A 72,089-nucleotide genomic window follows, 5' to 3' on the forward strand; every position below is an offset into this window, starting at 1 on the left:
TATAATAACATTGTAAAGATACAACTTGGAAGGAAAAAAATCTATTTGTGTCAACCATTCCATTCCTTTCGCCCAAAAAGTAAAGTTCAAAATTCGCACTTAAGCAGATATGTATTTAAACCTTCCAGCTAAAAATCTCTTTCCTTTATGCCCCTTTTGTAAACTTTCAACGTTCATTTTTTCCCCATTATGCTAATAATTAAAGAGTAATCGTCAAAACTTCCTATGTATATATATAAACTGTATATCACCATCCGGTTCGATATGTTTGCGAGGGAAATAGAAACTTCTATTAACAGGCTTCGTACAGTCTCACAGGGGAATCGCGTCCAGTGCTTCCAGAGCCTGCGGCGTAATCTTTTACCGCCAGCTTTATCATTCATGGCAGAAGTCGATTTTGCAGAATGCAGTGAGAAAGCAAACGCAAGCCGGCATGTAAAGAACCAGGTAATATGATGAAAAAAAAAAAACGAAAAGAAAGAAAGAAAGAAAAACGATCGCTTGGTTAAAATTTCAAGGAAATATCAAGGTTCATTGATTACTTTTAATTACTAGGATAAATTCAGAAACACATAGTTCAAAAGATATTCTACACGGTACTTGGGAGGCGTTTACCAAGCTGAAAATAAATAAATCTCAATTTTATTCTTATTAAAAGAAAATTTGTGAAGGTAGAATCGCATTAATTGAGCTGTGCACAATAATACCATCTTAGTTTAACCAAGCCTATTCAGAATTCAGAATTTATGATTTATGAAAATAACTAATGCATATTTTTATTATCTTTTATCTGTTCTTCCTGTAATTTATAAAAGACATTTGAAAACTGTTATATGCATACAGAGTTCTAAAGAAAGACAATAATATCCAGGCATTATGTATTACATAATAAAAAAGATTTTTAAAAATTTATTTTTCGATTGCTAATTTTCAAACTGGATAGCTAGGGGTGTGTTCGGCAATAGTAAATAAGTTTTTTTTTTATTGATCTGTTCTAAAATATTTACACGTACAATAAACATCTTGAGTGACATTGCAACTTATAGAAAAAACTAATAGAAAAATACAGAATTCAGCAAAATGTGCTACATTTTCTACATTGGATTTCAATTAAAATGTTTAAAAATACTTTTTGCCTCTGTATTATGTATTTACAACACATGTTCTTCTAATATTTACAATAAAGATTATACAGAATATTTGAATATAGAATATACATAATAATAATAATAATAATAATAATAATAATAATAATAATAATAATAATAATAATTTATTTATTTATTTTATTTATTTATCATGTTTTTTATGTGTCAGATAAATTGCATACATAGATGCTGTAATAATTATATATATATATATATATATATATAATATTTATAACACATTACAATTGTGAATAACAGATACTTGAAAGTTAATAATTTTCTTCCTCGAAGCTTAGCAGAGCTTATCTGAGGAAGATAATAGATGATAGATGGTGGTGGTTTCTTGGTTATGTTCCTATACTGGTCACAAGCCAGGTGTTGATTTTACTGTTTGTTGGTACGTGCTTGGAAGTATAATAATAATAATAATAATAATAATAATAATAATAATATATATATATATTTTTTTTTTAAATTTTATTTTTAATTTAATTTTATTTTTTTTATTGATCTCTCAAATATTTACATATACGCAATTCTCATCTTGAGTAACATTCAGTATATTATTTTACAAGGTTCAGCACAAAGTGCTACCTATAATGAAATTTCAATAATATTGATTATAACATAGTTTTTTTGCTATCTTTTAAAATAACAATCACAGTATTAATTTACAATTATACAGTTCAGAGTTACACAAGTTATATAATATTACATGTAGTTTACTATATTTTTTTCCAAAGTTCGAGAAAGAGTGATTATACTACACTATTTACACATATGCAATTAAAATATTATATTTCCTATTTCTCACAAACATAGAATGTAGACTCATTATTTACATATTTTTTAATAAGAAGAATAATTTATTACATTTTTTTTTCATGTTACATAGTAATATTATATTAATGATATTATCACATAATAATCAGTATCTTCAGTATCTTCTTTATTGTTATGTAGTTTACTAACTGTTTTGTTACATTTCTGCATTTCATTATAAGGATTACGTGTAGATGGGTGAGGCAATTAATCCAACCTACTTCGAAGCTTGGGTTAGCTTTTATGAAGAGAGTGGGATTTAGCTTTCACTATTTATGTTGTTGTTACTGTTTATGCATGGGCTGTAGGCATTGGATGCTGGTGATTTGTGTTTTGTATATTAGTGTTAATGGTGTATTAATTTTGTTAGTATATGTTACAGAGTTCGTTTTTTAACGTTCTGTAGTTATCTATGTGTTTATGCTAATAATTTCTTGGTTGAGTTGCGTTGGTATCTGATGTGATCTCACAGAAGAACCGTATGAGTTGTTGAAGGGTGTAGGGATGTAGAGAGTAGTTGTAGGTCGTGTTATACGATATGTGTCTCTGTTGTTTCGATAGGTGATGTTGAAGCAATTCTTTGTTAATGTCATGTAGTGTTTCAGGTTTTTAATGCTAAGGATTCTATGTGTCGCCATGTGTTGGTCTGATATTGGTTGTAGTGCGAAGTTGTCCAAATCACTGTTGACACAATTTTCCTGTGTAATATTTCTAATTTTGTTAGGTGACTGTTTGATGTGTTTGCATAGACTGTTATAGCGTATCTGAGTAGGGATTCAAAGATACCGTGATATAGGAGTTTTTTTTTTTATGTTGAACGGAATGAGGTTTTTACTTGGAAGAGTTTTGCTGCGATGATCCGAAGTTCGGTATTTAGGTATTCTATATGTTTTGACCATTTAAGGTGGCAATCTATATAGAGATCGAGGTATTTTGCATGTGTTACAGGTTTGATTTCGGGACATTTGCAGGTATTTTTGTTCTTAATGCGGTGGTATGTGTGACAGTGTATCGACAGTGGTGCGGGGCCGCATGATTCTTGGGTTGTGTATTATCAACATCTGTGTTTTAGTGCCGTTGATTAGAATTGCGTTTTGGCGGAAGTATTTTTTGATTTCATTTAGGGCCTGTTGTGCTTTGCAGAGAGCCATGTTGATGTCTGTGTGGATTGCTGCTAGTGGGGTGTCATCTGCGTACTGAAATATCTGACTTTTAATGGCTATGTCATGAACATCATTAATGTATATGTTGAATAGTGTGGGTGACAATATGGCGCCTTGAGGAACACCTTGTTTTCCTTATTTCCTTATAATAATAATAATAATAATAATAATAATAATAATAATAATAATAATAATAATAATAGACCTAGGGTATTTATTATTTGTTTAAGTGTTGCTTTCCACAACATTCGTATTTATTATACTCACAAAAGATGTACATTGTAGTATTATCAGTTATCAGAATTAAGTTTGTATAATTGTTCTATTGGGAACAATCTGCTCAACAATTAATGGAGCAATAGATTTTACTGTAGCGAATCGTTTTCATTATTCATTCAATAAACTCTACAATGGAATGCATATTTTTCTGTGAGATGTTCACACCGATATTCTCAAAGGCAGGCAAATCACCACCAAAGAATGATTAAAAGACTGAAAATACAAAATAAAAGAAATAAAACGGTATAAATAAATATTACCAATTAATGTGATGAAGATTAATGGCTCTTTAGATTGCGTAATAGTTAGTAAACTGTTCATTGTGTTTGCTGATTAGCCAAGGTCAAACACCTTACGTAAATAATAATCAGATTTCATGTCTACAGTTGAGCAGAATTACCAGTGGAATTAATAGAAGCAAACAGACAAAATATCTAGATTACTTCAGACAACGTCTGGGTGAAAACTTAATGCCTGCAGGTTTGTTGTTGCTAACAGTCATCAATAAATGCAAAGAACATTCCGCGAAGATGTTCAGATACTGTACTGCCGGCAAACAATGTTCTTTACCTCGAAATGTACGTAAAAGTGCCGTACTCATAATTAATTGAAGTTAGTTCTTGAATATCATTCCGATTATCATGATAATTCTTTCTCCAATGAATTATTTATTTTTCTGATGAAACTACTATACTAAAGAAATGATTCGAGCATTGAATAGTAATGCATTTCACCAACATTGTGTTTAAAATTATCCCTTACTTAAACACGATGTTTAAAAAAAAATAATAATAATAAAAATATTTAAAAAAACAGCTAAGGCAACCTATATAGTGTGACTTAATTACGTGAGGGATTGGTGTATTCTTTAGCCAAATTCTTTTATTCTATAAGAATAAATAAAACTTTGATATTGAAATGTAGGATATTATAGATCCACCGATATTTATAGCCAAATATACAAAGAAAAATTTTTAAAAAGTTTCGAAATTTATCAAAGCGTTTATGCAAATATATAAATTAAGTTAAATTAAGTTTCGCTGGCCTTACAGCTGTTTAATAATGAAACTTAATTTAAGTACTAATAAAAGGCAAACATAGTCTCCAGTGAAGAGCTTGTTTCTTTTATTTAGTGCAAGCCAACGAGGGTTATGTTGTCATATGCTCTTTAGTAATATTTCTAAATTTCTTAAATTCATTTCTATATTTGATTATAAAATATGACTGGATCTTAAATATCCTCCATTTTGATTTTTCGTATTTCAAAATGAAAGCCTTTCAGATGTAACAAAATCTTGCGTTTCTACTTTGTAAAAAAATAGAAAAAATAAAACCTTAATATCCCGCCGAGATCGGCTAGCACATCTTCAGTCGAGGAACTCTTCCAAATGTTATAAACTTGATAAATATCGATAAATATCGTTATATCATATGTCATACGTCTGGATTATGCCATTTGTCTTGGTTTCAATAATATGAAAATATCGCAACCCTTATTTGAGTCGCGTAATCTAATCAACAAGAAATTTAGGCTATATGGATGTTTGAACTCTATTCATTGTAACCTAACTAGGATATATTTCGCAAGTCCAACACTAAATGACCTCATTTCAATAGATATATTTATTTATTTATTGTTTTTGCAAGGGCCTCCGTAGCTCAGTCGGTATAGACGAATCCATCGTATTCGATTTCCGTCCATGACGTAAGTAACCTTCACCTTGTCTCTTTCCACTAAAGCTTAATTAATCGAAGTCATACGGTGGTGGAGGATTCTTTTCCCCCCGGAAGTTCAGTTTTTTTTTTTTTTCCCTCAGAATAGGCAAACTGACCCGTGAATACACACGGCTCTACAGCCAAAAAATACATACCAAATCCCTTCTTAGGAGGGCTCAACCAGTCTTAAACGACGGATGAGGAAGTTGAGGGGAACCTCACAAGATAAAAACAATAACATTGTTTTTGCACCTAATAATTCAATTTGTTTCCACAGTTTATAGATCATTAAGCTTGTGGATGTTTTAATATACATTTTCATAAATTATCAATACTTTGTGTGAAAAGTTGCAATTGCTAGTTTTTCTATTATTTTTATGCGTTTTAATATGCTGTAGAGCAGGGGTGTTCAGCCCATCGATTGCGATCGACCGGTCGATCGCGGAGCGATTTTTGGTCGATCTCTTGTGTATTCCTCCTTACTTACAAATTTAATTAAAACTGAAAACATAATATTTTATTCATCATTATTTTGTATTATTTTTAATTCGCTTTAAGTGTATTGCTATTGTTTATTTATTTTTCGTTAAAATTGTAAAATCAGTAATTTTCTTATAAGTTCGGATAAATGAATTAATTTGAATCAGTGGAAGTCAAACAGCGAGCCGAGTGAATCCGATCATAAGCAAAGTGTAAAAACTCGATTGTAGCTTAAATATTAAACATTCCAAAGCACATTACATCGATTTGTTACATAGGTTAAGTTCCATGTGAATACTGTAAAAAAATAAACTTTGTTTGTCTCGGTATAGTTTGTATTAGATGTTTTTGTAAATAACTCTTTTGAAGCTAACTGTATATACTGCTTTATATAATAAGAATATAATAAGAATATGTTAGAGTGTTAAAAACAAAGGCAATGTTTTTTTCGCCGTAGCTGTACATGGCGGCATTAGAAAGATTGTTATTCAAACTTGTATGTATGAGAAAGGCTTGCAGGCTCTACGTGTAAACATCTCCGAAGTCAATCAGAAAGAGTTCAAACAACTTTCTGATGGCCGGCAACTTACAATCAAAAGAAAGCGGAGGAGAAAAAAAAGGCGTGCCGAACTTGAAACTTAAGACGAAAGACTCATACCGATTCTTTGGGGGTTGCTAAACTTCATGCAAGGTCTCAGAGGAGGCCTAATAAAAAGGGACTGAAGCAAGCAGAAGGGGTCCCGGTTCCAGAATGTGTCAGAGAGGAGGCCACCTGGTCCAGAGTCGCCGTCAGAGAGACTGCGCGGATCCACGTTGCTTGAGAGAGGAGTTTTCCGCTTCCAGAAAGGAACTTCTCGGTTCGAGATGTCGCTAGAGAGAGACTACTTCTAGGCTGCAGACAAGGTTTCAAATCGCCGAAAGGAAGAGTTCCAATTGACGGAGAAAAGTTTCCAGGCCAGGTTAATGTCAGACATTCACCAGTGTGTTGCGTTTTCATTACAATTTGATGAATCAAACGACTTCACTGATATTGCTCAGTTAATTGGTATTTATTCGCATGGTATTTCAAGATTATTCAAGTAAAGAAGAACTTTCGAAAATTATACCAGTATTGGAAAGGACTAGGGGAGAAGACATTTTTTCGGGTTTTGATGAATTTGTGAAACAACACAAACTTCTGTTTTTTAAACTTGTGTCTATTACAACTGATGGTGCTCCTGCATGATAGGTATAAATCAGGCTTCATTTCATTATGTAAAAACGATGGCAAATATTCAGATTTTTTAACGTACCACTGTATTATTCACCAACAAGTACTGTGTAGTAAAAGATTAAACACAAAAGGTGTTTTGGATATTACATTTAAAATTGTAAATTCTGTTCGAGGAAAAGCCCTGCAACGCGGTTATTTAAATTACAGGCAGATGATGATAGGGAACTTCTGTTGTACAATAATGTTCGTTGGCTCAGCAGAAGTCAATTTTTAGAAAGATTTCTTGTATTAATTAACGTTATAAAAAATTTATTGATGAAAAAGGAGATATTTATCCACAATTGAGTGATAAAAGATGGTTGTTACACTTATCATTTTCAGTAGATTTCTGTACGAAATTAAGCAATTTAAATTTAGAGTTACAAGGTAGAGATAAAAATTTAATTGACATGTTAAGTTCGATAAAAACTTTCCAACAATACTTACTTTTATTAAAGAAAAATATAAATGACCGAGAATTTAGACATCTCCCATATTTATTAAAATTTTTTGAACAAAATCAAGAAATGCTTCGCTATGATTTAAAAGAATTTATTCGTGAAATAGAATTAGTTGATGAATAAATAAATTCAAGATTAAAAGATGTTAATAAAACTGAAATGATTTATTAACATAAATCATTTCAGTATGGTTTGTTATAAACCTAGGGCTGTTTGTTATAAACCAAGCTGAAGTAGAACTTGAGATAATAAACAATCAGAATAGTTTACATTTAAAATCAATAAACAATGAAGTCATTTGGAAGTATGCACATGAAAAATTCCCAATATTAACTGATATTGCGCGAAAAATTCTGTCGTGGTTTGGATCGACATACCTGTTAGAATCCAGTTTTTCAAATATGACCGTCATAAAAAATTCAATTAAGAAACCAAATTACAAATGATCATTTGGATGATTGTCTGCGATTTGACACTTCTTCATATCAACTTGACTATGAAAATATTGCGAGATCCAAACAATGCCAAATTTCATATTAACTTTTTTTAATCAACCAGAATTTCCTGTATTTTGTGAGTATGTAATGAATCTGTTGTTTTTTTTAACTTTGGTTTTCCAAAATAGAGAAATAAATATTTTATTCCAATATGTTTTTGTTGTTGTTGTTGTATTAAAATATTTGTTGTATTAAAATAATTAAAAGTGATAAATAAATTTTTAAATAATACACAAATTAAGTTTTTAGTTGTGTATTTTTTTTAGTTGTTTATTTTTAGTTGTTTATTTGTGCGTAATCAGATATCAGGTTGGGGGAACGTGATCTATATAAGAGAGTAGATCGCTGAATAACTTATATATAAGAGAGTAGATAGCCGAACAAATGTTTATAGAAAAGTAGCTCGCGTAGTAAAAAAGGTTGAACACCACTGTTGTAGAGTCTTTCGGTGAATGGTGTCGAAGTTGGAACTCTATATTTCAGCACGTCTTTAGGAAATTATTTGGCACATTTTCAGTAGTTACTGTCTGTCGTTGTAGGTCACAACTAATGTTTTCGATGCCATTTTATTTATGTTCTTTTTGTTTTAATATATATAATGCAATATTATGGAAGCCATGCCAATATGCATGCTGCGGCGGAAGAATTATGTGACGAGTGCTTCCGTATGAGGTCTGGTAGTGTACCTCAAATAATTTCTTGATAATTAATTGGTGGAATATCTGATGGCTTTGGGAAGAAAAGTAGAACACTCGTAACAAATTGAGACAATTGCTTCTTCGTCATTTAAAGCGAAACTCCATAATTCTTATGATTATAATAATCTTTTTGTCCTTGATAGATGTCAACATTATCGAACATCCCTGCATCAATAAGAACGTTTCTGCAATTTTCAGTAAGCGACGGGTTGTCTTGCATATGACACGGTGGCCGCATGACTGCTGAATTATGATTCATTTTTCATTCTGTTGGCAGCGCTGAGCATCCTGCTTGACCGCGGCAATCCATTTAATGGACTCCAGTTTGTTCGCTCGATGCCATTATGTAATGTAGTGTCATTAAATGGCATTTTACGAGCTTCGTTCTGTCTTTCATCACTGATGTACGTTGACAGCCATTTAGTTTGCAGACGACGGTAAATCAAGGCCTTAAATATGAAGAAAAACAACCTACCTTAGAACTCCTTTGACGGATGGTGTCAAATGACTCGCTGTGTTAGCAATAATTTGTGGTGGCGCTGTCCAACTTGAATAACCATTAATTATATCAGGAAATAATTATCGCAATTTGTTATCAGCATGCTTTGGAAACTGCAGGTCTATCTACTGGAAGAATTTTCAATTCAAAAACTTCTCAAAAAGTGTTTCATATCGCAACGATTATGAAATACCTATTCTTCATTAAGGAGCGAAATTTATTTATTTCGCTCCTAGCAAGGAGCTAATGTAAATAAATGAAGAACTGTTTTTAATAATATAATATAATATTATTACTAATGTAATTAACAATGTAATTAATAATAATATACAAAAAAATCCATTGTTTCTAAACTATATTTTGGAGAAGAACAACGTGCAGCAGCCTATATTTGTGCAAAAATAAAAAACAATAATAAATGATTGTGAATTAACTAAATTAAATAAATAATAAAGAAAATAATCTAATAAAATAATAACAAAAAAATAAAATCCAAAGAAACTTTTAAACCAACAACGAAAGAACAACAAACAGTACCGAAAATAAACTGACAACGAAATTATTCTTTAACCCGCATTTGTTATAACAGCCAGGATTCATTAGCTCTACAAACAGATTCGCCATTTCTTTTTCGCAATGCTGCTCTTCATTCTTGTGTTGTTGGTCTGTGCGTTACAATATTGGCCATGATATTTCTTAAACGAATCCAGTACTGTTACTAGAAAACGACAATCCTGTGGACAATGAAACAAAATAAATTATAATTTGTATAAGCTCATTCTGCTAAGAATGAATTATGATAATGTATTACGATTTTCGAGATTTTTTGTACACATAGCTATTCGCCAGAAATGCTCGCGACCATTTTTTTTAATCATTCATTAGAAGCAATAGGTTTTCATGCGCTATGAGTCACACATCCCCAGATAAATTCGCCATTCTGATCTGATGGTACAATTATTACGAATAATCTACTAATTTGTGGGTGCGATACTGACGTTGTTCGGCACATACAGATATAAATAAAACATGTTTTAAGTGGCAAAAATTCATAACATGGTGTCCCTTTTGGTAATAATTGATTCCATGCTGTGCAAGAAAATTTATAGTAATATATGGTAAGACAGTGGGAGGGATATACTGTATTCCACTCTTCCTTGAAAGTATTAACGAATTCTAAGAAATGAAAATGATTTCTTTGCAGTGCTGCAGTCCTGCGTTAATGTTTATTCCAAGGTTTATCTACCTGTTGAGTTCGGGCAGCTGAGCTATTCTTTTCAAACCAAATATTTAAAATATTTTGTGACAGAAAAATTTTACTTGTCTACAGAATCACTATATGAACTAGTCATGATTTTTTTAAGTGACTTCCGCCCACAAAAGTTTGTAAACCTACAAGATTTTTTTCTATTTTTTTAGTCATCTTTATATATTTTTATATTTTTGAAGCCCCTTGAGGCCTCAAATAAATGGGAAAGCGGTTTCACACCAAGGAATAAAATTCACCTAGAACTGGATTCGAATCCACAATCTGCTGATTGGAAAGCGTATATACGCTAACCACGCAAGCAAGCCAGGCCAGCAATTCCAAGCACCATGAGAAGCAAGCGGACATCAATACACTGCGACATCCATATTGAAAAATGCATTCATAGAAAAAGCTTCTCCTAATGTATATCCTCAATATCCAAACACGTTTGGATATTGAGGATATTTAGACATTTGCTGGCCTGGTCAATCGGAGTGGTTACCGTACCCGTTCTCAAACTAACAGGTCACGAGTTCTAATCCCGCCGTGGTCATGGATGTTTGTGATTGTCTTTAGGCGGGAGATATATTCATCGGCCGGTATGAGACCACTGTCAGCATATTAAAGGCATGAGGTTGCTTGTAAAAGTTCCGGACTAAGTAACATAAATAAAAAAATTACAAAAATAAATATAAAATTGTTATAAATGACAAACAAATCCTTAGCCCACTCACAATACAAAATATATTATAGGTTTATATTAACCTTTCGTCGGTGAGAACCACAGATTTAAAAAAAAAAAAAAAGAAAGAAAATGGAGGAGCGTGCAACATAAGTCTTTGCTCCAGAGGATTGATTTTCATGACTTTCCATTTTGTATACTCTTGGTTGAGCACAAAAATTGTGCTCAACCAAGAGCCCAGAAGAAAATTGTGCTCAAACCCAATAATTTTAAATTTTAGAATAGTTAGTTGTCTACCATTAGCATGAGCATACATTGTTCCTAAAGTGTCAAGTGAACTTCTTCTCTTTGGCTTGACCACGAAATTTTCATATTGCATAATAATCCATATTTGTCCAGCATTAGGAGAATCTACCATGAGTTTTCTAGGATTAGTATACACAACTAAAGTAGAGGAAGATTTGATTTATTGTTTCAAAAATTAATCTTTCTCTTAAACAAGAGCAAATATTGATGTTACCTTAAATTATTAACCTCACAACTGTGTTTTCCCCTTGATAAAATTATGTAGTGACCCACTAGTACTTCCTATAAAGCTTTGAATTAACAAGGGCTAATTAGGTGCTACGCTACTCAATAAAAAAGGCACTTTGTGGCAGAATGGCTGTGGTTTCGAATTTTTTGTGTGAAGTTTAGAAATTATTTCATGCTTAATTAACGAATATGGGGTATACAAAGTATTTATTTAATAGAGTTTCTGGTTCTGAATTAAAAACGAGTGCAGAATAGAAGTGGTTTAAACAACTTTGAATCTATTTAAAAGTGAGTAACGTTAGAAGAACGAAAAATAAAATAGATAAATAATTAGGATGCTAAATCTGTTCAGACAATAATGCAGTAAAAAAAGTAGTTTTAAAAGTCCAATTGCAAAAGAAGGGGACGCTACGAACCTAATCAATGGTGTTTGCAAGTGTGAAGCGAATACAAGCTCTGTGATGTGAATGAACATCCGATAAACACAGAAGGCAATCACTACAAAGCTAAAGGGGAAATGAGAAAGGCAAACACTGAACCATAATAAAGGCAATGACCTACGAGTACTGCGCTACAACCACGCGCAAAATCGCTAGCCATTCGTAAATGCCGTTGTTCTCTGAGAAGAAACAACTGCTCTGTAGTAAAAACCAGCGGAAATAAAAAAACAACTGAAGATGTTTTTATTACATGTTAGCGCAACGGGAGCTAACAGCGACCCTAATAGAAATCATTATTTCCTTCACCAGGCCTCTCAATAGCCCACCCAAAGTAAATAAATAAATATATATATATATATATATATATATATAATTAAATTCTGATAAACGGGGTTAAAATGTTGATTAGAATTAGCACACGATCAAGTGAACAATATGTCTCGACAATTTAGAAAATATCTGACATGAGGTAAAATTTTAATTTGTTTTTTGCTATATCTAACGTCAGGTTTGATTGTTCCGTGGTGCTGTAGGCGAAGAATTCATTTTAAGGGATGACAATGACCGCATCGTATACGAGAAGTGTGGATACTTCTGGAGACCGTCAATATTAATTAATCGAATCAAGTGGCCAGCACCCCCCCCCCCTCCCGCCAGACCTCATTAAGTAGCAATAGGAGAGCTATTGCCGCTCGAAATGCTCCTCCAGAAAATAAACAAGGCCTTTTTCTAAAGGAGGACTTGGCCAGTTTGTCTCAAGACCTGCTGAATCACTTGGTGCTAAGCATGGTACGACGCTATGAAAGCTGCATCGCAGTTCGTGGTCGACATATTCCAAACTCAAATGTCTCTTCGCACAGTTTGCTTTAACATGTTCATTGCCAATCACGCGATATCGCGCGATGCGAGTTCTCACCAAACGGCCGATCACGCGTTATTGCGTTGACGTCGCTAACTAAATAAAAAAATAAAATAAATTTGGCCACCACACGAAATTCCAATTTTCAGCTTGGCAATGAATGATACGCGTGATGCGAGGTCTCACCAAACCGCCGATCACGCGTTATCGCGTGGAGGTCGCTAACTAAATAAAAAAATATAAAAAATTTGCCCACCACACGAAATTCCAATTTTCAGCTTGGCAATGAAATTGTTAAGCATAATACATTAATTCCTAACTACGTCTTTAGGAATTTGTAACTTTTGCCAAAAACGTATTGAAATTTAATTTATACAAAATTTATTACACAGTTTTGTATAACATACCGTATATTATCGCGTATAATGCGAACTAGAAATTTTTTTGAAAACTAGACCTAAAATGCCATGTCCACGTATAATGGGATCTGTTAATCTTGTTCCATAACATTATAAATAATGCAATATGAATTAACGAAAGAAATATTTATTTTAAAACAAAATGTCAAAATCCTTTAAATTCTTCTTTATCTTTTGAGTCGTCAAACATTTCATTTATAAATTCATCTGTAGGGATTGCGTCATCGTCTTCATGCTCTGCAATTTGTTGTGCGTCTCCTCGCTTTCGTATATGACGTGATCTTCGGAATCATTTCATATGGTATCGAATCCCATGCTTCTTTAACCCAGCTGGTGACTAGGGTGATCTCAGGCTTCTGAAAATTTCCACCCTTTGTCATCTTCACCAAACCAGATGACATCCATTCTCTCTGTTTTTCACGTAAGTGATCTTTAAATGGCTCATTCAAGCTGACATCAAGCGGCTGCAAAACGGAAGTTAGACCATCCGGTATGACTGCTAGGTCTGTACGTAGCTCAAGTTCTTTCTCTTTGCTTTCCTCTGTTAAATGCGCCCGGAACATATCCCAGACTAGCATGCTTTGTTGACGTAACAAGCTACTTGGATGTATGTTCCATGATCCAGCCACAATAGTACACTTTCTTCATCCATTCAACCTTTCTGATTGGCGCGAACAATTACACCTGGTGGAAATTTCATATGCTTCGGAATTTTCCTCCTTTTAAATATCACTGTTGGCTTTAATTTGGTTCCGTCTGCCATGCATGCTAGAACAACGGTAAAATGTGTTTTTTCATGTCCCGTTGTTTTTATGAAGACACCCTTTTCACCAACTGAGTTTACTGTTCGATTCCCAGGCATATCAAAGTACATGGGCGTCTCATCCATATTGCCAATTTGCGAAAGTTCATATCCGTGACACTTCCGTAATTTTATGATAAATTTATGGAAGGACTGCACTTCTTCTTCAAGCTACTTTGGTAATCTTCCAACACTCAGGCGAAGCAAGAAAAGATGAAATACCTGGTGTGTCCTTGAATTTACCATTCTTGAGTTGTAGAGCTCGAAAACGAATTGCATTTCTTGTTACTACAATGCCATCTTGTCGTTGCGTCAAAATCCATTCATTTAGCTCTTCGTCGAGTTCTGGAAAAGATGCTATATCTCCACGACGGGCACGTTTTGTTTTGGGGATTTTTTCAAGACTGTCTTTTTGCTTACGCCAAAGTCTAATATTACTCTCTGCTACACGCAATTTAAATCCTACTTCAAAAGATGAACGTTTACGTTTCTGTTGGCTCATTTTCAGGCTAGGTTTGTTTAATGAATAATATTTAAAATGAACTGTGGTTAAACCGATACACCTAACTGTGCTCTATCTATCTCACTGTGCTCTATCATTCGGGGACGGAGAGCGCATGCGCAGATACGATGCACGCTCGGTCGCCGAATGCGAGTGGGTCAAGTAGATTTGGTTGCATAGGCATTAGGTAGTATATATTGTGTGCAAGTCTAATAAGATGTTATATTTTTAGGATCCGCATATAATGCGAACCCCTAACTTTAAGTAGTATTTTTTACCATAAATTTTTCGCATTATACGCGATAATATACGGTAATTTATTAGTATGTTGGCAATAAACTAATGTCTATATTTGGTTATAGTCAGGATTTTTTTTTTTTTTCATATACAGGTAAAAATATAGTTTATCCTTAGATTTTGGATCAATGTATTATATAGAAGTGTTAGGGGAAAAAAACTTTGAAGCTTTAATATCTTATTTATTTATTCAACGTACTATCCTGAAGATTTTGTATAATTAAAAAAAATGCAGTTTGCCAAATTCATATCTTAAAATACAAATTTGCACTCCTACATATTTAAACCACCCGAGAGTCACAAATAAGTGGCAAAGTAATTGTTCAAGACGTAATCTTATCAAAAGCATATTTTCCTTGCGAGAATGAAAACATTACCGAAATACCTGACGTGCATTACCGTTTTTTAGCTTCATAAGATATGACAGTCTGACAAATAGAATGGCTGAATCGAACCGCCCACATCAAATCTACATGTCTTCGTTAATGAAAACTGACTGCTATTCCCATTGCACACAAACTGACCAAAATGCTTTAGGCAGGATGGAGAACCAAGAAACATCTGAACATCTATAGAGACAGAAACTTAATTTTCAGGTAATTTATGATCTGTCGTTCTTATAATGTGCTGTAGGCATTTCTCTATATGGATCTTTTCTTGAATTCGCTAGAGATTCAGGATATTACTTAAAGGAAATCCACACAACTTGTTTCCGAAATTTCATAAAAAGTGAGGCAAATTTTTTGTTGGGAGTAAATTTACAATTACGATTATAAACGTAAAGCTACATCGTCTATTTCTTCGGCTAATAAAAAATAACACAAAGACAACTGTGATAATAAAAATTCATTAATGTACTTTATATTCTACCAAGGTTTACCTACAGATCAATTAGAGTGTAGAAGTTGGGAAAATATTAAATTAAAATTTAAATCGGTTAAAAAAATTATGGTGGGGAGCATAGTGTTCTGTTTGTATTATAAACATTTCTATAATCCTTAAATATTATATCCTGTAATACATAAAAGAAAATCGATCTGTTGAAATCCTCTGCGCCATCTGCTGATAAGATGACAGACGATTATATATGTTCATATTTATGTAAGGAAAAAAATAAAACAGTCACTGCTAGCAGAAAAAGTGTACTATTAGTAAATCAGACTCAAACTATTACACAATTCCGATTCAGATATATAGTAAATGATATAAGTTAAAAATTAAATTAAAATTTCTATTATTTCAAGTGATAGCCTTGCCAGTTTTCTTATTTCAAATCTTACGCATATAAAGAAACAAAACTGAATTATGGATCTGAGGTATGCAATAGTATTTTGATTATTGTGGTAGATTCAGAATAGTTCAAAGTATTAGATCAATCAATTGCACAATTTCTAATTCGACATACCCGCTCCCTAATTTTTGTTTCCAGAAATATTTTAATATCCTGTCATTGTTACTTATCATCGCCAGTTATTAAGAATAAGAAGTGGAAGAGCCCCTTAGAGAGAGAATGTATCATTCAGTTCATATTTAACGTTGTAAATATCTTCCAAAAATATACAAGTTCCATTAATTCCTTTTGCGCCATTAATCTTTCTAATAGGATTGTAGTTCTGTTGAGTCTAATTCGAAAATCACTGAGGAGCTTAAGTTTGTTTGTTTCTTTTAATCTTCTGTGTAAAGACCAATAAACAAGATTATAAAAGCTTAAAGAGTCAACGTTCTAATCGTATAAAAGGTTTTGATCCCGTTGATGCAGAAAACGTCAAAATAATCCAAACAACTAAGATAGTTTCTCTGCCCATTAAATTTCTTTTCTCCTTTGGTAGAATATAATGAAAATAACTTTTATATTTCACATTAAAAATGCATTTTGGAATTTCGTGGTATATAGAAGTTTTTTTAATGCAATGAAGTAACAAAATTATTTTAATTGGTACACTTTTAGGCTAAAAATAGAAGGAATTGCATGTGTAATTCATAGTTAATTTCAACTCTTGAACTTTTTTTAACAATAGTATACGGTTAAGTTCTGAGTGAAACCAAAATTAAATTAATTCACTTTTCCTACAGACTTAACATGGGTTTACATTTTTGAATCACATATTGATAATTTACTAAAAAAGAAACAAAACTGAATTATGGATCTGAGGTATGCAATAGTATTTTGATTATTGTGGTAGATTCAGAATAGTTCAAAGTATTAGATCAATCAATTGCACAATTTCTAATTTTTGAAGGAATTGCATGTGTAATTCATAGTTAATTTCAACTCTTGAACTTTTTTTAACAATAGTATACGGTTAAGTTCTGAGTGAAACCAAAATTAAATTAATTCACTTTTCCTACAGACTTAACATGGGTTTACATTTTTGAATCACATATTGATATATTGGGTTTACTAAATTCTTGTAATTTACCAAAGTATTACTAAATTGAGGATATTTTTTCACTACTTTATGTTATACGGTAAAATATTGTAAATTGCTTAAATTATTAAACCTTGCTGCTTTTGTGTAAGTACTTACAAATTGCTGGGAGAAAAGATAATCCGATTAAGTAAAAGTGGCCGGAATCTAAACACGTGCTACAAGTACACGTGTACCCTTTAAGTAAGCACGTAGTCCCCCCCCACACACACACACATACACACACCAACTCGGAAGAGTATGCTAGAATCCCGTATGTGGCGCCAAGTACTGGGTGACATAGGGTGACATGGAAAAAGGGGAGGAGGAAAACGATGACGTTGAAGAAATCGGTAGCGCGCGATTTAAAAAGTCGTTGCAACGCCTGAAACGCTCTCTTACTCTTATGCTCTTGGACTCGTGCTATGGTGTGTTGGAACCTCCTCGTGGCTCCTTCTCATCCCCCGCTTTTCGACGCGGATTCGAGAAAAAGATTGAGGAACTATGCCGTGAAATTCCTGAAAGTTTACCGGTCAGCGATCAGCCCAGCGGAAGGAAATCTCCGATATTTCCGGAGATATCATTACGATGTTGTGTCAGTTAACCAGAGAACAACGTATGCCTACTTTCGCCGGCGGAGATACTACTACAGCTCGGACCCATGAAGAATGCCTCAGAAAAACATATTGAACCAGGAATCGAAAATGATTGTCCAGTCGTGCTATGTGAAGTTGCCAAACAGTTGTGCAGTCTATGTTTTTATAAGCAATTGTCTATAAGAGGAAAGTTTGTAATTATAGGAAGGATTCTAGAGATAATATTCTTTTTATAGTAGAGTGATTATGAAATTTTAGTGAAAGAATTATTGTAAGAGCACGTTGAGCTTACTTAGTGATTCAATTAGCAAATATCCTTAGTATTGAAGGGTATAGAAGAGTATGTTTGATCTTTCAAGTAGAAATTGTAAGCTATATATGAAGTTCTTTGTTTTGTATGCTATGATAAAGATAGAGAGTTTGAATATTTAATGCATATTCCTTAGAAATTGTAGATTACTTCATTAATGCATATTGATAAAGTGTAAGATGCTTCAATTGTAATTAAATATTTTGCTTTTTAAGTTTAACTGGTGCCTTGCCTGATTTCTTCTCTATTGCACTTTCTCATAAAATTCGGACCAGCGCGGGAGATTAATTATTAGAGACGCTACGACTGCAAAAGTAATTTATATTGAAATAAGACTGTATGCTAACCTGTGTTCCGGTTCCTTGATTATGCACTCTAGATTACACAAAAAAATTCTGTATAATTTTTATTGTTAATATTAGAAGAGCATGTGTTGTAAATACATAATATAGAGGCAAAAAAGTATTATTAGAAATTTTCATTGAAATCCAATGAACAAAATGCAACACTTAGTGCTGAATTCTGTAAAATTATAACTTTGCAATGTCACTCACGATGTTTATTGTATATGTAAATATTTTAGCAATCAATAAATTATTTAAAAAAAAGAGACCTCCATGGAGTCAACAGAATCATCGTGGGAAATCATATTCTCACTTGCAAAGTTGATCGTACCTTGACTTAAATGTATTCTTTGTTCCTTCACTCATGACTTTCTCAGGCAAGGCATTCCAATCACCCACCACAATCTCATACAAAAAATTTACTTCTCACCCCCTTGCACCCACCCACCCACCTTATACAGTTTTCAGGGATGGAGTCTCATTCTCTAACTCTTCATTGTAATATGGTAATTACCCATTACCAACTTATGTCTCAATTATGTCTCCCCTTTTCCTTCTATTCATTAGGCGCTATAATTTGCATTCTCTCAATCTGTCTTCATATTCCGCATCACAGAGACCAGAAATGAACTTAGTGAATCCTCTCCAACATCTCATCATCCTTTAGAAAGCCTGGCGACCAAATCTGTGCACGTAATCCATATAAGGCCTAATCAAAATCTTCTACACTGGAATCAAAACATTCTTACTTCTACACGTCAGTGTTTACCCCATCATTCCCATAATCTCCCGTCTTGTCCTCATAATTTTAGCAAAATGTCCACGAAATTTCAAGTCTCTATCCGCGACAACCCGCAAATTCTTCATCTCCTCCACCTCCTTCAAAATATCCCACCAATCCTATACTCTACATCCCAGCTTTTCTTCCTAAATTTTAAAACTTTACACTTTGCAACATTAAACTGACATCCCCATACATCGCCCTATAACAGACCCTTGGGGCACGCCACCAGTGACTTTCCTCTCATTGGACATCACTCCCCCATACACAACCTGTTGATACCTATCAGACACCCAATCTCTAACTTAACGCACTAATCTAGTATCCAGCCCCAGCTGTTCCAATTTAACTACTAGTTTGTTATATGACAATCAGTCGAAAACATTTGCAAAATCTAAATATACAACTGGATATGCATCTCCCTTGTCCAATGCATTTGTCACCTTGCTATAATGTTATAACAAGTACGTGATTGCTAAAACACGATCTCCATTTAGCAAACCCCATGCTATCCGTCAAAGATCAAAGATAATTCTACTGCTATTCATCCAGTTCTATCCTTGTCTTCACTAACTTCTCCAGCACCTTGACCATAACTACAGACGAGAAAATTGGCCTATAATTCGCAGCCTTAGGCTTATCACCTCCTTTATGAAGCGAACCAATTTTGCAATCTTTCCATTCCTTTGAGACTTGGATTAATCAAATACAGATGTTGAAAATGTACGTTAAGGATGTTGTTAACTGCCTGGAACATTCCCTGAAGACACTTGGTGATATACCATCAAGTTCCATGGCATTGCTGGCATCAAGTTTACGAAATTCCTCATATACCTCCTGCTCATTAACATTAGTTTCCTCCTGAATTCTCACTGTTCTCATCTTCTGCATTATGTTTCAATCACAAGGATGGAATACTGCTCCTTTAACACCTCTACTATATCCTCTTCAGTATTTTGATTTACACATTATCATTGACCAACATCAATCTCTCATAATCATTCTTCCTTCTATGGCCACATATCGAAAAAACTTCCTAGGATTTCTTTTAGTCATTTGCTAACTGCTGCTACTGCACTTTTGCTACCCTTACTGAGTACGAGTAAGTCACCTTCTTCGTTTGCTGTTTGAATTCCTCATGTAAATAATATATCTTCACTCATCTTGTGCCACCTCCGCAATGCCTTTATCTTCCAGACTGCATCATTAACTCTTCAGTCATCCATTTTACACTTATCTTATTTAATCTCTTTAGCTTCGGAATACACTTCGGAAATACGATAGTTGGTTATCGTTGTATTAACAGGGACAATGTATAAAAAAAAATAAAACAAATAGTGCTGAACTCTAAAAATATAATTGCAGTCATTACAGTAAGGCGTATTATGACACCACTTTAAGATGATATAGGGTTTATTCTATTCTATGTGGATATACATATTTTTTATTCAAGGACTCTTAAAATCCTCAAATTACACATGGAATCAAATATCTTTCGCAGTTAATGAAATTCAGAGTTACATAGTGGTTAATTTTTTTAATCCTCTTTATTGAGGTTTTTCTTTTGCCTATTGAACTATGGTTCAGATTATTTTTTTTGATATATATATATATATATATATCGGCAATCATTTGACAAAATCAATAAGTAAAAATCAAAATCACACCGGAAAAAGTGGAAGGAAGTCTACAGCACCTTCGACACCAGCGATAACCACTTAATTAATTTTGAATAGGAACTAATGTCAGTGGTGTTTTACGATATTTATATGAACCAATGTGTTAAAAAAAAAAAAATGGAAAAATGCATGGGATATCAGAGATGGCTTCATTATGAAGTGTGTAACATTTACTTATAACAAAAAGCCGTAAAAATTAGACTAAAGTCTAATTAGATTAGATACCTCTATTAGATATTTAGGGAAACTTTCTTTTCTAGCCTACCTACTAAACTTCGTATTGCTTTAAAGAGAATGTAAATAAATAGAAATAAAAGGTGAACTCCAAGTTCATTCTCTTCCTTAAATGATTGTTTCATTTTTTTCGTTCAGTATACCTGGTGCTTTATGTAGAATCCCTCATTAAGGAGCATTTAGAATAGCACAGTATTTCTTTGTTGATCACGAACTGTGACATTTGAATATCATTATAAAGGCATGTTAAAAAATCTGGTTTGTCAGATAGAACGCATGTTTTATCTGTCTCAAGCAATTGTCTTTAATTAGAAAGATACTATTCTTTCCTATGTCCATAAGTCAAATTCTAACATTTTGACACTGTATAAAGTTAAAAGAAAATATGAATAACACTGAATATAGAATATGAAAAAGTATTCAAAATATCCAAGATTTTTAATAATTTTATATATATATATATATATATATATATTATAGTAGATAATAATAATAACATTAATAATTTAACGACTGTGCATAGATGTCGGTCAACATCATTTCGTGGATTTACATCCACGAAATGATGTTGACCGACAGTAATTATTACCAAGAACTGTAAGTGAGACAAACTGTTGAAGAAGGAGAAATTTGTTTAAAAATGTACATCGACGAGAATACTGAGCAGATGCTTCAAGTCACTTCACAAGAAGGCCTTCTAATAACAATAGGAAATAAATTCGATTACAAAAAAGAGCAGCAAAACAATATCCGATATGTGCGCTGAAAAATAAACCCTGGCACAGCCAATTTCTTCAAGACGCCGAGGAATAAACTGACCTGTCCAAGAAGTAGCAATGGCAACAATCTGGATATATGAAAAAAGAAAACAAGGATTCATTTTCGCAGCTCAATAGTTACAAAGTGATGCACTGAAGGTAAAAATTAAGAACATTAGTAATAACAATCAATATAGATTATGTGACCAGAAAGATAAAAGTGCAGAACCTTTGATCAGTGCCTGCAACAAAATAGCCTAGACCAATTACAAATACCGCCATGATCAAGTGGCCAAAATACTTCATTGGCATGTATGCAAAAAATATGGCTTTCCTACTTCTGATAACTGGTGGCAGCATGAAATAAAGACAGTATTGGAAAACGAAACAGGAAAAATTCTCTGGGACTTTAGAATACAATCTGATCCACATTCGGAACACAATAGACCTGACATCACAATTATCGAACATCGAAGGTTTGGATTATTGATATCGCACTTTCCAATTATAACTAAATTAGCAACATGGAATTGAAAAAAAAAAAAAAAACTAAATGTCGTGATCCGGCAATCAAATTTAGCCTGCTGTGGCTTAAACACACCACCTAAGTCATCCCAATAGTTATCGTTGCACTTGGTGCAACTTCAAAGAAGCTATCCAGCTATTTACAAGAACTAAACATCAACGAATTGATCCGATATGATCTACAAAAAACGGCATTACGTAAAACAGTCCATATTTATCACAGACTATTCATAGTTTCTCGGGTAGAATCTGAATTGCTTTGTATCACCAGTCAAATTGTTGTTTCAATGAGATTTTTTTTTTTTTTTTGCTGTGTTGAAATTGTGTGTAATGTCATAGTAGCAGTAACGATATGGAAGGAGAAAGGAGATATTTATGAAATATTCAAACAATTGATGACATGTTTCACATATGGTTCAGTTTTTGATTATTTTTCTTTCAAATCAATTGTTTCATGAATCCGCTTCACTGTTATCATGAGCGAATTTACTCGATAAAGAATTAGTAATATTCTTAAGAAATAGAATTTATGCTTCACTAAACACTTTTAATAAATCATCCTTTATACAATATATTAAAATTTATTTTGAAAAACATTAAATAGGTAACAAATAACAATGTCAAACAAAATTGCATTTTTTTTGTATGTCTCGTGATGTTTTAGTGACATTTCGCTAACATTGTGGCTAAATATAAACTTCTGTCTCTTGTTTTCCAGAAGCAACAGATGGGATTAAGTTAGATAGAGCATAAAAATAGATTGTTGTTGCGCGCTGTGGATGTTATAAATAACTTGACTTACGTATGGTTAATATGTGTAATGAGTTATACACTGTTTGTTATCTTTTAATAGGTGAATTTCTATATATAAACGCATAAGCTATAACTAGTATTGCATGTACTACTATTTTAGTTAACCTTGCTCTTGGAAGGTTGCCTTCTATGAAAAAAATAAATTATTACTAAATATTAAAGCAATTATTAGTCTAGATGACTTTTCAGGACTATCATGAGAGAATTACATGATATCGTAAACCTTCTGAATATGCGCAGAGTAGTCACAGAATACGATAAGCAGAAGAGTTACTGCACTGATTTTTACACTGAGCTGTAGCGAGTTACTGGCTGTTCCTATTAGGAAAATCATTAGGACCAAAAATCTAATCATGACAGCCTCTCTTCTGAGTTGAATATTATCGGTCGGCTGATTTCTTTTCAAAAAAAAAAAAAAAGGAAAGTTTCGTTCTGGCATGTTTAAAAGAAACCGTTAATAATAATTTTTAACAATGACAAAGTTTATTAACGGACTATTTACATATATATAATTAGAACATTACTATTTTACACTTTCTTCCTAGTATACAAAGATTCAGAACAAAATACTGAGTACATTTGAAAATTATAAACAATAATATTGTTACACATAGTAATAGATTTACTATTTTTTTTTTCTTACAGAATATTTAAATTTGATACTTGATAGAGAGAGCATTCGCTTTTGTTCAATACCCGTAATGTTTTTTTTTTGTATGTTATTTCATTATATATTATTTTATACATTATATATGCATTATAGATATATGTTGTGACCTATTCTTCTTATTCTATTCTATTAACTTTATTATACTTTATATCCTACCGGCTGCGCCATTTATGTTGTGTCCCATCTTACGATTTTTATTCTATCTAACAGTTCCTGCTTATCTATGTTCTTCTATTATCTACGCACGAGATATCACCAAAAAATTTACTAATACTTAAGTTATTTCTCCCCTTAGTACCCCTAATATTTGTATTTATACTGCGCCTTTTGGGATATTTAGTTTAAGATATTATATACAAAAACAAGGAGAAAGAACTCAAATATGTCTGAAAGTGTAACTATGTTGCAGTCGTGACACTTTATCTCGTTTCTTAACATTAATTTCCCGCGTGATTAGGTTCGTAATTTTTCAAGTGGTGCATTGGACAGCAATTTCAGAACAACTGTTTTATCATTGAACAAAGGTTTATTAAATTCATTAACATGGTACAATTCAATATTTTGTGATTACTCAATTTAATGCTAAACTAAATACTTACAAACTAACATTAGCTTATTACAAGTGATTAGGCATTGATCCTATAATGGGTATTACGATCATGCCGCCATAACTATTCAACACATAAATTCACTTGACATGGACAAATAAGATTAATTCACACTATCTAACAATTCAAACTCAAGTAGATTATCTAAACCATTTACTGCACTAACACATATCTAGTATTACAATCATGCCGCCATGCACATTCAACACGTAAACTCATTTGACATGGACATATAAGATTATTAATTCACACTATTTAACTATTCAAACTTAAGTAGACTAACTAAATCATTTTCTGCACTAACACACAACTATGACATTTTAACCTTCCAATACATTACAACAGACATGCAAAATTCTCAGGACACTTAATTATTCACATAACATTAACACTAGCCAGCTTACTTTTAATATATTCTGTCAGATACTAAAGTCCTAGTATAAATTTTCCTTGGTCACTTTAACAGTTCCGTATTAGAATAATGATACTTATCACAGACAAATTTTAGTTAACATTAGATATATTTTACAGTACCTTTCTTTCTTGGGTATTTCATATGGACCTTTACCTTCTTCTGATTGAACTATCTTGATATAACCTCATCGATAATCTGCTACTCCTACGATCCTTTTTAAATTGAACTATGCTTAGACACACTCTGAATCATCTGTATATCGGCTGTGCAACTCGCGACGTGGACATCTATTTCTTTACAGCTCTCCGTTTTTCGTAGTTGTCACTGAAGTTGGAACACAAAGAATATGCTTTCTTTTCCTCGACTATATGGCATTCTTCGCTTCTCATATAGGAAATACGGAATCGAAATCCCGCTCACTTTCGTTTCCGTGTTGTGACGTGGAGATATAACCCCTATCTCGCCACTCAGGAAAACACCGTGAAATCCCTACGAAAGAGCTCGCGAAGGACTCCCTTGGAACAGAATCAAAATCAAAACCAAAAAAGCCTCGTGGGGGGTTTCCAAACCTTTTATACCTGCTGTTCTCCTAACGGCACTTTTTCTAATTTCTTTTCTCCGCCCCCTACTTGTTTTTACTTCACCGACCAATTAGGGGTGGCGTTTTTGTACCAAACGTCCTTTGATCGGCGAGGCCGTACGATGTCTCAATCCGGGAATCGGCCCTGAGTGATAGTCTGTTGTTTTTCTTGTGCTAGCCTCTAATTTACCCTCCCTTCAAAATTTTTCTATGAATTTACTTAATAACTTAATCTCTAGCCTTTCACATACCATCTCTTATGACTAATCCTTTTCTGTCTTTTATTTAACTTTTCTCATTTAAATCATATCACAATATTAATATATTCTTTCTTTTGTTAGTTAGATTAACAAAAACCTTTATTTTTTTATATATATTTATTGGATGCAAGAATCTTTCTTTTTCTTTTAATTAATTCAACTATTATATTTTATGCAGGGTTTTTAATTTATTTTATTTATTCTTCATGTTACACCATGATAGCTGAGAATTCTATATTCTCAAGATATCAGGTGTAACATATAAAATGCATAGCATTATATATATTCGCACTGAGATGGGCTTTGCATTATGGGAGATACTGTGACAGGAGTGATAAGAGCTTGGACCATCTTTGCTACGAGTTGCCTCAGTCCTGAAGTATCTTCAGGCGCAAAATTTGTTTGCTAACACTTGGATAAAGGATAAACCTAAATTTATTATAGTCTAACCAAGTGGAAAAAAAACTTTCAACAAGTTTTCTATCTCCATCATCGAGATACATATGGAATTAAGGTATCATCAATTCACATATAAAAATTGTTTCTCTTTTAATAGAAATATGAAAGAAGATAGGAATTATAAGAAACCTTCTGCTGACTGAGAATAATATGTAAGTCGAACAGATGTTTAGTACTTAATTAAGTATTATCGAAAGTAATTAGGTTATTTTTTTACTATTAACATGAAACAAACTTAACTGAATTTTATTTCGGGTTTCGTCTCAATTTATGTATTAAAACTCATCTGAAAATTAAAAATAACAGTGGATGTAGAATGAGAAACTGTTAGCACACTAATATTTTACTCAAGCGTGGATTATTATCAGATAACATATTTAATTTGTATTAATTTCATACTAAATATTTCTTTGGAGAAATATTCAAACTTTAAAATTACTTCAAAATATGAATTTAGAAAAGCTGTTTAATTTTGTGCAGTCATTCTTTATTTTCAATAATCTTAAATAAAATAAATAATCTTATTTATGCTTATTATATATTTATATATTTTTATATATCCGTAAACTACACCACGTTAGCATAAACTCACAGAATTCTTTGAATTTTGTAAATATATTTATATAAACATCGCATTCTTATTCTAAAATGACTTTGGAAAGTAAAACCATTTTAAGGTAAACATCAGAAGAATTTAAAATCTAAATGAATAAGCTAATTTAGATCTTCAACACAATAATAAAATACAGCTTTTCTATCTTCGTCATGATTTTTCAGACTTTTTATTTACGTAATATTTCTAATTCCTTCTCTGCTATTTTTTTAACACGAGCCATCATATGAAATCGATTAATAATGCATTTTTTAGAGTCCAGAGCTATTATTTTTCACGAGCTGCACGACTTGATACCAAATGGCACAAGGCACGTTAAAGCGGACTTCATTATAATGAAAAATCAGATTTTTTTATTTTGCATGAGAGCGTTTTTCGAGAACACATAGATGTAAATAATTCTGTGCTATTATTACTTTGAAAGTAATTATCTGAACAATGGAAAATTCAAAAGTAATTTTCGGATTCACGTATCGCAAAATTATTTCTTTTATCTAGAATGCAGATAATAAGAAATAACTGAGTGTTACTGGGAAATGAAAGACTAGGAAGAAAGTAAATAAATCAGCAAGAATCGGCCAGGTCTGAAAATGCATATCTAGATAAATGTTTCTTAATGAGATTCTTTTCAAAGGAACTGTCTCTCAAAAGGACAAGCCGAAATAGAAAGAAAAGCAGCTCAAGTAAGACAATAAAACAGCGATATAAATAGAAGCGAAAATAATTTGAAATAGACTCATACTCAGTTGAAAATATCTATGTCGATTGTCCAAAGACAGTGCAATTTCATTCCTCTGTCCTTTAGGAGTTATCAATTAAAATTATCTGAAACCACTAAGTTTCTTAGACGTCTATATATTATTTATGTTAAGTGTGTTCTTAGAAGGATTCACAAAGGAAGCCACAGTTTCAATTTAAACAATCTTAACAATCTTGCTACCTCTCTGTGAGTTCAGAATCAATTCGGTTGAAAAATTCCTAAATAAAGAGCCTGACGTCTTTGACGGTATGTGAACTTAGGTGTCTCTGAAGAGAATAAGTAATATGATATAAAGAACAAATATTCCTAAACACTTCTTCCTCATAATAACATGATCAGGTTGTTGTTAATTTCTAAAACAGTGTTTGTGTGTTAATTTAAATTGTTGTTGTTATTGTTACGTTCCATCGAGTCGTTTTCGACTCCTAGTGATTTTATGACTAGGAGTCGACACTCTCCATTCAGCTCTATCCCTGAATATATCTTTCAGAATTTCCAGGCGCATTTCAGTTGCTTCTTTAACTCCATCCACTATCTGATTCTTGGTCATCCTCTTCTCCTACTTCCATAAACTTCAGCAAGCTTCATCTTCTCCAGATTGTCATTTGCTCGTATAACAAGTGTGACAATTTTTGCTTGATGAACATAACTTCGAGGGAGCAATCTGGCTTTATTCTTCTATCAATGATTTACTGGTTTGCTTTGCTGTCCATGGTATTCTTAGTAAGCGTCTCCAAACACATAATTCAAATGCATCTATCTTTCTTCTTTCACTCTTTCACAGGATCCAACTTTCACATCCATACAGTACTACCACAGGGAATACCATTGCTTTCACGATTCTGATTTTTGTTGTGAGGCTAATATCATTATCTTTAAAGATCTTGCTTAAATTTGTCATTTCTTTCTTTCCGAGTAATAAGCTTCTTCAGTACAATACCCATCTTTATCACTTCGGGATCCTAGGAGCATAAAATTGTTAACTACTTCCATTCTCTCCCCATCTACTTCAATTTCATTAAGTTCACATGTTGCCATAACTTTTGTCTTTTCGAGGTTACGTATATGGCCATATTTAGCACTTTCATCTTAACTTTCATAATCAGTTCTTCCAAATCTTCTTTGTATTTTGCTAGCAAGGTGGTATCATCTGCATACCTCAAATTATGAATATTTCTTCCACCAATTTTAATTCCAACTAGAGCCTCCTCCAGCCCTGCCATTCTTAAAATCTGTTCGCTGTTCAAGTTAAACAGGTATGGTGATAAAATCTGTCGCACCCCTTTACCTTTTGTGAAATATTCAGTTTCTCCAAGATCTGTTCGAACAGTAGCTTCTTGTTCATAATAAAGATTCCTCAGTAGGATAATGAAATACTCTGGTACTCCCATTGTTCTTCACACATTCTACAGTTTCACATGATCTACAGAGTTAAAAGCCTTACTATGTCAAGGAAACAAAGGCAGAAATTCTTTTGATATTCCTGTGCTCTTTCTTTTATCCATCTCACATGGCGATCTGATCTCTTGTTCCTCTGCTTTACAGAAACCCTGTCTGTTCATCCGGCATTTCTTGCTTCATGAATGGTTCCACTTTTTTTCTGAATGATCTTAAGTAAGACTTTACTTGCATGATAAATCAGTGCTATAATTCTATAAATTCTGCACTCTCTTGCCTCGCCTTTCTTCAATAAAGGTAGTATTTTTTCTGATTTTTTCTATTCTTTAGGCTATGTAGTCGTGATCCAAAATCGCTGAAATACAGCTGTTAAAAATTTAACTGCCTCTTCTCCCAGGGCTTTGAGCAGCTCAATAGGTATTCCATCCTTTCTGGTGCTTTCTTACTGGATAACTGTTGCAGTGCCCACCTCATTTCACTCTTCAGTGGTACTGTTTCCAGTGCATAATCCTGCTCTTCAAATTTCTTAGTAATTTTGGAGTCCTTTCTGTAAAGGGCTTCTTTATATTCTTTCCATCTTTCTTTGATGTCTGTAGCTTCTGTAAGATAACCTTTGTGTTTATTTTTGAATATTGTCACCTTGGCACTAAACCTCCCTGTCAGTTCCCTGATCTTTTTGAAAATATCTCATGTTTTTCCTTTCCTGTTTTGGTCTTCTGGTTAAACTATTTTTCCTTGTCTCTTCTGACTTGTTGAATCTGCATTCAAATGCCGCACTTCCTTCACATTTCCTGTGGCCTTCGTTTTCCTCCTTTCCTGAGCAGTTTTGGTGGCATCTTCTGACAGCCGTTTAAACTTCTTAAAAACTGTTCGAATATTCTTCTTTGCTTATATTTTAATTATATCTTTAGTCTCTTCCCATAGTTAATCGGGTTCTCTTTCACACAAATTGAGTGTGTTGAATCTATGCCGTATACTAATATCTTAGCACTAATAATTCATGGTCTTCCACAGTCTACACTAGGAAAAGTCTTGACAGACTGAATTGCATTTCTCCATATTCTTTGTCGAAGTATATAGTCAATTTGATTTCTGTATTGTCCATCAGGTGATATCCCTGTGTACAATCTCCGTTTGTGATGTTTAAAGCAGGTATTAGCAACAAACAAAGAATTCTCTGCACAAAACTCAACTAGTTTCTTCCCTGCAGTGTTACGAATACCTAAACCAAAACGACCTGTTATTCTTTGTTCCTCGGTTTCTCCCACTTTTGCATTCAATTCTCCAATAAGTACCCATAAATCTCACTTTGGTGTTGCATCTATCACTTCTTGTAACTTGCCATAAAATTCTTCTATGTCTCCTTCTGGTTAATTTAAATAGAGAGAAATAAATTATAATTCAACTTTGTAGTCATTCTATTTTGCTTTATACGGATTCTCAAATATGCATGAATAATCTCATGTCTCTGTTATTATGTCCTACGTTACGATTATTAAGACATTTTGTGCACACATATTAGCAAGAATAAAGAAAACAATAAAGTGAGCAACTAAAGCATATACTCATCCCATAAGAAGATCAAATAGTTTCTTGTGTACTATTATTGTTCGAAATACATGAAAACGTAGGTATAAAAGATTTACTCCAGTGTTAACTAATCCATACTTGAGAAAATCAGAAGATTACCGTGGTAAGAAGACATCTGGAACAACATAAAATGCCTCTAGCCAAAGCCATTATAGAAATAATGGAGGCAGAAATTTTCCATGTAGTTAAGCATATCGTTGGTTGAATCTCTTTTAACAGCTGAGAATGGAATTTACCTTTAGTGGAAAGGACAAAAGTAGATTATCTCTAATCCCAAAAGTGTTAAAGTATCAATTTAACTCGTATGTAAAAGTTATTGTAGTGAAAGCATTAATTCGCAATCAGAAAAAAAAAATTAGTTGCTAAAGTAAAAATTGTTGAAGATTATATCTTTGACAAGGTCTCAAAAATTTATTTTCAAATTTTGTTTCACCATTCCTCGATATTTTCACTTTATGTGCTCTCTTTAAGCTTCTTTACCTCATAACCTATTCCAGATGGTTCGTAGTTTTCAATGAAACCCATCGTTTCATCTCCTAATGAATGAAGAAATAACGCCATCCACAAACTTTTCGTCTGTCTTCATATAGAAAAGCAAAATATGAGGCTGTTTATGATGTCTCGAGACACCGGACTACCAGTTCTTAGTAATATACATTTCGTCACTCTTTTTCGTTAATGGCCAAATACGTAATTGGATATGGAAAGAATCTTCAGCGATTAGTCCTTTATTATGTCATAAAGTCTTTCGTTCGTAGTTTTATGCTGTAAAATTAAGACTTGTCTGCGTTGTTTTGCTCATCTGAAAGAAAGAAGAAAATACTTGAGAGCAAACACAAACTTCTGTTAAAGCACTCACCGAAAAGGCTTTAATTTAACTTTAAAAAATAGTAATTATATTGATATTTTTAAAATTATCAGCTGTCGAGTACAACAACGAGATAATTTACAAGAACTAAATTTCAATTTCTACACCATTTTTATTTAGAAAAATCCATTTTTATTACAGTCTCGTTATAGTTATATATTAGAAATAAATAACATACTTACCTTCCACTGATACTCTTTATTAGCATTATTTCATGTAAATTATTCAAAAATACATAAATGCATTCAAATACTTGATGTATTACCTGTAGGAATATGAGACTAGCAAGAATAGAAACCCATTAATGGAAGATTGTTTGTTCTTTTATGGTAATAAGACGAATTTTTTTCTTGATTTTCATTTCTTGAATTACAGATACAAGAAATTTTATTTATTCCCATTCCAGTGTAAGATGTACTGAATCTTCTATGCTGAAATTTAGTTTACATGACTGATTTGCATGAAATGGAACAAGAAGCATCTCACTTATTAGCAAAATTATCTTTAATGTCAAACGCAATCGAGAAATAAAATAAAATTTCTACGAAATGCATAAGGAAAGCGTATTAAAATGATAAAAATAGCAATCTCATTGCCTTCTAAGATATAAAGATAATATAAAGATATCCGCTTCTTATAGAGAATATCTTTATATTATTTTGTTTTCGCTTCTAAATAGAAGAGAACATAAATTAATGTTTTTCGACGAAATTTTATTATAGCGACATATACTGTACCTAACTAATTACTGTCCTAATAGCATATTCGAAATTTTCAAAAATACTTAAAGAATCTATTTTTTTTCATGATGTATTAGAAACCAATAATCAAGGTGCTGCATACATCTGATAGTCATAATGAAATTGCTGAAAGATGTAAATATGTGAGACGACATTAATGAGATGTGAAGCATGCGAGAATGATTAGAACATATAGGATTGAAAAAAAAGTATAGATAGAAATACTTTCATTAGAGAGAAATAATGATCGTTTAGAGTTTGTGTGCGTGCGCGCGCGCGCGCGCGCAATAAATTGCTTTAAGGCAGAACAAATTACTTCTCATCCGATTTCCAAACATGCATGTTTGCATTCATGATGGCATAATCAAATAAAAAAAAAGAAGAGAAAACGTATGAAAAGAGGAAAATAGATTTGTACGTAAAATATTAATAATTAACCAATAATAAATAGCGCGTGATACATTCGTAACTTACTATACCGCTATGTAAAAAGCATATACATCGATGTTATAATGCTGATTGAATAAATATAGTCAACACAGGTATTTGCATATTATAATGCTAGGTTATTACTCTAATAATTTCAAAGCGAGAAACTCATCCAGTATTAGTGTCATTATAAAATAAATATCAGATAGATAGATAGATAGATAGATAGAGAGAGAGAGAGAGAGAGAGAAAAGAAACGAAATTCGCATATAAGGTGTGTTCAATCAAATTTATCCGAAACCTTATATGAACTGAAGAGGTCATTTTATTTTTCATCCCTTTTACTTTTACAAAAACTGGCCTAAGATGGATAGCAACATATGCTCCCTGTTATTTAAAGCTACAAATTCTTTGAAGGTTTAGGTCTTCACTACTTATTGCAATGAAGATATAAATCTTCAAAGAAATAGCGATATAGGAGAGTCTAACAATTCTATTTTTTGAACGATCTATAGATGCATTTTTAGCCTTTCAAGAAATGGTCAAGTTAAAAGTCAAGTAATGCTAGAAGTAATATTAAATTACTTTTTATTTAAAAAACAGTTGGTTATTTTTAGCACAAATAAATCATGCTTCAATAATAATTATTCACCGTTTGGTTATTTATATTAGCCAATGAAGTTTTAACTGAGGCTCGGCTATTGCTGTTACCCTGCTGCCATTATCAGAGCTTTATATAGCTCAATAACACCTTATCCCTACACTGTCCTCTAAAGATAACGGAATATGAAAAGCATTCATGGTTCGCCCTTTTAAGCCAGTCCTTTTAAAGATTGACATTATGAATCTCCCCGTGTGGTGGCCGGGATAAGAATAGCCCCAATGTAGCTCATGCATGTCGTATGAGGCGACTAAAGTGGGTATTACTGAGGGTAATGGATGGCAGTGCTGTAGCCAATGAAGTTCTAACTGAGGCGCGGCTATTACTGTTACCCTCCTGCTATGATCAGAGCTTTATATAGCTCAATAACACCTTCTTCTTACACTGTCCTCTACAGAAAATTGGGAATATGAAAAGCATTCTTGCTTCGCCCCTTTAAGCCAGTCCTTTTAAGGACATTATGAATCTGATCAGAGTAGAAAACAAAGCAATAAAGAGATTCCATAACACCCGTGCGCCACAAGATAAAAAAGTTCTTAACAGACTAAATGGTGAAGTGAGAGATGCGCTCAAAGCCCATAGAGACCAACTGTGGGAAGAATAGTCATCCTCCATTTCATGTACTGATCAATCTATCTGGAGAATACTGAGGAATATTAGATCCCCCCCCCCTGTACTTTCTGACCTCGGTCTTGTTCACACAGACGTAGAAAAGGCAGAAACCATAGCAAAAATTTAGAAGAGCAGTGAAAACCTTCATATGAAAACTTTGACATTAATCACATGTATAGAATTCACAGCAGGTTAGACACTCATTAAAACTCCTTGATACCGGTGCTGACCATACTGCACCCACATCACCTGCTGAATATATGATATCATAAAAATTTTAAAGAATAAAAAAGCTCCTGGTCCAGAAGGCATCACAAATAAAGTGACCAAGCTGCTGCCCCGAAAAGCTGTAGTGCACCTGACCATAACAATAAATGCAATCTTAAGGTTTCACTATTTTCCTCCCATTTGAAAACTGGCTAATGTAATACAAATACATAAGCCAGACAAGGGCCCACACCTGCTTCAAAATTATCATCCCATCAGTCTCATCTCCAACTTGGATAAAATTGCAGAGAAAGTAATCCTCTCACAACTTCAAGCTTCAGTAAATGAACTAATCATCCTTCCAAAAGAACAATTTCGTTTTCGGCAATACTAGTCAACAAATCCTCAGAATAGTTGAATATATCACCACCAGCTACAACTGGCATCAATACACTGGAGCTGTTTTTCTTGATTTATCCAAAGCATTTGATAAAATTTGGCACCTTGGATTCCTACAAAAACTTAACTCAGCTGGTATCTCATTGGCAATGGTACATCGAATTAGGCCACATCTACAGAATAGAAGCGTGCAAGTCAAGATAAATGGTACAACCTCAGCCAGCACCATATCTTGGCCAGAGTTCCGCAAGGATCCTTACTAGCTCCATTACTGTTCTCTGTATACATGTCAGACATTCCGCACAACCCAATGTCGTCCATCATGGCCCCTATATGCAGATGATATAGCATTATTAGTCAGATCTCTTCGGCTACACCTTGTTACTAAAACTTTTAAGAAAATCTTCTAAAGTTAGAGAAATGGTTCTCCAAATGGAGACTACAAGTTAATCCCCAAAAGAACTCCATTCTCTTCACGAAAAGATCGATATCTTCTGCAGGAGGCGCATTACTATTCAATACGAAAATTCCAAAAGACAGAAACAAAATACCTTGGTGTAGTGCTCCACAAAAAAATAACTTTTAAGCAGCACTTCAAGACTAAGTGTGCAAAGGCATCTAAAGCCATCGCCCAGATCTACCTGCTAATTAACAGGAACAGCAAGCTAAATAAATTTTCCCCTCACTGTATCTCTAACGGATAATGGAGAAAAGGAAAAGCATTTTGCTTCACCCCTAAAGTCATTAAATGTCAATAGTCAATAGCAACAAGTATGGGCTATTAAATAGCTTGAGATCTCTAATACGTTATTTCTATGAACATTCGCTAAGCAATATTTTTATTAAACTTAGCTTTTTTTTCTCCCCTCCTACACTCTGAATGCTCTCCATATTACCACAGTTGTATCTTGAAGAGACTGGTTTGAAATGCGGCAAATATTAAGTAATCCAAGAAATTATTTATTTTGTCCATTTGGTGTTATTACCTTAAAGTTCCATAGCAAATCACTACCAACACGGACTCCTATCATTACTTTTATGATTTATATGATGAAACTACACACATAAATAAATAATTAGTAAATATATTTTGAAATTTGAGTATTTTTTTCAATTCTGAATTCTTCAATAATATTTTGAGAAAGGCATATATTTAAAAAAGGCATATAAAAGATAAAAATCAAGCTTTTCTGACAAATTTATTCTGAAAATATTTTATTGAAATCAAGGGAACTTCCTTTCCAAAGCCTTTGCGAGAGCAGAGAGATATTTACGCTACGGCAGCTAATGTTGTTTACGCAATCAATCAATCTAAAGTTCTGAGAATCATTAGAGTGCTAAGTGAATATATTAGAACAATATATAATTAATATTTTATGCATATACCTAGAAATTGGTGAATAAACTCGAATTATTTCACGTATAGGTGTTTACAAATGTTTACAAATAATCTCATGAAAAGTGCGATATCTTTCTTAAACATTTGAATTTATTCCGAGATTTCAAGCAAATCCTCTACGTAGCCAAACTCTCTTTCCTTATCAGGTATGCTCACGCATTCCCTTTTACAGAGATTATAATAAAATCCGTTACCGTAGAGAAGAAGTGGTAGCCTCTGTTATTTACCCTATGAGTTTACTTTCTTGAAAAGGCTGCGCAATAATCAGAGATCTGCAATAACGGCAAACACGGGGAATAATCCAAATCTCTTCAAGGAAGCGTGACGTCGAATATGGAAATTTCAAATATATCTACAAAGTGGAAAGGCACCTGCACAAACAATTATGTACTAAACGAAAAAAAAAAAAAAAAACAGAAAAAGAAATATATATATATATATATATATATATATATATATATATATATATATATATATATATATATATATATATATATATATATATATATATATATATATATATATATAATTCGGGCATATGCTTAGAAGTGGGATACAGCCTTTTTTTTTTTTTTTTACAAGAGAATTGAACCTACATTAAATTCTTCGAGTAGTATCATAAAAAATAATAATAATATTTATGGTTCATTTTAACTGTGTGACGATCACAACGTAAATTATATCTGTTCCTTTGTTCTACCTGGTTCACTTATGTCTTATTATTATACACTTCCTGATCGCTTAAGTAGAAAGTTTTGTGAGGGGACGTTTCCCACTATTGACAATACGCTTGTGTGTTAGGAGAGTTTTGTGAGGGGACGTTTCCCACTATTGGCAATACGCTTGTGTGTTAGGAGAGTTTTCTTCAGTGAATGAAGTCAATTCTTACAGGATTTGAATTTAACAAATAACAAATGGATTGGTTATATAGCAATTATCTTAAAGATATGGTAGCATTAACTCATAAGGTTTCTTTTATATTATAATAATAATAATAATAATAATAATAATAAACCCCCCGAAGATCTTGTCAGACAGGTCTCAACTGAGGAGCCAGACTAACAGTGTTCCATCCCCCATCTTAATGGTGAAAAGGAAGAAGAAGGGATCCATACCGGATCGTCGACGCCCGTGTCCTCAAGGACTGCGTCAGATTTGGTGATCCTGGGCATCAGGCGACAAGTGGGATACAGGACCCAGCTCTCCTTGCTGGACAATCAGGGCAGGAAGCTGAAAAGCGACTGGAAGAAACCAAACGTAAAAATGGACTGTAGAAGAAAACAGAGAAGTAATGAAATTTTTTACAGATCAACACCAATAAAATGAGGTTTCAGAAAGCGTATGCATTTATTTTGCAAACAAAATTCCCAGAATCTGCATACAGAACAAAGGCTTATGGACCAAAAGAATTTCATTTTTCGGTAGCAAAATATTTACTGAACTTGAGCTGAAAGAGTTACATAATAAGCCAACAACTCCAGTAACAGCAAATCATCAGGAGGTAGCTATATCAAACTTTGGAATTCAATTCGATAAACATCAAGCTGACGACATACATCAGAATGTTTTGACAGAAGGGCAGTGTAAAATGAAGTCAGGGATATTGGAACATATGAACTGCATAAATGACCGTAAAAGATTACTACCATTAAATGTTTTACAGAAATCTAAGCTAAAACAGCTCCTCTTTAGATGCCAATGCTGTAATTGAAATCATCACAACCAACGATATAAAGGAAACAAATCAGCTCCTATACAGCACAGCCTATATCATTTCAGTGAAACTTGGTTGCAATCCGAAAGAGCAAAAGCAGAGGATGAAACAATCTGCACAATGGCAAATCCGGTTAGGACGAAAAGTCAACAAACTTCGAGCTGATCTGAGCAACTTAAAGAGTTTTAAAGAACGACAGTTGAAAAATAATAACATCAAAAACAAACTGATTAACACATATAATTTGGCCGACAAAACAATTGCTGAAGTTACCGAAGAGCTAAAACAAAGAGAAAAAGCGACTGCACAGAAATTAAACCATATGAAGCAAGAATAAACTAATATTTGTAAAATATGCACTTTGGACAGAACCAACGTCAGTTCTTTCAATCTCTCCAGAGAAATGCAAACACAAACCATCATTCTCCAGGAAAAGAAGAAACACTCAAATTTTTGAAGTCAATCTGGGACAATCGTATTGAACACAATAAAGATGCCTCATGGATTAAGGAAATGGAGTCAGAAATGAAACAAAAACAAATGAAAAATGTCATTATCACTAAAGAAATGGTCAGTGCTCAAGCTAGAAAATTAGAAAAACTGGAGTGCACCGCTCAAAGACGAACTACATGGATTTTGGTTAAAACATCTAACCAGTCTACATGATCGAATGGCAGAAAAATTTAATTATTTGTTGCAGTCAGGCTCAGTGGAAGACTGGGTGATATCTGGGCGGGCGCACTTTTCTCTTCATGAAAGATAAGGATAAGGGTGTAGACCCAAGTAACTATCGTCCAGTAACATGCCTACCAACTATGCTTAAGCTGTTCACTGCAATCATAGCAAATTCCATATACTACTACTTATCAGATAATCAGATTTATCCGATTGAACAAAACGGCAATTTTCAAAAATCTACAGGAACAAGAGACCAGATCATTATTAATAAAATGATTCTCAGAAACTCAAAAAGACGAACAACTAACTTAAACATGGCATGGATGGACTACAAGAAAGCATTTGTTGCCCTTCCACACTTTTGGATCTTAAAATCACTAAAAATATTTGGAATTAGCAAAACCATATGTTCGTTTCTGGCTCCTGCTATGAAATCATGGAAACCTATAAGAAATTATGAAAAAACAAGATCATTTATTGGTGAACTTAAATTTATTAATTTAAAAAAAGGTAGTCTATCCATGCCATGTTTAAGTTAATATCATTTATTGGTTTTATGAACATCAAAAAAGTTCGTTAAAAAACTCAATAATTGGATTGGGTTTTTTAATCGAACATTCTCGCGATGTTAAGCAGTACCACTTTCACGGAAGATCATGTGTAGTCTAAAATCTGCAGAAAGACTAAATCGACTCTCATTTGTAAAGAGCACTGTGCGACCACTGAAGCGAGAGCCGTCTTTTGCAGATTGCCAAGAAGAGTCAATTCGTGTTGAAGGGGAGAAAGGAATAAGGCGATGTACAAATTTGTCACCAACTCGCGAAATCGTGTGCATTATACGTAAAATTTTTCAACTGTTGTACAAGCAAAATAGTTAACACTTTAAAAACTAGAATTTTCACAAAAGAAAAGCTAATTTTCCGACATCTAATAATAAACACTCATCCTATGAAACGCATTGATCACCATTTATCTATTATCGGAATGAATTCGCCTTCTTCTTCCATGCGCAGAAGTGTCGAGGGATCTCGCATCTGTGGTCGCACAGTATAATAGCCCATTGGTGTCTTGTCGAATTTTATGGATACAACAACACTGAAAACTTGCTCTATAATAAGTTGTGGATAAAATGACTCAGACTACAGGCCTGGGGATGTATAGGCATACTTTTCGCAGATTTCTTCCCACAGTTTGGGGATATATCCGGTACGTGTTTAATGAAGCCGACTTGCAAGCGCTGAACTGAAGTGGTGCGTCGATCGCGTTTTATGTTTTAACCAAAAATCTGTCATCTGCTCTATAGTATAGCGAGGACGACCGCTTAGCAAGCATATGACACATATTACATTTGTTTGAAACGCCGCTCAGAGCCTGAATACAACGCTATGTAAGATTTCGTACTTTCTGGCCATATCAGTAATTCTGCGGCCTTCTTCAAGCTTTCCAGTAATTCTTGCACGCGTGAAATCATCTAGATGATGTCTTTGAGACATTACAAAACATCAAAGTTTTGCAACTTTATTCCTTCAAGAAAACAGCTTCCTTCAAACACAGTTCACTTAGTGCATCCGTTTGTCTTTTATCTAGATGAGTGCTACCATCTGACATCGCGCGAAATTTAAATGTGTAACAGTTCTCTACTCGAAATCATCTGTGGTACAAATTTCCACAAACTGATTCGTCTGAATTTGGGTTGCAATCTTCAGAAATGGTGTTCGTCCTTAGGTTTTGGATACCAGTGTACAAGAGATGGGCAAAAAAATCAGAATTTCTAATTCCTTAAACATGTAGTTCACTTATTTCTAGTTATTCAATAAACGCATTTATTTAAAATTAACATGGTAATTATATTTCCTTAACATATTTTCGACGTGTTATATTTTTCCGAGGTAAATGGCACTTCTTTAAATGCTGCATTTGAAAATACAATGCATAATTAAAAACACGCGGGGCACGTCGCTCTGTATTAAGAATAATGAAGCTATCGCGTATTAATGAACAAGCTAATTTACGTTCATTTCCAGTAGGAACATTATAAGAAGATGGATATATATTTCCAGTACTGTGTTAGCAACAGTCTGTCAAGATTACACAAATTTCACTTAATAATATCCAGTATTTCCCTTGTAGGTTATATATTTCTGTCTTTGTATATTATTGTTTACACATGGGCTTCGAAATGCGTACTATTATCGTATCAAAGAGATTCATAGGTTTATCGTCTATGTGTTCTTTAGGCAAATGGGATTATTACCCAAATTCCATTATTAGCGTGGATGCTTCCGCTTCGTCTTGTTAATCACATTTATGTAAGGCACGCTTATTAGTTATGCATATGTTATAAGGTTTTACATCAGCAGTAGCTGGAGTGGCATGTTTTCCAACCGTGTTCTCACTTTGCTTCGCTGGGTATGGACAATATACATGGATTCTCTCATTCTCATTGAACATACTTTGAATACTTCTTACCTGGGGGATTTCAGACCAGATATTGCCTTACATGAGGTTAATGTTATGCGATAGATCCGAAAGCTTCCTAGAAGAGACAACGGTCAGTATTACAAGGCTCGCATTGTGCAGTCATTTCTATGAGCATATCAACATTTCGTGTACTCCTCTGCTGCCTAATTCTACTGATTTTAAACGTTATCAAACGTTTTTGAGATCATACGAAACCTAGCATCCTCCGGTCGATGTCAGTGGATCTCTCGGACGCTGACCACAGAACATTATTTTGTGTAGTTGGTGCAGAATACCTCAAGACACCTTAAGCGGTTTTCTCAGCCAAAAGACTCGCAACAAATTTTGTGTGTGTGTGTGTGTGTGTGTGTGTGTGTGTGTGTGTGTGTGTGTGTGTGTGTGTGTGTGTGTGTGTGTGTGTGCGTGTGTGTGTGTGTGTGTGTGTGTGCGTGCGTGTGCGTGTGCGCGTGTGCGTGCGTGTGGAATCGTTTCACGTAATGGAGACATAATTACAAAAATTAGCATTTTTATAATGACGATTCTAAGCTATTTTCTGAAGATAAAGTAGTATTTAGTTGAATGACAATTTATTATTACTTAATCGTAGCGAACTGTACGATTTCGTAATGATTTCTTAAACTATCAGGTTCCATCAAAGTAAATTCCAGCATACCGTATTGTTTCAAATCGAGTGATGGTGGTTGTTGCAACTTTATGTGTGTTCTGTATGTTGGAGAGCGAGTTCTAAACTGTTATGTACTTATTATCGACTGAATGACTGATTTTCTGAATATCATTGATTTTATATTCTTGGAGTTTATCTGTATGGAGTTTTTATTAAGCCAGTTGGCGGCCAGATTTATGTTTTATTTAAGTTGCTTGTTTGCTTGGGATAAGCTTGCATTGTTATAGATGAATACCATAGCTGTGTTATCTGCTGTGTTGGATGAACTTGCCTCTGGAATATGTTGAAGAGAATCAGAGAAAGGGAAACACTACCTGTGGACTCTGCAGTTTACCGTAACTCTACAATGGGTTGACCTGACTTATGCGATTTGCGTTCCGTTTTGAAAGAAATTTCTCAACCATGTGTGCCCATGTATTTCAAGACATCTAATCTTTTCTTATGGAGTTTCATGTAATAATGTGTTGAATATTATAGTGAGGTCAATTTTTTTGTTTGATTTAAGATGCCGTTAATTATATCTGTAAAAGCATTCAGGAGAGTTTCTGTTCTTTGACTCTTCTGGAAATATACTGTGTTTTAGGAATGATATGAAAATTTTCTGCATGTATTGCAAGTTGATTAAGAAAGTTCAGCTTCATAATTTGGTTAATAATTTGTAGTTACTGACTGGATTTCTTTTCTTATATTTTTTGTTTTCTCGTGGTGTAAGGAAATGCCCTTTGTGAACGGAGTAATCTTCTCCTGTAGTTCTATAATGGAGTTTATAACGTTCTACTGGTTAAAGTCATTTGCTAGCTTTTGTAAAGATTTGCCCTCTTTAATGAAAGTGAATTTTAAGGTTTCAAAGCAGTGGATTTGAGAGTACAATTCAGCATCTTTTTAAATCATATTCCATGTATTTTTTCGATAATTTTATGCATTTTAGGTAAATTCTCTTCTACGTTAGTTTGTTTTTGCATTTTTATCTGCGTTATGAGACTATTCGTTGATTTTAAAAGTTAAATTATTTGGTGATCGCTTTAATTGTTTCCATAAACTACCATATTTTGTTTGTACCTAAGATTACGTTTTTCTGTTATCCGAAGAATTTGGCTTATTTGTGTGCGTATTTTTATTTTCTTTGTAGATTTTGTGGATATTTTTCCAGTGCGATTTTGATGTTGTATGCAGAATCCAGTAATGCCACGTGTTTCCAGTCAGTTCTTTTTATTTCTTCTTTAGCTATTTCTTCGTATGTTATTTTTCGTAATGCTTTTCAGATACGGAGCACAGCAAAAATTCTGTTCTACTAAGCAAGTTTAGAGCGTGAAATAACGATCTCCTACTTACTTACTTGGTGTTTTATGACTACCGCTGCTGTATTGGTGGTGCTCGTATGTCTGCGTAATCTATGCAAGAAATGGTGATAGTATTTTCCGCTGTTTCTTTTTTGAGGCATAACATCATAGTTGGTGTTTAGTTATGCAGTGATAACATACCCAGGTATTGTAGCGGTTGTAAGGATTTATATTGTAAAATGTCTATATTTGTATCAACGATTATCATTAACTATTCAGTTCAACATGATTTGGGGCATGGGATCCAATAAGTTAGTTCATGTAAAGATTTTAAGGCGTTCATATCGGCATTTAGGCATTTGTTATGAACTAGTGCTGTTGACTACCAGCATTAATAAAGTAACAGACAACTCGATTAGAATCAATGTATTATTAAAATCAGTATAATCCTTCTTAGAAGTCTGTAACATAGGCAAATGTTTACGAATGTTTCAAAAGTTTACGTGCATAATGAAGAGTCCTCTCACTCGGTTACTGTCCATGCATAAGGACAGTTATATAGCGTATAACTGTCCTCATATTCTTCTGCTATTAAATTGTCCGATGGTTCTTATTCATTTTTATATAAGTTGCCATCTTCTTTTTAATGTGATTATGTCTTTTACACTAGTGAATGTAATAGCCTGTATATGTTTCCTAAGCTTTTCATTTCTATAGACTTCGAGGTCTGCGGCTGCTTTAGAACTGTATTTATCTACATTTCATAATCATACAGCTCCCCTAGTGGTAAATTTTGAAACTGTTTTTTCTCAGATATCGTTTCCGCATGATACACAATATATTAGTGTAACATTTCGCGCCATTTGGATCACTCGATGACACTCCCTAAAGAGCCTTAAACAGGAATACTTTAACTTTGATCACTCTGTATTCTATGCCAATTTAAAACTTCATCTACTGTTTTAAGATTGATGGCAGTTGGTCTCTTTGGATAGACTGTGCTGTGCCTGCTAATTTAAAGTATTTAAATATTTTTCATAGTTGGTAGGACTTTAAGTCGCAAAGTTATGATATTTGACTAAGTATTGTATTCGTCAATCTTTTTTTATGATTCGTTCGTTTTGCTTCTCAAAAATTTATTTATTTATTATCAAAAATATTTATTAACGGATTAAAAGCGTTTACAGCTTTTAATCTTTTTTTCAAGTAACAAATAAAAGAAATTCAAAGTAAAATGCTTGCATGTTATTTTGTTTTTGCTTTTATGTTCAGTTTTGTAATGTAGACTCTGTTAGAGTGGGCTGCATTGTTAATTTGTATCTAATATAGTAGGCTGCATTTGTTCTTTCTCTTTGCAGTAATGGCACTTTCCTTCCTGACGTTTTGCGTTGAACTTGCATCATTATATCATTGACTCTGAAAGGCTAGAACAAATAAAGTGAATTTTTCCAAGGAGGACTTTTTTACACATTATATGATTCCTTCACATTGCAGATTCTTCAGATCCTTGCTACACTTCATGATTATCCCAAATTTCCTTGAACGACTGCAGTGTCACATGTAAAAATGGCGATGATATTAATAGTTCAGTTTTTGCCGACTACAGAGCACTTTGTTCACAACTTTGAGCAAACAGCATCTGGATAACACCTGGCCGATTTCGATGAATTATATATCCCTGTCTTCAGTGTAGCCACTTTGTAACATTTTCAGATAAAGTAGTAAAAAAGGAAATCACTTTAAACATGGATTCCATGTCTATAGTACTAATTTTTTTTATTTATATATATTTTATATTTTATTAAATTTTTAATAAAGTATATACGTATTTAAATTGGATAGAACAGCAGCAGAGTTTGACGTAGCCATCTGCAGGTAGTCGAGTTTTCATTTACTTGTTTACGATTTTTTTGCATTTATGACTGCATCTCTCTCTAACTGCCTGTTAGATTCAATGCATTTCAGTGCCTCTAATTTATCGTACTATTGTATTGTAATAAACATGCATGCTATTACAGCTGCAGTATAGTTATGTGCAAATGTCTGAGTGTTTATGTGATCATTACAGGCGACATGTCATGTTTTTGGCTATTTCTTAACTTGTACAGGGACGCATAGATGGGGTTACATTATATATGAGAGTCGGTCTAATTACTCTGCTGCGTTGTTGTTAATCGTATTTATAATATTTATATTTATGTCACCTATTACTATCAGGTGTTCTAATGTGCGTATTTCTGTGGTGGAACGCCACTTATTTAATTCTTGAGAAAATTTAACATATTTAAATTGGATTGTCTGTACATAGAATTTAATATTATTATTTCTGTGTTTTAATTTATTGTTTATTTCTTTTATTATTATTTTTTTCTTTTCGGAATATTATTATTTCATTGTCTGGCTTAGCTAGTCTATATTACTTATGTGCGTTGAAAGTTTGTTATTCCATCACTGTTGCTTCTTCTTTAGTTGTGAATTCTTTCTTTAATACTAAAATATCTAGGTTTCCCTGAAGACCTGTTAGGGTTTCCCGGAGAATAAAGAATAGATCTATAATATCCATTAAATGTAGTTTCTGAAAAAGTAAAAGAAAGAAAAAAAATCTTTCAGTGAATGAGAAAAATACTGTTTGGCAAAATAATGTATGCATGCGGAACAGTCTTTTGTCATTCCAAGGGGGATGTTTCATCTGTTATGGCGAATTGAAGGTTACAATGTTAAAATATTCAAATACGCATACCATAGGGGCCATGATATGATGTCCATCAATAATGATGTAAACACAGTCTCCACAAACATGCAACACTGTGTATATTGATTTAATCATCTCAATCTGAATAGAAAAGCTAATGATATTCAAAAACCCACTGAGCAAATCCACAGATTTAACTATCTGACTATCCAACGTCCGTCCTAGAATGACACCAATCCTATTAATATCACAACCGTTTCACAGATCATCGCAACACAATATCTCGGATGCGATTTCGATGCTTATCTAAATACGAATAACACAAGTTATAAAACAATCAGATTACTCTATAAAAACGTGGATCTATAAGTCATTATGTGAAAACTTAAGATACGCAATAACAACTTACGCGTTCTTCAGTAACTACAAATTAAGAAGATTACAATCTCTGCCATATAAATGATAAAACTGATTTTCTGAACACGAAAAGATGATGCACTCATTTCGGCCGCATTGACATACCCAGAGAAGATTTAATTTTTTTTAAAAAAATGTCAGAACGCAGCCATGTTAAAACAGTGTTTTAGTTCTAACTATACAATAATCATAACAGCTCATTAGAGAACTCTGAAATGAACAAACAGCTTCATATTTGTATCTGGGTCTTTTACCTACTCAACACGATCAGCAGGATGCCATTCCATTAGATAAACCTTGGGACCTATGGGCAGCTGAAAAGGGCACTATGTAAGCATTATAAGGAAAATGAAATATAAAGGGAAATGGCTCCAAATAATTATAATGACGTTCTCTTAAGTACCAACATAATGTCAGAAACTCGTCCTCTACAATTACTATTTTCCTTCACTTTGTTCATAAAAGGAGATGAAAATGTAATATGAACGCACATAAATATGTATGTATGTGTACATTCGCTTCTGCATGCTAAACTAGAAATATGTGTGCAGTTAAAGTGATACTTCGCATGTTGTGAATACGTACGACACTCGAGAAGACACAGTGATCCACCATGAAATTAAGGAAAGGGCTATGTAGCTATGGTGTTCATTTAAGAACGTACTAATACACTATTGTTTACCCCCCCCCCCTCTGTGGACGTCCATGACCATATGATTGCATTTTTATCAATGTATGAAAGTTTTGAGAGTGCACAGCGCATCAGCGCTCATCTTAATTGGTCTAATGCAATTAATTGCAGGATAACTTTGAATACTTCTGTATAGAGTGGGGGAACAATCTGTTTGTTTTTTGGATTTGTTAGAAAACAACAATAAAGGAGAATGCTATATTTGGTTGGTATATTTGAAATATTGAAAGATGAAAATATGTGAACTCTCATTTATATGACATGTAAGAATAGGAAAGAAAAAGTGTGAGTAGAAACAGTTTCATTAATGGTAAACGAATTATTAATAATTATAATTTGTGATATGTGTGTCCTATTAAGTTGCTGGGTAGAGTGAATAGCACGATCCTGTCAAGTCTAAACATGAATAAGTCAATTTATGAAGCATTAGTGCTTCATGAAGAGGTCACTTTTCGACGCGTAAACCTTGTGTCACATTCGCGTTAATAGCCCGGGTGTGCTTTCAAAATGCATACACCTTTGAGCCATAATTAAAAAAATGCATTATACATTGCAGGAATAAATACGGTTTGATGCAGCAACAAATCATCTCATAAAATTTGTTGCATATGTTATGTGATTTTCTCTGGTTTGTGTATATTTCACTCCGATTTCCAAGAATTTTATTTTGTTTACTGAGACTCAATATACATTACATCCGATTATTATCGGAATTATCCACACTTTTTTGGGAATCCTACATTCATTAGTTTTTTATTTTTTATTTTTTTAGTATCAGTGGTTCATCTGTCTTAACAATCTCTAGTAGTATTTTGTTGTAGATCAATAACGTCTTTTAATGCACAGAATATTCACTTTTATTCAGGAATATATATTTTTTACTGTCTGTTGTTTCCGAAGACAAGAGTTAAAATGTCTCTCTCTGTCTCTTTATACACTATTAAAAAACTTTGCAACCTCAACAGGTGTATATACTGCACAAGCAAAAGAAAAAACAATTAGCATTTTTCTCCTAATATCCACTTTCAAATTTTCAGTTTCAGAAAACATGTGTAACAGCTGTTTTTAATACAGCCATAGGATACAGAAAGTGCTCAACTCATGACAATAAGTTGAGCACTTTCTGTAATTTGTGTGATTCTGTAATTTCAGTGACAACTTTCAACTGGATTAGTTGACACAATAACCAAACACAGCTGCTAGGTGCTGAGTGAGCTCAAAATGTTTGCTCGCTCACCCTCACCTTCTCAGCGGTTTCAAAATACTAAAACGCTAAGAATTTGACCCCCTGCGTCCTCTTTACATCTTTTTAAAGGGCTCAAAGGTGTATGCAATTTAAAACACACCAGGACTATTAACGCGAATGTGATGCAATGTTTACGAGTCGAAAATTGCCCTCTTTATGAAGCATTAAGGATTTATTACCCTCTTGAAGAGGGCAATGAAGCATTAGTATATGGTTTTGAATTCTGGGAATCGTATAAAGTCTGCAAACAATTGGGGGTGTCTTTAACGGGAATAAATGTAAAAATATAACATGGGTGATACTAATATTACGTCGATGAGCACCGCACACCTAGCACACCCGGAATATTCGCCCTTGATATTATATATATATATATATATATATATATATATATATATATATATATATATATATATATATATATATATATATATATATATATATATATATATATATATATATATATATATATATATATAGGTTTGTATATAGTTTTATGAAAATTAAAGAATTTATTTTCCATTTTAAAGTTATAACTGCCAAGAATTATTTTTAATATAAATATTGTAATACATTATGTACAGACTAAAGAGTCACTTTGTTAGATTGCCTTTCTTTATGGAAAAACGTAGGCTAAACGTTGGTGGTATTGCAGCCTTGTGTGATAGTTCCAGATATAAATGATTTCATCTTTCTTATTCAAAGCATGTGATTTAGTAAGACTGAATTTTTAAGTGTCTCATATCCCTTTGGTCTGAATTACATAATGCTAAAGAAGAATTACCATTCATTCGAAATCACCTTTACAATCAATTATTCTCATTTCTCATCTGATATTAGCCTTTCATCGATTCTGGTTCTATCTTTTCCGTACTTTTTATACGGGTACAATTCTACTGACTGGCTTTTATTATTCTTCCCCTTTGCTTTTATCTCGTAAAACATAATCAATTGTGTCCAGTCCAGCTTCAAATCGATGCAACAAATTCTTGTACTCTTCTTTCATTCTATTTACCTCTGTCCTCTGGAACAAAGAAAAGGGACTACAGGCTTCTTTTGCACATTCTAGCGTTAGTCTATCTTTGATTTCGGCAAGTAATATACTCGGTTTTTAATCCCACATGTTAAAAAATTGACGGTTAAGGATTACTAGCTGAGTTCCATGCGTTTCTCTTTTCTAAATGATTAAATAGCCTTCGGGCTCAGCTATCAGTGAGGGGCACAGGTAGAAAGCAGCTGCTACAGATCATACAAAATTTAGGACTAAAAGCGCTGCTTATTGCATATGGAAATAAAACGAGATAGAATTTATAGTTATTTTTATTTCAGAAGACTGAAGCTTGGAATCTTAGGAATACTTACTGGATCATCTCTTCCAAAAGTTAGGACTAAAAGAGCTCTCTCCGCTTGCGTTTGGAATAAAAGACGTTATCTACTTTAATTATGTTTTTGTTTATTTATTGTAATATTGTAGTTTCTCATTTCAAAAAAAAAATAAAATTTATTCTTAATCTTTCCGAATATAAATTTACTTGAAAAACCGATCACGTTGATAATATGGGGTACTACTGATGAACTAAATATTAGACATGAATGACAAAATGCACGTTCATCCAAATAGGTAGTGTGCTACCAGATCTCAGAAGATTTTGCTATCTTCTGGAAAGGAAGCATATGTTATCTCAAATAGCCAAGAGGACATTTTGATATCTTACAATCATGTATCTGTCGATACATGAATGATTTTGATACAGATAAAAATAATCTTGCTATTTATGGTAAGATAAGTAATGGATTTTTATATAAAACACAGAGGTGAATAAGATTTATTGAACTTTGCATTTAATGAAAGTATGTCCCTGTTTTTTACAGCAATCAAACAATTTATATGACCACATCAAATAACGCGGTTATAAAGTGAACTGGAGTGATGCATCATTTCATTTCCCAGGTGTTCTTAACAACTTTCCCAATAAATGAAATCGTATAAAATTACAATAACAAATTTAAGGAGGTTTGTTTGTTTTATCACGTACATTCATACATAATAATGATAGCGGGGAATTAGTATCTAATAGTTAACACGAATTCTATGTTGTGCAAGAAAGTAGTTTGCTTTCTTGAGTTTTTCTTTCTTTTTTTTTTGTTGTTTGTTTTGGAACACTCTTTCGTAAGAGGTTAGTTCATGTTGCAGTTTCATTAACCAGAGTAAATATCACTACTTTGAACAAGTGGTTGCCATTTCGGAAATGGATGTCGGGAGGATAATATACCTAAGAGCTGTCCTTGTAATCAGACTTGTGTGTGTGTGTGTGAGTAAGAAGGGAGAGAGGGAGAGAGGTCTGCGCTCTGATTTCTTGTAAAAGAAAGTAACTTTCGTTGTGTTGTTTTTCTTACTTTTATTTCTAATTCTGATAGAATTTGCTCGAAAAAAAAAATCGAGCTAGAAATATAAAAAAGATTAGAGAACTATAAAATAAATGACACATTTCCTTTAAGAGGGAGGTGGTATTCGCTGGTATCCGTACATTCTTAAATGTCCCAATGACGTTTTTTTTAACAAACTATTCAAGTGCACTTGAAAGTCCTAACATTCTTAAAATCTTCACGTTCAGGAACCCCATAAAATTTATCATATGTTGAAACTTTCAGCCTTTTCTTTTAAACAATCCTCAGTTGGTCTCTTGCAAAGGAAAACAATAGAACAGTACAGAGTAGATCCGCTTGCGTTGATGACAATAGTGACCGATGTAGGTGGAAGATGATTTTGGTGGTTTAATTCCCCAATGTGAGACTACTATCATGTTTTATTATGCATGAAATATCTTGAAGAAATACCATAGTTGATATGCCAGAGATATTTAACTTTCTTAGGGAGCATATCCTCTCTACGAATATCACATAATCTATCTCATTCTGAGTGTATGATGAGCTTCAAATAATGGGCAAAATTGTCTAGTCCAGAAGATATTTTAAAAGAAAAATAATAACAGAATAATTATATACTTTTCGTACGTGGTATTATCATGAAATTGTATAATTATCATATAAAAAGTATATAATTATTCTTATTATCTTGAGATATATAAAAAAAGCTGAAACCTCTAGACTGGGAGGTTTGATCCTTATTTGAATCCCATCATACAAACGACAATATAGTCAGCAATCAAACTAATAATGCAATAATAACTAACTAAATAAAATAATATTAGTTACGCTGAATTCATATCTTAGTATAACTAACTAACTAAATAAAAGAATATTAGCTGCTGAATTCATATCTTAGTATATTGATATTATTCATTTTAATTTTAAAAGGACACGATAGTTAACAATATTTTATGTCTGTAAACAAAAATCATACCTTCATAACTAATCCTAAATTCCACTTTGGGATGGGCTACAATAACAGCATAGCTTCTCCAAATGCACTATTTCAAAGTTTATATACAGAAAATGACGTCACATGCATTACAAAATGACTTCTAAAATAAATTTCTAACAGTACTTATTTCTTCCAGCTTTATAATGAGAGTGACGACTCAATTGTTAGAGTGCAGGAATGTACTCGAACCATTCTTCACATTTCCTAGGATCCCAAAGAATCACAATAAGTTTAACCGCCTACATGAAAGTTTCTCAAAATCTGGTCCCCCTGAATCCTGAGAATCCGCGAAAGTGTTCAGTGTTTCAGCTAATTATGTACAGTAACTGATAATGTTTGTGTTCGTGATAATGTTTTCACATTGAGATCAATGATTTATGAGTGAAATGATTACTTATAAAAATAAATAGATAAATAATAAATGATTACAGTACTTCTAAGAGCCGAATAAACTGTCCTTTATTTAATATATTTTACATATATGAGTTTACATAGAATATTATATGCTTTTATTACATAATATTCTCTTTTTATATATAAGTATACAGAAATACAATTGACAAATGCGATATCTTGCTTGTTAGAAAATTGTAATTGTAATAGCACAGCTTCTCATTTTATTGTACGAGTATTACGAGTACGAAAATAGGGTTACAGGAAAGTTCACCGAAAAACAATTCATCGAAAGACAATTTATCGAATGCAATTAAACGAAGGATAATTAACCGAAAAAGCAATTCGCCAAATAAACAATTCATCGAACGACAATTTAACGAATGGCACTTCGTCAGTAAGGCAATTCATCGAAAAAACAATTCACCGAAAAGTTTTCGATGAATTCTTTCATAATTCATCGAAAAGTCATTTTTCATGCAAACTACTGTTTAAAAGGTTTCGGTAACAATACCTAATTACTCAAGATACGACAACATATGGAAGTGGTCAATGAAACGTAATAATAATTTCTTTGCATTTTATAACATTTCATGTAAGTGTTACATAGTGCTTCATTGTGCAGATAGCGATTTATCTGTACGGAAAAAATTTCGTTCTACCAAATTTTGTCATAATAACACTAGTTACACTGAAATTAAAACTTACATGTAAATCTTAATGTCATATTTCATCCAGTGAGCAGAATTACTAATATCATTTGAAACTTCTTTGCAGCTTCTTGTTCTGGCGAATTCTGCGAATTATGCTATGTCAGAGAGTTACTGTAATACATGATTTCGACACGTTGTTTCTTTTTAGCTCTGAATAGAGCTTGCGTATTTCAGTCGGTATAAACGTAGTCATTTAATTAGAAAGACCTTGGTTAGAATCCCATGTACGACGAGCATAATTTTTATCAGTCCTCTTTAACTGAGGGTCAGTTTGCAGGCCTAATACGGAGATGGCTGAACTTTTCCTCTAAGTTCCATGAACACAAAGTAATACTGACATCAAACAGTTATCGGACACGAAAGAGAATAACTCATTCCTTGGATATCTTCAGAGTCTTTGCGGTGTTCTTCGCTGGTAATATTTCGTTGAGAATCATGGCATGAACTGCATTGATATTTTCAGGTGTGATCTCTGTGGAAGCTGGTGAATCTCAGTTGAGGTTTTCTTGCAGCACGAAAAATGTGATGGCCCGCACATGTGTCTTCGAATTTCTTCAAAATCTCTAGCATGTCTTCTTACATATCCTAAATGAAAAAAGAATAACTTATTACGAATTAAAGAAACATGGGCTTAAAGGATTTAAGATATGTACTTCCTTTTGGTTTATATCAGTTGCTTTAATATCATTTTTCTTCTAGGTGTTTATCAGAACTTTTCAGTCCCCGCCCCCCCCTCGTACTGCTTGTTATGTTCAACTGATCCTTGGGCCACACCACTAGTGACTTCCTCTTCTAGGATATCGCGCCCCCCTATCCAACTTGCCGATATGTGTCGGACAGCCAATCTCCAGTCGAGCGCACTAATATGTTATCCAATTCCTTCTGTTCAACTTTAAATATCAAGTTATTATTTGGGAATCTATCATGGGATTTAGCAAAATCTAAATATGCCACGGTGTACGCATCTCATTTCCCCAATTTACCTGTCTGGCTGTTATGATAAATTACTATATTGCTAAAACACAATTTTCTTGTAGTAAGCCGATGACGTTCATCAATGAGGATAACTTAAGACACACATGGTGATATATCAACAAGTCTTAGATGCAGATTGATAACGAGTTTGCTCAATTCCTCATGTATATCTCTCACTCAACATCAGTATTAATCCTCCTCCCTCCCCACTTACCTCAAGTTCTGCAGGATGTTATTTTCACGATGATCAAATACCGTTATGAAATGTCCATTCAACATCTCTACTATGTCCGTCTCAGTGGATATCATTCACTGCAACCAGTTAGTAGTTAACGATTGTTTAATATCGCATCGAAAAAATCTCTCAAAACACAACAAAAAAAAAAACATGCACACACATCTTCACTCTACATGCATTTAATTGATTTTTTCGGTGAATTGAATTTTCGACGAATTGTGATTTTTCGATGAATTGCTGTTTATCGATCAATTGCGTTTCGATTAACTGCTGATCGTTAAATTGCTTTTCCGGGAAATTCCCTTTAGATGAATTGCTTTTTCGATTAACTTGTTAATCGAAAGTTAATCGAAATGATTCGACAGTTAATCGAAATGATTTTCGATTAACTGTCGTTCGATAAACTGTCTTTCGATTAACTGTTTTTTGGTGAACTCTCCGGATACCTTAAATAGCTAATATCTGTGGCATTTTAGTCGGGTTGCTATTATCAGATTATTTCCATTCTGGAATATAAAGAATCATGCACATTTTGTTACATGAATACTGAATGGGAAAGAGTGTCCAGTTATTCCACCTGTGAAACAATTAGCGAAAACAAATCTTCTGGCAGTATCTAAATGTAAAATTGAAACTTCGTACAGTTTACTGGCAAAAACGCTACAGCGGCTTGTAGATTCTGTAGGTAGTACTGATTTATGTAGATTGAAATGCGCACCGAACATTGGTCTTTAGACTCCTTTCAGATGGCATTTTATATCATTTAAGATATAAAAGCCTTACCTTTCATATCTTACAAAGTAAATTCTTGTAAGCAGTTTTAATTATTTGCCGATTATGTTGCTTATAGGATAGAAGCTAAATCAAAATCCACAAATCTTCCTTGAGCTTTATATATAACATCTAGATGGAAAGTGAGCATGAAGATTCAGATAACTTCTGAAGGGTAGAAGGGGGGAATAGTAAAATGGTTGCAACGTATTTGCGAAGCATGTTTTATTTCTATTCTTTCCGATGTAGCCTTTTTGCTTCCTTATTTAGCTTTATTTAGCATCTATTACTATGTGTTTTTTACTACGTATTATTATCTATTACTACATTGTTACTGTTTTTATTCAGTTATTGCCAGGAATCGAAACATTAAAACCAAGATGGTTTTAATGTTTCGTGGTAACCGTTGGTTGGTAAACTGTGGCAACCAACGGTTACCACTGTTTTTTCCAGGTCCTTACCGAAATTCTAGTAAACTTTAAAAAATGCATCGTTATTCTTAATATTTACAATGAAACAAAACACCAACGTACATAAAAGGTGAAAATTTTCAGCGCCTGTTTACAATCATTTGGAAATTCAAAGAAATTGACGATCTGTGAGCTATTTTTGCACTGATGATAATATTCGTCTGATGAGGGTTAGATTTCATTTCTGGAAAAAGGAAACACGGTAAGCACGGTGTTTGTGTTATAGGATTTTATGTCAACAGATATGAAAGTAACTGCAGGTAATCGCTATTTTTCGATAAGATAGAATAGATAAAACTAAATTGAACAGATAAGAAATAGAAATTCTCAATGGAATCGCTCTCTCTCTCTCTCTCTCTCTCTCTTCTTCCTCTCTTTCTGACCTTTAGCTTTAGAAAAACGTGTTTGTCTTCGCAACCATACAATGGGATTATATTTATGCTCAACTTGGGTATCTTTTGATCTCGATACGAAGGGATAGAGGATTTACCACATTTCCCCCTATTTGAAAACACATATCCTTAGCTTAACTTCCACTGCACTGTTTCTGTTAAGGATTTTATTTATTTACCATCGACTATTTTTGTCCTACAACGTGTACATTGGGAATATACTTGTTCTCATGTTCCTTGTTTTCAGATAAGATTTCCAGGCAAATATAAAATACGTAATAGATGGATTAAAGGGAAAATCCTCTTCAGACTCCTTATTTAAGTCCATCGCTCGCTTTCAACAATATTTGTAATACACTTATTTATTACATTAAAGTACGCCTTCGAATTTCAGTCCAATTGGTCAAAACTGTAGTAGAGTTTAAGAACGAGATAGAACTGATTTCTACAAAATTTAGAATATAATATTTTTTATTGTTTATTATATCGTGAACATTTGTTTAGAATTTGATTTAAATTGAAGAGGAGTGTTGTAAAGGTGGGAGAAAAGAAAGTGCTGCATTTGTCTTCACAGTTAGAATCGTTCATCCAGTTAAATTATTACAGGTATTTCGAGTATTTTTTTTTCTATTTCATATAAAAATCTCATAAAAATTATCGTAAATGAAAAAAGTAGAAAAAAGCAGAATACGCTGCGATGTAGAAGACGCGAACCAGCTGACATTTAATTTGTTGATTATATAAATTCTGTTGGTCAGTGGCATAACAGCTGCAGCAACATTATTACTCATTAATCAGAATCATGTCCGTAAAAAAGAGTAGCCTATTTTAAATAAAAATCTAATTTCCTTCCTCCGTACGTAGATCACTGTTTTATACGGTATGCTAAAACTGAGCAAAATATTGAGATAGAAAAGCACTTCGTTGAAATTTGAAAAGTCTGCAATTTATATACACATACTCGATAAATATCATCATTCCAGATTTCTATATTTATCTGACGCTGGCTTCCGCCATTTCAAGTTTTAATAACATTCTCATGGATAAATGCATCTCTGCACGATATCTCGTATATGTGTTTAATTTGACTTTGATTACGGAATCTCTGACCTTCTCGTTTTATGTGGAAATGAACTTTGATCCAATATGCTGCAGTGGTCCATTGTTTTGCAGCTGACTATTCCCTTTTGTTAGCTGTTCTTATTACAGAAAAGGGTGGAATTTATCTGAAGTTTGACGTCTTACAAATACTTAGAGAGGAATACAATGGAAGTAAATTAACCTCATTGTGCTTACAAACGCTGAAGAGCGCGCGACGCAGCCCTAACTATTGTTTGCCTTTCCCAAGACCTTGGATTTTTTATTTTTATTTATTTATTTATTTTTTTTATTTATTTCTGCAACAGCAGGAGCGTTTTATTACTAGAATCTCAGTTCACACAAAATTCTAAGAAAGACAGAGAGAGAGAGAGAGAGATCAGTTAAAAGTTTGAAAATTTAATAATATAATGCTACTCAAAAATCAAAACACATATTACATGAAATTTGGGTATAATAATCGAAGTTTCGTTCGTTAACATTCATCTATATTTCATTCACATATGACGATTATACCTAAATTAGTTTAGTTATTTTTTTCTAACAGTCCTATTTTTTAATTTATTTTGCCATAAAAGTTATAAAATCAGTTTACAGCCCAGCCCAGGTAAAATAATCGTCCACAATAGTCCAATAACAAGAAGGGAGACTTAAGCATTATTCTGTTTGGAAATGTTAAATGACATGAAAAAATTCCATTCTTGGAATTTTTAAAAGATACTAAAATAAGAACTGTATTAAGATAACAACAAATTATGGAAAAGTTAAGAAAAATATAAGGATAAGAACAAGAACTCCACAAGAAGGCTACTAAAAGACAACCAGCTTTCTAATTGTAGCTTAAAAAATTCCGTGCGTGAATTGTAGAGCAAAGCTTCCAGAATAACAAAATGTAACCCATCCATGTACAGTAACATTCGTTTTAATTATATCCTCTACATACGAGATGGAGGCCTGGAAACTTTGCTACTCTCCTAGAACAAAAATTATATTAAAACAACCGATTTAACCACAAGAAAGAACATTCTAGTAGCAGAGTTACGAAGGTAACTTATGTTCTTATATTCTTATATCCTCGCATGTTCTTTTTTGTGGTTATATCAGTTGCTTTAATATCATTTTTGTTCATTTTTTATCACATTCCCCCCCCCACCTCGTATATATATGAAAACATACATTTGTTTTCGTACGATTTTTTTAGAATATCGCGTTGTTGTTTTAAGAATATCGAACTATTTAATAGGATATTCAAGGTTAAATTGTATAGAAGAAAGACAACATATACAAAAACATAAGGTTACTTCAAAAGAACACCAATTATAGAAAGTATATAGTGTTCTTATATACAAGGACATGAGGTTTGCTAAACATCTCTTTTTTGTGGATTTTATATTTGAGGTAACTTATAGAGGAATGCATTGCTCTCATTCTTTTATATGTTTTTACTAAAAAAATAAAAAGGTAAAATGATGGTAATTGCTTTCACTAGGGAAGTAAGGATGCAGAACATCATCCCCTGCTACAACTTGACTTTTGATTAAATAAAAGATGTATTACCTTTCCAGTCTATCAACAGTTATCAAATGTACATACTTATCTGATAATTATTTAAAATGAATGTGGATAGATCGGTAAAGTATAATAAAAGATAGAATAATGAGATATGGAATATAATTATCATTAATTACTACAAGAATTTTAGTAATTATTTATTTAATATTTAGTTTGTCAGCAGTAGAAAGTATCTTAAACTAACTGAGTGTGATATTGCAAAAGTCACAAGCAGAGCAACTTCAAATGGGAATCATATTAGAAACCAGAAAAGACAAGTAAGAGTCGCTGGGAAACAACTGCCATTACTATAAATGTCATGTGAAAAAACGTCAGATATGCTCGGAATAGTATGATGAATCGTAAATATGAAGGAATGTGGCCATCCACAATTAACTGATGAGAGATCTAGATGACAGGTTTAAAGCAAAATAGACACTATAATTGTTCGCATGGCGTACTCTAACAGGGAAGTAGCATGGAAATAGCCGAACAAATGTGGTCTTGAACTTAAGAGCAAAACGATTACTGAGGGAAGCCTCCATACGAAGCCTTCATACGGAAATAGCTCCGCCTTTCAGTTAGAAATGTTTAAAAACCATATATGACGTTCAGATATTTATAAATACTTCATGATTGAAGGTGAAGAAATCAATTTCATACAGAAGTTTTCCTTACGGAAAACTCAGATTTTTCATCTCGCAAAATTAACAAAACCATCAGAAGGCACACGCAATTACCGACATGGCCTTATAGCCATAGTTTCGTAGGCCGTAATTTTAATCAAACCATTTAGGGAACTGTGCCTACCGAAATAGTAGCTACAACTAAAAGGTTCAGAACGGATGTGAGATTGGATACAAAGAATTGAAATTAATTGTATGAATGAATAGATAGCATCAAGGACAGAAAAAAATTGAAGAATAATGATTATGCCTAAAAACTTCACGTAATGAATATCCAAATCTGTGTAACGAGAGATAACCTGTGATGACGTGATCACTTAAGCCACTTGAAAGATTAAACAAAATAGGTGTTTCAAGCCACATGTCCTCTGTAGCATCAGTCTAGATAGATTGATGTTACAGAAGACAGGATAGTAGTGCGGATATAATTAGAAAGGAATAATAGACCAAAGGAATATAAGCTGATTTATAATTAACAAATAGAGATCTGAATGCTTCTCAATTGCTAAGTGGAAATTACGTTACACTTAAATTACAAACTTAGATAAAGGAAATGTCAATATCTTATAAGTTGCTTTTTATGAATGGCGCATGCTACATTGTGGATTATTTATCCGTGTTAAGTGTCATAGCAACAAAAAAAAGTCCAAAGTCTAGGAAAGAAAATCATTTCATGAAGTAGACATTTGAACATTTGACGTCCGCAAATTAGCCTAGTGGTTACGCACTTCGCAACCATATGCCTGGGGAAGGAGTGTCCTAGTTTCGATTCCCGTCGACAACGCGAGGAGCTTAAGGATCTTCCTCAGTCATAGCCAACTTAGCCGGTTTTGGGAATGGACAGCAGGGTTTTTTCCGCAAGTTTATCTGGGGCTTTTCATCCCGCAAGCAGGCAAACCGGCTCTGTGAACACACACGGATTACAGTCAGTAATACTGACCCAGCCATAGGTCTGATTCGTCAGTTATACCGGTTCCGACCCCGGATGAAACATGGCGGGGCCTGAGATGGTGCCGTACCTCACCGTAAAAAGGGACTCACGGCCGTGTTTCATCACACGTTATTATATATTATAATTATTATGAACATTTAAGTTATAGGTTCTGTTGTACAGAGCTATATGTAATCAATGATGCCATAGCAAATGAAGAAATTTCCGTATGGCTAGTTTTCTTCTTTATGATTATGTATCTTGCAGAGGGCTGGGGAATATTATCTAGATTATCATTCACTGAATAGATTATTTCTGTATTAATTTCTCATCTGCTGGGTACATGCTTTTTCTCCAAACAGGCACGTTGATGTTAAAGGAACGAAGTAAGCTCTTGGGGGTCAGTGACACAGAGCTGTTTCCATGGAGAACGTTAACCTTATTTCGTTGCTGCAGTAACCGATAGACAAAAGCGAGTTACTTTTTTTGTAATGTGGAAGAAACATGAGCAATAGATAAACAATGTTTCAGGAAAAAAGAAAGAAAGTAAACGTTGTAGTAACGATTAACCACCTGAAAATTAGGATATTCAAACATGAGAGTGAATTATCTTCCTGCAACTATATACTTAAACGAAATATAACTAGAGAGAGAGAGAGAGAGAGAGAGAGAGGAGAGGGGAGGGAAGAGTATTGGTTGAATTGTTCAGAATTATGGGTGAACACCTATGAATCCAGTGTTTTAGATAAGTCTAAACTGTGTCTTTTTATCTGGATATTTTTATTTGCCTGTGGGATGAAAAACCAGAAGAGAAAAAAAAATCGAAAAACTGAAGAACGCTATCACCTTCCAATTAAAACTAATACCACTTCCGGAAGAAAAAAAAAACGCGCTGCGAGATTGGATAGTTAGCTAAATTTAGCTAAAATCTAGCGATGGATACAAATTGTGTTTAGCTTGTTTAGTCTTAAAATTACTTACCGCACGAAACGAAGAGAAAAGTCATACAAAGCTTTATCTGAAGCAAAAGTCGCTTAAATATTTAATCAGTAAGTAAGTAATAAATAAAGTATACGTAACATAATTTTTTATATAAATATCTATAGCTTCTGTGATAAATATAGGATGCGAAAATCTTGTGTTATGTATATTTTTGTCTTATATATATATAAACAAGATATAGCTTTAAACATCTAAGAGAACAGATGTTACTTTCGCACTCTACACATGGGCTATTCTAGAATTTCTGTAGCGTGTTTCCTTCTTTTTTGTTTGTATTCGGAGGGTGGAAAGAAAGAGAGAGAGAGAGAGAAGTATACATAAAATGATGAAGTATATCTAGAAGTTCGTGATATATTTGAATTTCCGTCTTATTTCACTGGTCTTTACACAGTCTAGTCGTGTACTATAAGGATAAAAGCACGTTTTGTAATGGTATTCTGATATTCTTTCCTTTGTCTAACTCGAAAACGTCAAAAGATTCTAACATAGTGAAAAATAACTGACGGAACAACTGATTCGTAGAAATTCACAACGTTGCACTAACCTTCAAAACAACCTTCACTCTTCAATAAATATCTCGAATTGTTTGCTCTTTTCCTGTCTCATATGTTAACAAGAGCGAGTACAGGCTACGTTATTCTTTTTCGGTTTTGAATCGATTCCCTTATACATATGGGACAAATATTTTTTCCCCTTGTAAACAACAAACTGACGTGCTAGATTCGATTCGCATGTAGAGAAATATTTTTACAATAAAATTTTTCGATTTGCTTTTAAAATTTTCATTGAATAGAAAAGATAATCACTCGTTTATATTCACTCTAAAAGTGAAATGTACTTATTTATACGTCCGTGGTTTAAAACAATTTTTTCAGCAGGATAGATTTCAACGTTCTGATAATCAGCGTTCATTTATTAAACTCAAACTGAAATCTTAACTATTAGAAACGTATTTATAGGACAATCAAACAAATAGTCAGTAAAATGAGAAGTATGCAATTTTTCTGGAAGAATAATATTTATTTTAGTCTAAATCTGGTGTAAAATTCCATCTGCTCATAAATAGTGTTTGCAAGTCGATCTTTCTCTTATTACATTTCTTATTAATCAAAGAAGAGCCATGAATATCAAGTGCTTCCAAATCCTATCATTCATACGGAACGCAGAAAAACATCGACTTCTTGCCTATATTCAAAATACCATAACAACGATAATCTTTCCAGGTCTCTTCGTTGCTGCAGCAACCGACAGACGAAAGCGCGATAGTTTATTTTTATTAACCACGCTACCGGGCAGGACGGTAACGTGGAAATACGTCCATATTTCCATGGAGGCGATTCTTACTAAAACTTACTTAAAGATTTTTTACTTTTATTTTGTAATTCTTTCAAATACTAAAATTTTTCATTTATGTATTAAGAATATATACACACAATCTTAAGATTTGATAAAATTTTAATTTTGATAATTTTTAAGATTTTGATAAATCTGTAATTATTATTTTAAAAAAACGAAATTCAAAACTGCACTGACTGAACTTTTATTAATGATTGTACTTTTATTTTTGGTATAAAATCTTTTCCATTTTCAAATAAAATTTGTTATTACTCTTCTCATGCATTTCTTAAACATTATTATAAAAGTGTGTCACTAAAAGAATTTTACAGAATGCGCTCTTATTTCTGGAAAACAAAAAAAAACAACAAAAATAAAAAATTTATTGTTTGTTTGTTTGTTTATAGCAAAAATTGCTATAAAATAAAAACAAAACAAAATGAAAGTTATATATATATATATATATGTAATAAATTTTTTAACTTGGGGATATTGTATATTAGGATAACCAAGTTATTTTATAAACTTGGTTATTTTAACTCCTAATCCCAAGTATGCAAACAATTAAGTTTGCGCCTGAAACAAAGTTCAAGTCTAAAGATGGTACAACACCAGGGCAACCCATTGTAAAGGTGGGTAAAGCTCTGATCACTACTCTTAGTATTTTCCCATAACGTGAATCACATCTCACTAGAAGATGTATACTGCAATGCATTATGGGTGGGGTCAGTACCCAGACCGGTTTCAACCATAATTTTAACCCATAATGCATTGCAGTATACATCTTCTAGTGAGATGTGCTTTACATTATGAGAAAATACTAATAATAGTGATCAGAGCTTTACCCACCTTTACAATGAGTTTCCCTGGTGTTCTACCATCTTTAGACTTGAACTTTGTTTCAGGCGCAAACTTAATTATTTGTATACTTGGCATTAGGAGTTAAAATAACCAAGTTTAACTTGGTTATCCTAATATATATATATATATATATATATATATAAATCAACGCTTTGTGAAATAGTCATGTATAACATTTCAAAGATTTTTATATCATGTATAACAGATCAACAATTTTTGAAATGTTCGTGTCTAACATTTCAGAGATGGACGTTTTCTGTTAGAGATCAATAGTAAACAAATATTTACATACATCACCCTTATGAATCTCAGTGGTTAGCAACGAAAGCGATGTCATTGGAAAGATGGGAATGGAGGTCTTCTCTGAGGCGAGAATATTTTTAAAGGCTTTTCACTCGAAAGTAAGTTTGGTCGCTTTGATATATTAGCTGCCAGATTTTCTTTCTAGAAACTAGGAGGGGAATCCTGTACAAGCTAACTAAAGAACAATGTACCTTAAAGAATAACTGTACCTTCTTATGAACTTCTTGGTTCATAAGAAATTAATTTACGTGATCGAAGCAGATGTGTGTAAGCTTACATGCACATAATAATCACTCGAGCATAATATGCCATCTTTCGTAAAATGAAGATGGAATGAGAAATCGTTACTCTCAAATTAGCGTAAAGTAAAAATTAAAATAGTATTTTTTCTAAAATAATAATTGCAAAATATTCCAAAATGTATGATAGCACGTAGAATGGGGATGGCTGGATGGAGTTTTCAGTTTGTTATTATTTTAAACGGACATCTAACTCATTTTTATCAGAAATTCTGAGTACATCATCGTTATTACGGAACACCCATATATTTTATCACGACACGACTGATATTATGAAAAATATATTTTGTAATAAAATTATCTATACTGTTTTCTGACTTTTATTTAGCAATTAAAAGGAAAAAGTCATTAGCTATTATAAGTAACGCGAGAATACACCTCTGATCACGACCTCTGCATTATAATTGCTGCTCCCACATTTTGCTAAAATTATTGATGTTCTTCGTCTCCTCTTTTATTCTACAATGTTCATCATCAGGAATCATTTAGAACCAAAAGCTGTATTTAGATCCAACAGCCAAATAATTAAGCTGCATAAGTTGGCTACTTTTCTATATTAACATATAGCTGACTTTTTTTTCATTCTCACCTTTCATTTTATCTTTCATTGATATTTAATTCATTCTGAACAGTTAATGTCTTGTTATCAAGTGCTTTAATATATTCTAAAATAATCACTCCATTACTTTTCTGAGAAGATTTAGAGAATTTACCTCTGTTTAGAATTCACTTTTCTTTTTCATATAAAGATGATGAAGAAATATCTAAAAGAGAGCAAGCATAAGTGCTCTTGTTTTTTTTAATCCTTTTGCCATGTCCTCTGTTAAATTTATGGCTGCTTAGTGATAGAATCGACCAAGTATATATATATATATATATATATATATATATATATATATATACTTATATATATAAGTATATATATATATATATATATATATATACTTATATATATATAAGTATATATATATATATATATATGTTATATTCGATTCTAATTACGTCTACAGGCGTTACTCGTTTTTTTTTGTATATTATTATAATATCCCGCATTCGCATAAAATAAATTTTATGCGAATTCATCTGATGTATAATATATGAGATGTGCAACTTGAATGATGGAAAGTTTGTAAAATTCTGTATTTTAAACAAGCCTCGGAAATATTTATCTTTCTGCCTAACGTTAAATTTATGGCTACTTATAATTCATCTAGCACTGTCTATCGATAAAACATAGTCCGATGCTTTTTCTCTTAGGAGCTACTGCATCTATAATATAATACTGGATTGTGTGTTTACTCTGCCTGGAGCCAAGATTTACGATGTTTCTTGAGGTTGGGATAAAGAAAGTTTCGCATAAGAAAAGCAGGTGCAAAATACTAAATGCTTTAGATTCGACAATTTCGTTAGTACGTTATTCTATCTTTCAGAATAATTAAAATTCCGAAATACGAGCTAAATGTTAATGAATACAGTATTTCCTTTCAGTAAGAAAGAGCTGAGTTAGAATGATATCTAGAACCCTAAAAATCTTTATAAGGTGTTTTAGATGGACATGAGTTATCAGCTTCAAACGGAGGTGAGATGGCTGTCGATTTATCACATATCAGAACTTCGATTTTATTGATGTATGTATCAACAGAGACGACCACTTATTGGCCTTTTTTTCCTTTCAGGTGCAAGGAAAAGAGAATCAGAGACCATCTTAACAGTCAACATGAACACTACAGAGTATGTTCTCCACAAGGATGCCTTTTAACAAACCACTGTCTATACATTGATTTATTTTTGCTATCCCGCTTTGCTTGTTTTCACTCCAACAAAGGTAGTGTGGAGGAAGTGGTAGCATGAAAGATCTTGTAGGGGCCATTCGGTGCAGTCAAATATTTATTGTGCTTGAATGATTTTTTCTTCCCTTTTCCCCCCCATTCAAATTATACCCATAAATAGCAATATACAGGAGTAGAGATTATAAGATGACATCTAAGTTATCATATAAGCCTCCCTACAGCAATTTGTTGGACACTGATAATATCAGAAATGCAAACTATTGGTAATTCTTTTGTAAGAATGTATTATATGTATTATATAAATGTTATTTCTCCTACTAAACATTCACCAAAGATGCCATCACAATGTCCACTTACAGCTTATTCCATGTATTCATTACACGCCATAAAAACAACCTTGCTCTCAAATTTTTCCTGTGTGCATCCTTACTCAAGTTCTTTTTCTTCACCCTGCATCTGACATGAACGGCAAAATTTTCAGATCACTAGTCTGTATTTTCAGTGACTAGTGAATGTTCACTACTCATTATTTCAGTTTAAAGTTTACTAGTTTTTATGTGTTTGGCATACCCCCTTTTCTCTTTCCATTTTTCAGACTATGAAGACTACATTCCTTCAGTCTATTATCTTCATATGTAAAGTTCCACAAGCACGATATAACTTTGGTAAGACCATGGCTGATATTTTCGATTATTTCTTCTTCTTCATGAAACCTGTCTGACCATTACTGAGTACAATAGTCTAGACACGGTTCTTGTTAAGTGGGAGAACAGCTTCCTTATTCCTACAGGTTAGTGTTGTTATCAACATACAGTTTTATCCGATGAGATCTCTTAACCATCTGTTCGGCTTCACAACTAAATCTATTTCTTCCTCAAACACTTGCAGAAAATTATTATTAATGTAGTATTTTGCGATGTCGGCAACTCAAAATACGAAACCTTGAACTAAGAAATAGTCGACAGCCATTAACATATGCCCATGGAATCAACGGGTTCAAGTCGACTTGAAGCGATTCTGTATCAATAATACCCCTTTTCACTTGACCGACCCAATTTGTCATCATTCACACATAAATCAATGTTTTCCTTCAGCTTATGCCCAATGTCATTAATATACAAATTAAAGAACAGGTGTATTAGAAAGACAGAACTAAGTGGTGCGTCATTCATACATAATTCATTGATATCTGTCAGATAACTAGTCTTCAACCTATGCCACACACCTACGTTGCATATCCATTTCTTTGAGTCAGAATAATAACCTTCTCTCTGGAATTTACATTTATTGAATTATCATTTGGTGCAGCACACAGAAATCTTCTGTAAGATTGCTTCACGCTATTCAGAAGAGAGCAATACGGTTAATTGATGATCCTCTTTTACAGATCTACGGCAGTCTTTCTCTTTCTCTCATAAATGTTCAGTTCATGCCTTATGCTTTTACTTCCGATAATTTTATGGATAATGACCAGATGAACGGGTCATATTCATGTCTCCACTTTCCGCCTAAACAATAAGAACAACAGCGGCTGCTTGTTAACATCGATATACAGTCTAACTTCCAAAGTGATTCTATTATTTCGACCGACTTTCTCAGTTTACCTTCTTCCCCAAAGAATACAAAAGTCTTCAGCTGTTACAAAAATAATAATGAATAATTTTTTTCCAAAATATTCTACTTATTTTTTTATTTATTTTTTATAGGAATTTTGTAGAAGAGTAATTTTGCTGTATTTAATAAAACAACCACATTTCCGGACCTACTTGCTGTATGTGGCCATTTTATTGCCTCCCTATAATTCTGAAACACCACAGTCTTTTTTCAGGTACTAACGAATCTTGAACGTTATATTAAAACACTTCGAGGCCTTAAGGCTAAATTGTGAAAGAAACGTAATTGCTCTATAAAATGATAAAAACAAAATACTAATTCGTGTTTTTTCTTTCTTTCTCTTCACTTAATATACGCGACTGAATGTGTAAGAGATGTCTACTGCAATACAAAATGAAACAATCTCTTTGTTCTTTCGACCCTCATTATTGTTCACAGTTCTGATCAACACAGAAATTCTTTCGAAATGGCGGCTCGTTACCTTTGGCCTAAAATCGTGCTGTGAGTAGCCACGAAGTAATTTGAACCATCTTTAGAAAATTCCTTATCAAATTTTATTCTTTTCTCTGCCTTCAGAGTCCTCACTAGGTACTCTCAAATTGCTTTTTAAGAGTTCCCTGTCACATCAAACCTTCGATTAATTTCGCCTCGCATTGTTGGATGGCTGCAATTGCGATTTAGCCATGGTAACTATTCTCTGTATAAGTTGTAGTTCAATAAAAGTTATTTAGGAATTCTTTGAAGTATACCTCTTTCGCAATGGTTGGAATAACTTATTTGTTTATTATCTTGAGGCGATCCACAATTTATTTTTCTCTCCGTGAACTGTTCTGGAATGCTTAATAAATTTAACCTGTTCTTATACTTACAAGGAGTGTTCAACATCTTACAAAACTAAAATAGTGTGATATTATCTAATTTAACTGACCAATAGACAATTTACTTTAAATGATATTCTGCTGCTTGGCGTTTTACTAGTGGTTATTTCTGAACCAAGAACTGGGTTAATTGGAAATAGATAAAAGAAATAAACTATCGTATTCCAGTGTAAGTATTGTACTAAATTATTAATAACAAAGATGCACCCAAACGTTTGCATATTAAATGGTATTTATTTTTATATTGAAAATGTTCTCCAACAAGTGATCTTGCTACCCATGAAAGTCCTATTCAAGGACAAAAATCACTTGCTATATTAACCCCAGTTAACAGAGCAGGTGTTTCTAAATTAGAGTTTTAGTCTTGTTTATCACTACTGCAAAACAATAATCTTGTTTAATTTCGGACATATCCAACTCCTATTAAAAACGAAAACTCAGAAATTTCAATGCAGGCCAGCAGGTGGGCTAAACATTAATTGGATTCTTATTGTAGACCAAAGTAAAATGACGGTCAGATATGAGTCTTGACTCTAATACTCAGACTACATAGAATCTATCTGGAAAGGAAGAAGAAGAATAAAGATATTGGATTCAGAAGAAACTGTCAGAAAGAGGTTGCGATTCAAAAATACTTAAAGGGTACAGAGAATCATTCTGACGGTAAGTTATCCGGACGAAATACAGCATATTTCTTTCTGGGAGAGACAGTTCAGCAACTTAGTAATGAAGGGGGAATCCATAGTGATAATCTATATAAAATCTCTCTCTCTCTCTCTCTCTCTCTCTATCTCTGTCTGTATGTATGTATAGTATATGTATATATATATGTATGTATATACATACACACACATATATATATACATACATATATATGTATGTATATACATACACACATATATATATATACATACATATATGTATGTATGTATGTATGTATGTAATAGAATTTTTACCTTTTACTTTTTAATTTATTTTAATTTTTACTTTTTAATAGTTAAAATAACCAAGTTTATAAAATAACTTGGTTATCCTAACATACATATATATATATATATATACATATATATGTATATATATATACATACATACATACTATACATACATACAGAGAGAGAGAGAGTTCTGGAATGAATATATATATATATATATATGTTAAAGATAGCAAGCAATTTTATAAACTTGGTTTTAATCCTTTTTCCCAATTAAGCAAACAGTTAATTTCGTAAGTCAATTTTGCACCTGAACTAGGTTCAGATCTCAGCGAACTCGTGGTAAAGGTGCAGTAAGCTCTGATCACTTTCCCTTAGTATCTCCCCTAATGCAAAGCACATCTCCTTGCGGAGATGTATGATGCTATGCATTAGAGTAAAGGGCCACTACCCAGACCGGTTTCGACTTTTATTGAGGTTTCGTCAGTGGGAACCAGACCTAGAGATGCCAAGGAAAAGCGATTAGAGCTTAGAGCACCATTAACATCAGTTGCCTCAGACCTGAACCTATTTCAGGCGCAAACTTGGGAAAAAGGATTAAAACCAAGTTTATAAAATTGCTTGGTATCTTTAACGTATAGCATACCCAAGATAAAACACTTTCCACACACACACACACACATATATATATATATATATATATATTTTTTTTTTTTTTTTCAGAATTCATTTTTACTCGGTTGGAATATTATGAAAAACCTTTAATGACTAATACCGAGAGATAAAAAGATGACAAGATATATTTAAAAAGATACTACTAGTTTACTAATTTCGTTGAATAGATCAACATCCTCAGGTATCACAATCAAAGAAATATATAAAAAAAAAATTACAGAGACTTAAAATTGTAATAACAGAACAAGTATAAAAAGACAGTAGCGTGTTTGAAAAACAAATGCGAGTATGAGTTCCAAACAAACGTATACTACGCGCTATCGCGAGTGCGCCAGTACTGAACAGAAGCAACGTGTGCATCAGAGAGATTGTAACTCAAGCTGTTGTTGATATGAGAGGAATCTAGAGAAATTTCCTTGGATTCGACAATCTTTCTATCGAGTTCATCGTAGCACACATGAATGTTAGAAGTTTGAGTCCAGTTTACAATGTGTTGGCGGCCTTCGTCTGAGTTAGCTGAAAAGAGAACGTGGCTAGAGAGAGCACTAGCTCTAGTCCTGTTATAGGAGATAACTCTACGGTGTTCATCCAAACGTAGAAGGATGGATTTGGCAGTCTGCCCATAGTATGGCTTTCCACAATCACACAAAATCTTGTACACTCCTGGAAACTGAGTAGGAAGATGCTTCTGTTTATGTTTGCTAAGTAATGAACGAAGTTTTGGAAGCATAGTGAAGCAAGTTTTGAAGTTAAATTTCTTGAGAAGCTTGGCCAGTTTTGGTGAAAGAGAGCTGATGTAAGGCAAGGAGATGACGGCTCTGAGGGAAAGAGGAATCTTCAGAAGTAGTTGAGTTCCTGGGGAAAAGAAATTTGTCAATTTTCGTTGGAGAGAAGCCATTGTTAATGAAAGTTTTTTTAAGAAAAAGGAGTTCATTTTCAATTTCTGTTTCTTCTGTAAGTAATGATTTGGCGCGGTTAGCTAAGGTGGAAATAATACCACATTTTTGTGGGGATAGTGATGGTAGGAAGCATGAAGGTATCTCTCAGTATGAGTAGACTTTCTAAAAATTGAGAATTTAATGCTCTCAACACATCTGGTAAGTTTGAGGTCTAAAAAGGGAAGACAGTCATCTGATTCCAGTTCGAAGGTGAAAGAGATTTTTTCATGGCACTTGTTTAGCTGGTCTAAAAATAAATAGAGGTTATTGAGACCGCTTCCCAGATGAGGAAAATATCATCAATATAGGGGTACCAGACTTTTGGTTTAAAGTGAAAGGAGTTAATAGCTTTTTCTTCAAAATCATTGAGAAATATATCCGCAAGAATCGGAGAGAGTGGGCTGCCCATAGCCAGACCTGAGTTTTGTAAGTAGATCTTATTATCATATTTGAAGTATCCTGACTTTATTCAATGGGAGAGAATAGCAAAGAGTTTTTTTGATAATTTGTTCTTGAGAAGATTGAGGACTTCTTGAGCAGGTACATTTGAAAGAGAGAAACAATATCAAATTCTGGCTATTAAATCTGTTTTTTTAAGTTTGATGTCCTTGATTTTAGAAACAAAATCTGCAGAGTTTTTAATATGTGAAGAGGAAATTCCAGAAAGATTTCTTAAAAAACTCGCGAGATATTTGGAGAGATTATAAGTAGGAGAGTGTATGCCCTCAACTATAGGTCTGAGTGGGCAGTTAGTTTTGTGAATCTTGGGGAGACCATACAGTCGAAGTATCAAGGTATGAAGTGACCTAAGAGAAAGCCGAATGTTTCTTTGTAACTCAAAGGTGGTTTTTAATAAATTATTACTTCTACTGTGTAGTTCCATCGTAGGGTCACTAGCAATTTCTGAGTAAGTATCACTATTTAAAAGTTCCAAGATTTTATTATGGTAATCAGACTTGTTTAAGATGACAGTTGCATTCCCTTTGTCTGCCGGAAGGATAGCTATGTTACTATTATCTTTCAAGGACTTGATAGCTGTCTTTTCAGAGTAAGAAATGTTGTCAGGTGGAGGTCTAGCTTTATCTACAGAGAAAATTGGTTCCATACGGAGGAGGTTAGCTTTTTTGTTTGGTAATAAAGAAGCTGCCTTTTCTATCTTTGTTAAGAGATGTTCTCTAGGGATGAATGTAGGAGCAGTGACAAAGTTGAGACCTTTAGCAAGTATGCTTTCTTCTGCCAAAGATAATTGATGGGAAGACTTATTGATGACAACTTTTTTTAGATAGGTAGAGTCAAAATGAGAAGTTTTGCTATCCTGATTATGTTTAAGAGAATCATATTTTCTAATGAGTTTGATTTTCTTTTGAAAAACTTTCATTAACTCCAAAGAAAGGTTTCTTCAAAGGTTTCTCTCCAAAGAAAATTGCAAATTTCTTTCCCCCAGGCACTCAACTACTTCTGAAGATCCCTCTTCTCCAAAAGCCGTCATCTCCTTGCCTTACATCAGCTCTCTTTCACCAAAACTGGCCAAGATTCTCAAGAAATTTAACTTCAAAACTTGCTTCACTACGCTTCCAAAATTTCGTTCATTACTTAGCAAACATAAGCAGAAACATCTTCCTACTCAGTTTCCAGGAGTGTACAAGATTTTGTGTGATTGTGGAAAGCCATACTATGGGCAGACTGCCAAATCCATCCTTCTACGTTTAGATGAACACCGTAGAGATATCTCCTATAACAGGACTAGACCTAGCGCTCTGTCTAGCCACGTTCTCTTTTTAGCTAACTCAGACGAAGGCCGCCAACTCATTGTAAACTGGACGCAAGCTTCTAACATCCATGTGTGCTACGATGAACTCGAAAGAAAGATTGTCGAATCCAGGGAAAATTCTCTAGATTCCTCTCATATCAACAACAGCTTGAGTTACAATCTCTCTGATGCACACGTTGCTTCTGTTCAGTATTGGCGCACTCGCGATAGCGCGTAATATACGTTTGTTTGGAACTCATACTCGCATTTGTTTTTCAAACACGCTACTGTCTTTTTATACTTGTTCTGTTATTACAATTTTAAGTCTCTG

The sequence above is a fragment of the Typopeltis vanoorti genome, chromosome 8 (genome assembly GCF_054136105.1).
Source record: "Typopeltis vanoorti isolate ZY-2024b chromosome 8, IOZ_Tvanoo_1.0, whole genome shotgun sequence".
NCBI lineage: Eukaryota > Metazoa > Arthropoda > Arachnida > Uropygi > Thelyphonidae > Typopeltis > Typopeltis vanoorti.